The 72,089-nt window shown below is 45.4% G+C and overlaps 1 protein-coding gene across 1 annotated transcript; it reads right to left on the bottom strand.

Annotated features, from left to right (window-relative positions):
• Positions 1-23,623: 23,623 nt before the first annotated feature.
• LOC140491291 (myosin regulatory light chain 2, ventricular/cardiac muscle isoform-like) lies at positions 23,624-49,345 on the bottom strand. The gene is made up of 7 exons (XM_072589271.1): positions 49,140-49,345; positions 48,864-48,953; positions 46,810-46,885; positions 46,578-46,679; positions 43,565-43,643; positions 25,673-25,721; positions 23,624-23,977 (listed from the first exon to the last, which is right to left on the bottom strand). The coding sequence occupies exons 1-7, from the start codon at positions 49,140-49,142 to the stop codon at positions 23,879-23,881; spliced, it is 498 nt and encodes a 165-aa protein (XP_072445372.1). The 5' UTR covers positions 49,143-49,345; the 3' UTR covers positions 23,624-23,878.
• Between the last annotated feature and the right edge of the window lie 22,744 nt (positions 49,346-72,089).

The following is a 72,089-nucleotide window of genomic DNA, read 5'->3' on the forward strand; positions in this document are numbered from 1 at the left end:
AGGAATGCCCGAAATTCCCTGGAGAAATACTCCACAAACTTGCTGTCCATGAGAATAAAGGGGTCCATTCGCCAGTACCTTGAATCCACTGTAACATCCTTAATTTTAACCATGAGGTACACTGGATCATGATCAGAGATGGCAACATTACCAATTGTACAGGATGCCACCAGATCCAGGGTTACCGCAGGGGTCAGAAAAAATCAATCTTCGTGTGACATCTGTGCGGATTGGAGAAAAACGTGAAAAACGTGGAGACACCTCCAGACATCCACCAACCCTAATTCCCCATGTAAACCCAATAACTGTTTAGTTTGTGCATAGGGTATCTAGGGACCTTTAGGCAACCTGTCTACTGTGGGGTCCATGAGGCAGTTAAAACCTCCCCCTATAATGATGTGCCGAGACTTGAGACTTATCAGTTTAGAAAAAGACATCTACCAAGAATTTAAGAGGATGAGCTAGGGGACAATAAACATTTAAAATGCCATATTCTTCCCCATTTATCAAGGCTTTAAGAATTACAAACCTCCCATATGTGTCTGTAACACATTCCAACAATTTAAATGAGAGATTTTTCCTTACCAATATAGCCACTCCCCTATTTCTGGTATTAAATAATGAAAAATAAACTCGGTCAAAGCCATTCTGCTGTAATTTCAGATGCTCCTTGTCATCCAAATGTGTCTCCTGTAACAAAGTAATATCCACCCTCTCCTTTCTAAGACTCAAGAGTACCTTCTTCCTCTTAATTGGTGAGTGATTTCCCTTGATATTCCAGGTACACCATTTAATCAAATCATTAGCCAGAATCTTCTGCAATTACATTTAAATTCCAGAGAGGAGGAACCCGAACCACAAATGCCTTAGTGTCGCATGGTCCACCAAATATAAAAACTACATAATCTAAAACCACTACATTTAACAAATATACAAAATTATTAAAAATAAAAAACAACAAAAACCAGAAAACAAACCAACATATAAAGCACCAATCGTGCTGAGTAGGGGAACTCACCCCCTGCCCAGAGGGGGCAATTATCTGTCCCAAACTGCCCATAAATAGGCATCTAACCATCTCAACCACCTTCACTTCTCCCAGCTAGAGCCATATCGCAAGCACAAGCTAAAATGAATAAACACCCCATAGAATATCAATATGAATAAAAAAACATTCTTTTATAAAATAAGGGGAATAAATACCCACCCTCCTTTGGTATGTCCTAACTTTAGCAATTTAAAATGTACATCTTAACCACCACCAGACATAGTTTCAACCAAATTATTATCAATAGAGGGAAAAAAAGGAAAAAAATAAAGCTCCAACTGAATTTCCTCCATTTCTTTTACAGAATGATAAACGCATACCCAAGCAACAATATTTATACATGCTACAATTGTTTAAATTAGGTTAGTTTGTCCACAAAGTCTCTTGCCTTCTCCGATGTGTCAAAGAGATGTATAGATCCATCTAAGGTGATCCGAAGCACTGCTGGATATCTCAGGGAGTACTGAATCCCAAGCTCCTTCAATCTTCTCTTGACATCATCATACGATTTTCGTTTCTGGATCACCGCCGTTGAAAAGTCCTGAAAAAACATGATCTTAGACCTCTCGTAAATTAGGGCCTTTGGATCCTTCCCCTGCAGTCTGGAAGCCTCCATGACTCTCTCCTTATCCCGGTAATGATGGAACTGCACCAGGAAAGGACGAGGGCGTTGACCCAGACCCGACCTCTGTGCTGCGATCCGGTGAGCCCTCTCTATCTTCAATCCTCTCATGCCAGTCTCCAAGTCAAGGAATTTCAGAAGCCAATCTTCAACAAATTTCGCAGGCCGTTCACATTCCTTACCCTCAGGCAGACCGATGATCCGAATGTTTTTTCTCCTGCCCCTGTTTTCATGATCATCCACTTGGTCACGCAAATTATGAACCTGTGTCTTCAGGGCTTGGATCTCTTCCTTGAATGAACTGGCATCAGCTTCCACCACTGTGACCCTGTGCTCCACCTCATCCATCCTCTTCTCCGGGTCTCCCAGCTGCTGCTCATGCTTCTGCAGCATGAGAGAGAGATTGGAGCCAGCTTCTCTTCAATCTGTTTCCCCAACATCTCACGAGTCTTCCCAAGCTGGTTCACCAGGTCCTGGAGAGTAATCTGCTCCGAGGCTGCTGCAGGCTGAGCTGCAGGCCTGGCCTCTGATGCTCCTCCTCCCTTTTTAGACATTTCTGGACAGCTGAAAATACAGGTAAGGCAATTTTTAAACTTTTCTTGGGGCTCCACAATCTTTCCAACACCCCAAGAAATCCTGATGACCTGGGTTGGGTGGGTTAAAGAACCGTCCTGCTCCTGCTGCGATGCGAAGCTCTGCAGTGTGATCTTCTCAGATCGCCGCCATTTTTGATCCCCCCCTCTTTGCAGTTTTTATGAATGACTTGGATGGAGAAGTGGAAGAGTGGCTTAGTGGTTTAGTGGCACGGTGGCACAGTGGTTAGCACTGCTGCCTCACAGCGCCAGAGACCCGGGTTCAATTCCTGCCTCAGGCGACTGACTGTGTGGAGTTTGCACGTTCTCCCCGTGTCTGCGTGGGTTTCCTCTGGGTGCTCCGGTTTCCTCCCACAGTCCAAAGATGTGCAGGTCAGGTGAATTGGCCATCCTAAATTGCCCGTAGTGTAGGTAAGGGGTAGATGTAGAGGTATGGGTGGGTTGCGCTTCGGCGGGGCGGTGTGGACTTGTTGGGCCGAAGGGCCTGTTTCCACACTGTAAGTAATCTAATCTAGGTTTGTCAATGACAAAGATTGGTGGTGTTATAGATAATGTCAAGGGCTGTTACAAGCTACACCAAGACATTGACAGGATAGAGAGCTGAGCTGAGAAGTGGCAAATGGAGTTCAACCTGGATAATTGTGAAGTGATTAATTTTGGAAGGTGGAATTTGAATGCTGAATACAGGGTGAAAGATGAGTTTTTTGGCAGTATGTAGGACAACGGGATCTTGGGGTCCACATACATAGATCCCTCGAAGTTGCCACTCACGTTGGTCTGATTGTTAAGAGGTTATACAGTGTTTTGGCTTTCACTAACAGGGGGATTGAGTTTAAGAACTGCGAGGTTTTTCTGCAGCTCTACAAAACCCTGGTTAGACCACACTTGGAATATTGTGTCCAGTTCTGGTCGCCCCATTATAGGAAGGATGTGGATACTTTGGAGAGGGTGTAGAGGAGGCTGACCTGGATGCTGCCTGAATTGAAGAGAAGGGTGAGTGAGCTAGGGCTTTACACACTGGAGAGAAGAAGGAAGAGAGGTGACTTGATAGAGGGGTACATGATAATGAGAGACAGATAGAGTAGATAGCCAGAGACTTTTCCCGAAGGCAGAAGTGGCTGTCACGAGGGGTCATAATTTTAAGGTGATTGGAGGAAGGTATGGGGAGATGTCAGAGGTAGGTTCGATATACAGAGAGTGGTGGGTGCGTGGAATGCACTGCCAGTAGTGGTGATAGAATCAGAGACATTAGGGACATTTGAGTGACTGCTGGACAAGCACATGGACAGCAGAGGGGTGTGTAGGTTAGGGTTGATCTTAGATTAAGATAAAAGCTCGGCACAACATCATGTGCCGAAGGGTCTGTACTGTGCTGTACTGCTCTATGTTCTGTGTTTCATGGTGAATGGTGGGGCCTTAAGGAGTGTATTGGAACAAAGGGACCTTGTGGTTTAGGTGCATGATTCTCTGAAAGTGGAGTCCCAGGTAGACAGGGCGGTGAAGAAGGCTTTAGGCACACCGGCCTTCATCAGTCAAGGCATTGAGTATAGAAGTTGGGAAGTTATGTTGCAGTTGTACAGGACATTGACGAGGCTGCACTTGGAGTATTATGTTCAGTTTTGGTCACCCTTGCTACAGGAAGGGTGATATTAAACTGGAAAGAGTACAGAACAAATTTACAAATATGTTGCCAGGACTCAAGGGTCTGAATTATAGGGAGAGGTCGGACAAGCGAGGACTTTTCTCTTTAGAGCATAGCAGACTTAGGGTGCATCTTATAGAAATGTATATGATCATGAGAGAAATGGATGGGGTGAATGCACACAGTGTTTTTCCCAGGGTTGGGGAATCGAGATTTAGAGGGAACCAGTTTAAGGCTCGAGGGGAAAGAATAAAAGGGAACCTGAAGGGCAATATTTTTACACATAGCGTGGTACACATATGGAATGAGCTGCCAGCGGAAGTGGTTGAGGTGGGTACATGCACAACATTTAAAAGGCATTTGGACAAATACATGGATAGGAAAGGTTTAGAGGATCTGGGCCAAGTGCAGGGAAATGGGGTTAGCATGGATGGACATTTTGGTCTACATGGACCAGTCTGGGCTGAAGGACCTGTCTCTATGCTGTCAGACTGTATGACTCTGTAAGTCTAATTCTGAGCCAATGTTCCTCCAGCAACCAACATTTGCTGCAAGTCACTGTCCAATGATTCAATGTATAGCAGGGAAGAGATTGCCTGTTCTCACTCAGAAGGCATCCTGCATGAAGGGAATCCAGAAAATTAAAGGTCTTCCAGGTTAAAGGTCATACAGACCTCAGACTGTCAAGAAACGAATCAATGACAATAGTCTTCCAACAGCAAGCTCTCAGACTTAAGAGTTTAAACAGAATGCATTCCAGGAGAACAGTGAAACTGCTAAGATATTTGTTAGCCCTTAGCTGGAATATCATGTACAGTTGTAAGATACCACATAATGGGAAAGATGTGAATGCATTTTAGAAAGAGAGAGAGTGCAGAAACGAGTTACAAGAATGAGAATGTCCAGACTGAGAAATTTCAGTGATGAAGATAGATTGAAGAAGTTGGGACTAGTCTCCTTAGAGAGAGAGGAAGGTCAAGAGGAGATTTGATAGAAGTCTTCAAAGTCATGAGTGGGCTGGACAGAGTAGATAGGGAGAAGCTGTTCATGCTTGTAAAAGCTACAAGAACAAGAGGCCATAGAGTTAAAATGATGTGCAAATGATGCAGGGATGATGTATTAAAAAGCTTTTAACCGAGTAGTTAAAAGCACCGCCTGGAATTGTGATGGAGGTCAATTCAATTGAAACATTTAAGAGGGCATTGGACTTTTTTTTTTGGATAGTCATGGTAGGAAAGAATGGCCTCCTTCTGCACAGTAACATTTCTGTGATTTTGTGATTCCAGATCAACTGAATTTTTAAAATCAAGACCTGTATGAAAATGGAACTCGTGGTAAATGTAAGTGTGATAGTAATGCAAAAAGGGAGATGTTGCATATGGGTCTGCCAGTTTTAATAAAGCAGACTATCATAGCCACCACCCACTCAGATGATCTCTCATAGAGTGATAGAATTATGCTGAGAATTATAGACACAAAAACAGAAATTGCTGGAAAAGCTCAGCAGGTCTGGCACTACCTGTGGAGAGAAATCAGAGTTAAAGTTTGAGAAATGGTCACTTGACCAAAAATGTTAACTCTGATTTGTCTCCACAACGCTGCCAGACCTGCTGAGCTTTTCCAGCAATTCCTGTTTTTGTTTCTGATTTACAGCGTCTGCAGTTCTTCAGGGTTTTACTAAGAATCATAGAACTTTTTTACAGCCCATCCTGCCCGTGCTGGTCATTACACATCTATCTATTCCAATTTCCCCATTTTCCAGCACTCGACCTGTAGCCTTGCATACTATGGCATTTCAAGCATCCATCCAGACTGGTCTTAAATCTTAATGGTTCCCTTTTAGGCAGTGAGTTCTAGATATCCAAACCCTCTCGGTGAAAATGTCTTTCTCAAATCCCCACAAAACCTTCCACTCTTTATCTTCACACTGTATCCTCTTGGTAATAACCCCTCCATTTAGGGGAAAGGCTTCTTCCTATCTACCTTCCCCTCCCCTCCCCACCCACATATGCCCCTTGAAACGTTGCACACCTCAGTCAGATGGCCCTTCAAACTTCCCTGCCCTAAGGAAAGCCACCAGAGCTACCGAATCTCTCTTCATCGCTGACTTGGTCAGCCCAAGCAACATCCTGGTGAATCTCCTCTGCATCCTCTCCAGTGCAATTGCATTCCTTCTTGTGGTGTCATGACCAGAACTGCACCCAACCTTCAATACAGCTGTGACCTAACTAACATTATACAACTCCAATATAGCCTCCCGGTTCTTGTATTCAGTGCCTCAACTAATAAAGCCAAGTATCCCATATGCCTTCTTAACCACCTTCTCTATCTGCCCTGCTGCTTTCAAGGTTCCATGGACATTCACCAAGGCCTCTCTGATCCTCTATACTTCCTCAGATTCTACCACTCAATGTGTTCACCCTTGCTTTTTTTGTCATCCCAAAATGCATCACCTCATAATTTTCCAGGTTAAATTCCATTTGCAGTGCCCACCTGACCAGCCTGTCTATATAATTCAGTCTTCTGGGGCTTTCCTCATCACTATAGAGCACATCACCAAGTTTCTTGTCATCCGTGAACTTACTGATCATTCCTCCTACATTCCTGTTTAGATCATTAATGTATACAACAGCAAGGGACCCAGCACTGAACCCTGTGGTACACCACTGGACACAGGCTTCCAGTCACAAAATCACTTGCCAACTATCAGTCTGCTTCCTGCCACTGAACCAATTGGCCAAATTGTTGAGCAACGCTTTGTTAAAGCACTGAATGTGGCTGTGCACAAAATATACTCTGGGTGGGGAATTTCAATGTCCGCCATTAAAAGTGTCTGTCGGGTCGTAAAGGACATTACTCCCAGACTTGGTCTACGGCAGGTGGTGAGAGAACCAACATGAGGGAAAAACATATTTGACCTCATCCTTACAAATCTGCTGGCTGCAGATGCATCTGTCCATGACAGTATCGGTAAGTGTGACCACTGCACAATCCTTGGGGAGATGAAGTCCCACCATAACATTGAGAACCCTTTCCATTGTGTTGTGTGGCACCATCATCGTGCTAAATGGGACAGACTTCAAACAGGTCTAGCAACTCCAGACTGGGCATCCATAAGGCACTGTTGGTCATCAACAGCAGCAGAATTATACCCCAGCACAATCTGCAACCTCAAGGCACGGCATATCCCCCACTCAACCTTTGCCATCAAGTCAAGGGATCAACCCTGGTTCAATGGAGACTACAGGAGGGCATGCAAGGAGGAGCACCAAGTGTACCTAAAGATGAGGTGTTAACCTGGTGAAGCTACCAAACAGGATTACTTGCGTGCCAAATGGCACAAACAGCGAGCAATACACAGAGATAAGCGATGCCACAACCAATGGATCATATCTAAGCTGTGCAGTCCTGCCACATCCGGTCATGAGTGGTGGTGGACAATTAAACATCTCATTGGAGGAGGAGGCTCCACAAATATCCTCATCCTCAATGATGGAAGAGTCCAGCACATCAATGCAAAAGATAAGGTTCCAGCATCCTCAGCAATCTTCAACCAGACGTGCTGAGTGGGTGATCCAGCTCGGCCTCCTTCAGTGATCTCTAGAGTTACCAGTCTTCAGCCAATTCGATTCACTCCATGTAATATCAAAAAATGGTTACAGACACTGGATACTGCAAAGGATATGTGCCTTGACAACATTCCAACAGTAGTACCGAAGACTTGTGCTTCAGACCTCACTGCTCCCCTCGCCAAGCTCTTCAAGTCCATTTACAATGTGGAAAATTCCCCAAATATACCCTGTACATAAAACGCAGACACATCCAACCCATCCAGTTACCGCCCCATCAGTGCTATGGAAGGTGTCATCAACAATGCTATCAAGCAGCACGTGATCAGAAATAACCTGCTCCGTTATGACTAATTTGGGCTCTGTAAGGGCCACTCAGCTCCTGACTTCATTACAACCTTGATTCAAACATGAACAAAAGAGCTGAATCCTAGAGGTGAGGTGAGAGTGACAGCCCTCAACATCAAGGCCACATTTGACCAAGTGTGGCATCAAGGAGTGCTAGTCAAACTGGAATCAGTGGGTATCAGAGATAACTGTCTGCTGGTTGGAGTCACACCTGGCACATAGGAAGATGGGTGTGGCTGTTGGAGTCAGTCATCTCATCTCCAGGGCACATCTGCAGGGTGGCTCGGTGGCTCAATGATTAGCACTACTGCCTCGCAGCATCCGGGATGTGGGTTTGATTCTAGCCTTGGGTGACTGTCTGTCACACACACTAGGATATAGTCCACGCTTTGGAAGCACAAGCTTTGTACTTCCAAATAAACCTGTTGGACTATAACTCGGTGTAGTGTGATTTTTTTTTACCTTGTCCAACATCGGCTCCTCCACATCCTGCCTGTGTGGAGTTTGCACATTCTCTCCATGTCTGCACAAGTTTCCACCAGGCTCTTGGATTCCCCCCACATTCCAAAGATAGGTAGGTTAAGTGGATTGGTCATGCAAAATTGTCCTTGGTGTCCGGGGATGTCCAGGCTACAGGGATGTGGGGTTACAGGGATACGGTAGGGGGCTAGATCTGGGTGGATGCTCTTTGGAAAGTCTATGTTGACGCAATGGGCTTACTGGCCCCCTTCTGCCCCATAGGGCTTCTGTTCTATGGATCTATGAGTTCCTCATGGTAGTGTTCTAGACCAAACCATCTTCAGCTGCTTCATCAATGACCTTCCCTCCATCATAAGGTCAGAAATGAGGATGTTCATTGATGAATACATGATGTTCAGCACATTCACAACTCCTCAGACACTGAAGTAGTTCATGTTTAAATGGAACAAGAACTGGACAATATCCAGTCTTGGCCTGACAAGTTGCATTTGTATCACACAAGTACCAGGCATCGACTATCTCCAATAAGAGACAATCTCACTACGTCCCTTGACATTTAATGGCATTACCATCACTGAATTCCCCACTACCAGGGGTTACTGTTGACCAGAAACTCAACTGAACTTGCCAATTAAATAGTGACTACAAGAGCAGCTCAGGGGCTAGGAACCCTGCAGTGAGTAACTTACCTCCTGACTCCCAAAACCTGTCCACTAGTCAGGAGTGTGAGGGACTATTCCCCATTTGATTAGATGGTTGCAGCTCCAACAACACTCAAGAATTGGGAAGCTTACAACAACCAACAGAGGGCAACAAAAAACAAATCTAGGAGAGAGAAGATTAAATATGAGGGTAAGCTAGCCAGTAATATAAAGAAAGACTGTAAACGTTTCTATAGATTTATAAAGGGCAAACAAGAGGAAAAATGGACATTGAGCCATTGGAAAATAATGCTGGAGAGATAGTCATGGGTCACAAGGAAATGGCTGAGGAGCTAAATAATTACTTCGCATCAGTCTTCACGGTTGAAGACGCAAGTAATATCAAAAGATTCAAGAGAGTGAGGGGGCAGAGCTGAGTATGGTGGCCATCACCAAGGAGAAGGTACTCGAAAAACTGAATGGCCTGAAGGTGGATAAATCACCTGGACCAGATGGACTACCCCCCAGGGTTCTAAGGGAGATAGCTAAATAGATGGTGGAGTTGTCAGTGGTGATCTTTCAGGAATCACTAGACTCAGGGAGAGTTCTAGAGGACTGGAAAATCATTAAAGTTACACCCCTTTTTAAAAAGGGAGTAAGGCAAAAGACAGAAAATTACAAACCGATTAGCCTAACCTCAGACATCGGTAAGATCCTGGAATCCATTGTGAAGAATGAGATTTCTAAATACTTGGAAGTGTATGGTAAAATACAGTAAAGTCAGCATGGTTTCTTCAAGGGGAAGTCACGCCTGACAAATCCATTAGAATTATTTGAGGAAGTAATAAGCAGGTTAGACCAAGGAGAGCCAATGGATGTTATCTACCTAGACTTCAAGAAGGCCTTTGACAAGGTGCCACACAGGAAGCTACTAAGTAAAATAAGGGCCCATGGTGTCAGAGGCAAGGTACTAGCTTGGCTTGCTGGCAGAAAGCAGAGAGTGGGGATAAAAGGGCCCTTCTCCCACCTTTTACCTGTAACCCTTGATCTGTTTGATACTCAATGACCTGCCTCCACAAACTTCTGTGGCAATGAATTCCATAGATTCACCACTCCCTGGCTGAAGAAGTTTGTCCTTATCTCCATTGTAAAAAGTCTTGCCTTTACTCTAAGGCTGTGCCCTCAAGTCCTAGTCTCTCCTACCAATGGAAACATCTTCCCAACGTCAACTCTATCCAGGCCATTCAGTATTCTGTAAGTTTCAATTAGATCCTCTCTCATCCTTCTAAACTCCACTGAGTATAAACCCAGAATCCTCAAACGTTCCCCATATGTTAAGCCTTTCATTCCTGGGACTATTCTTGAGAATGTCCTCTGTTTACACTCCAGGGCCAATACATCCTTCCTGAGATATGGGGCCCAAAACTGTGGTGGCAAGTGGTGTTCATCAATGCTCAGTGTTGGGACCACAACTTTTCACTCTATACGTTAACGATCTAGATGAAGGAACTGAGGGTATTCTGGCTAAGTTTACAGACGATACAAAGATAGATAGAGGGATTGGTGGTATTGAGAAGGCGGAGATGCTATAGGAGAATATGGACAGGTTAGGAGAGTGGGCAAAGAAGTGGCAGGTGGTCTACAGCGTGAGCAAGTGTGAGGTCAATCACTTTGGTCTGAAGAATAGAGGCATGAACTATTTTCTAAATGGAGAGAAAATTCAGAAGTCTGAAAGTGCCAGGAAACTTGGGAGTTCTAGTCCAGGATTCTCTCAATGTAAACTTGCAGGTTGAGTCAGTATTGTGTGCAGTTTTGGGCCCCATATTTCACAAGGTATCTACTGGTCCTGGATTGTGTGCAGAGGAGGTTCCCGAGACTGGCCCCAGGAATGAAAAACTTAACATATGAGAAACAATTGAGGACTCTGGATCTATACTTGTTGGAGTTTAGAAGGATGGGGGCAGGGGGGTGGGTCTGATTGAAACTTACAGAATACTCAATGGCCTGGACAGAGTAGACATTAGGAAGATGTTTCTATTGGTAGGAGAGACTAGGACCCGCGGGCATAGCCTTAGAGTAAAGGGAAGATCTTTTAGAATGGAGATAAGGAGAATCTTCAACATCCAAACAGTGGTGAATCCTTGGAATTCATTGCCACAGAAGGCTGTGGAAGCCAGGTGATTGAGTATATTTAAGATTGATAGATAGGTTCTTGAGAATCAAAGGGCTCAGGGTTACAGGGAGAAAGCAGGAAAATGAGGTTCAGAAACTTATCAGCCATGATTGAATGGCAAAGCAAATTCGATGGGCTGAATGGCCTAATTTCTGTTCCTAGGCCTTATGATCTTATGGTCTAAGAAGTTGACACCTTCCGGGACAAAACAGCCCAATTGTTTGGAACCATGTCCATTCAAAGAACAAAGAACAAAGAAAATTTACAGCCCAGGAACAGGCCCTTCGGCCCTCCAAGCCTGAGCCGATCCAAATGTAGGACTAAACCTGTCGGTCAATTCCTAAGCTTCTGTCTCCCTCTGCTCCCCACCTACTCATCCATCTGTCCAGACGCATCTTAAATGAATCTACCGTGCCTGCCTCTACCACTGCTACTGGCAACGCATTCCAAACACCCACCGCCCTCTGTGTGAAGTACTTACCGCGTGTATCCCCCTTAAACTTTCCACCTCTCACTTTGAAAGCATGACCTCTTGTTATTGAATCCTTCACCCTGGGAAAAAAGCTTGTCTCTATCCACCCTGTCTATACCCTTCATGATTTCGTAAACCTCAATCCGGTCCCCCCTCAATCTCCTTTTTGCTAGTGAAAATAAACCTAACCTACTCAACCTCTCTTCATAGCTAGCACCGTCCATACCAGGCAACATTCCATCCACCACTGACAACCAGTAGCAGCAGGTGTGTACTATTACAACCCAATGGGTAGTGGGTTGGAAATCAAATGTCAATATTCTCTAAGTTACCACTAATAGTGTCATAGAGTCATACAGCATGGAAACAGACCCTGTGGTTCGTCCAGTCCATGCCGAACATAATCCCAAACTCCCTAGTGCTACCTGCCTGCTCCTGGCTCATAGACCTCCAAACCTTTCCTATTCATATATCTATGGGCAGCACAGTGGCTCAGTGGTCAGCACTACTGCCTCACAGAACCAGGGTCCCAGGTTCGATCCCGCCTTGGGGTGACTGTCTATCTGGAGTTTGCATATTCTCTCAGTGTCTGCATGGGCTTTTGCTGGGTGCTCCAGTTACCTCCCACAGCCCAAAGATGTGCACGTGAGGTGGATTTGCCATGCTAAATTGTCCATAATGTTCAGGGATGTACAGTCTATGTGTGTTAGCCATGGTAAACGTAGGGGTAGGGGGATGGGTCTGGGTGGATGCTCTTTGGGCAGTCGGTATGGACCCGTTGGGCCGAATGGCTGTTTCTGCACTGGAGTGATTCTGTGATGCTATCCAAATGTCTTTGTAATTGTACATGCATCCACCACTTCCTCAGGAGGGTCATTCTTCACGCAAACCACCTTCTGCATAAAACATTTGCCCCATATCTTTTCTAAATCTCTCTCATCTCACCTTAAAAATGTACCCCTTAGCCTTGAAACCCCCAACCCAAAGGAAAAGACAACCACCATTAACTCTATGTATATCTCTCATTATTTTATAAATTTCTATCAGGTTGCCTCTCAACCTCCTACTCTCCAATGAAAAAATCCCAGCCTATCCAGCCTTTCAAACCTTCCACACCAACATCCTGGTAAATCTCTTCTGAAACCTCTGCAGCTTGATAACAAATTTCCAATAACTGGACAACCAGAACTGGACACAGTATTGCAGAAGAGGCCTTACCAATATCCTGTACAACCTCAACATAGCTTCCCAACTTCTATCCTCAAAGGACTAAGCAAAGAAGGCAAGTGCATCAAACACCTTTTTAACCATCCATCATGAAAACACTGATTTGCCCAGTTTTTTCCAGCTGTTTAACTCACTTTAAAAGAATACACAAATCAGGTTTTGCATTAACAAGGCAATCATTATTTATTGACAAGCAAGAAACATGAATTGCTAGCTGATAACTCTAGAACGTAAATGCCACCTTTTTGTTAAAATGGGCACGCACATAGAAGGAGATTCAGAAAGAAACAAGATAATACAAGCACATCAGCTGTGAAATAAGACACAAGAGACAGAATGAGAATTTCAGAGCCATCCTGAATGTCAAGGGGTAAGAAAAGGGAAACGTGAGGGAATACTGAGGGCTCCAAACCAAAGAAAACTCAAAGGAAAAAAAAGCAGAGAACTATGAAGATTGAAACGAGGAAATCGGAGAGAACGTGAAACATATTGACAAGTAAAATTCAAGGAAAACTCAAAGATTCACTTTAACCAAATAAAGAACATAAGGATAATAAGGGGTAGAATTTGCCTGGGACCTGGAAGTGGAGAAGAAGGATGTTTGTGTGTTTCGTAATGAACAGTTTCAGTTTGTTTCTACAATCGAGAGGAACAGAATGGACATTGCAATACAGCAGGAGGAATGAGAAAGAGACCACTCCACCCATACACTCTATGATATGGAAATATTAAGGACTGCTCTTCACAGTAATTCAGTCAGTTCCATTCAGCAGTACTATCTTTATAACCCTGCGAGTCTCTTTCCTTCAAGTTTCCATCCATTTTCCTTTGAACATCATTGATTACCTTCACCTTTTTGCTTCCCTTTCAGATCATTAATACTTGCTCTATAAGAAAGCTTCTGCCTCACATCTACTTATGTATCTTGCCCAAAATCTCAAATCTATCCTTGCGCCATCAGCAAATCCAAATAGCTGTTCTTTGTCAAGTTTATTTAAAGCTATCAACAAATCTCTCCCCAGTCTCCTTTGCTCCAAAGGAAACAACCGCAGCTTCCTCCACTTGACCCTGCAGCTAAACTCCCTCACCCCAGGGACCATTCTGCTCAATCTCATCTGCGTGAACTGTTTCTGAATCTTGTGTTTGACTGTAGTCTCTACACAGCCTTCTATTGGGAATTGATATCACTCAGAGAATTATTAATGGTGTTGGGAATGTTGAGGAAGTATTCACAGACTGTGCAAATGTGTGGTGCTACAAACTTAACGTCGTCCCGAAATCTGATTGCAGACTGGACTTCACTCAATCAAGAGAAGGGAGGGGAAAGAGAACTGAGAAGATGGGAGATCGAAACAATATCTTTTGCTTTTGTATTGTTCCTGTTTAGTCATTTGATTAAGTTACTTCTGATCTTCAAAGGGGAGTGAATGATTATTTAAAGCAGCAGACTTTACAGTAATGACTAATCTGATAAATATGTGCCATTGTTTGGGAGCTGGGTCACTAAGGCTGTATTTAGAATACTGTGACACTCCGTGCTTCAGTCTTTCTCAGTATCCAGGGTCATTTCTCCAGCTGGATTAGCTCAAATTGGGATCAGTTTGTGCCTGGCCACAGCAGCTGTTATTGACAGTGTGTTGAAGTAGTTCACTGTCTGGGACCAGACTGGATCCACTTAGGAGAAGAGTTTTCAATTTGGTTATGTCCCAATATCATGTTCAGATTGATGATTGAAGAGTCGGTTATTAAAGTTGATGCCAGGGACCAAGTAACAGAGCAACTGGTCAAACATTGCTGCAATTCTTTAGGAGTGATTTAATTGTCACGGTGTTCCTGGGCATGTAGACAGCTGAGGACAAAGGAATGAATTAAATATTTTCCAAGCCATCTGCTCAATTCTCTGTGGCTGCTGTCACAGTAAGTCAGGTCTGCAGCGCAGCAAACACCCACAAGCAGCAGCATGATCATGACTAGATAATCTATTTTAGATATTGTCATGGATAAATATTGAACAGGATAGCACAGATACCTTCTAAGAATTAGTGCCAAAAGCCTCCACACAACATTGGAGTATCTGACTAGATCTTGTGTCCACAACCTCAGTTTTTATGTGCCCTGAGAAACTAAAATGGAGTCGTCAATGCAACTGACATGCTGTCATCTGCATCATACAGATTTGTTTTTAAAAAATACTTATTCCCAGCCATATCCTCATCCTCAGTCTCATTTGGTGGCTGAGGGTTCAGAGGTCACTAGGTATGTTTCTCAGGAACCATCTGAGAGAGTGAGAGGATGCTGGAGTGTACTTCCTGTGTGTGAGCACATATAAGAAGAGGGTAGGTTGTACCCTCTGTGTGGGCACAAGTGAGAGACGGCCAGGGCGTACCCTCTGTGTGGACACTGGTGAGAGACAGCCCTCTGTGTGGGCACAGGTGAGAGACAACTCTGTGTGGGCACAGGTGAAAGGGGCCCAGAGTGTAAAAGTCCTTTCCCGAAATGGTAAAGCAGCTCAAACGAAGTATTCAATGTTGGGCAAGAGAAAAATCAATCAGACACATTTTGGTCCTGTCTCCTCCCTTGAGGCAGAATGTCCTTTCTCTCAACACATGACTTCACTCTGCATGACATTCCAGAACTGGTGGGAACTGGAGGCTTGGCTCTGGATCCTCCCAATAAATCCATGGATCAGGCTATCCTGGGAAAGGAGATGGGGGGAGGCCAGTTAGGCTCAGGATAGGCTGATATGGGAGGCTTCTCTCGTCCTTTGTTTCCACCAGAACCCGGGCTAGAAAATTCCAGCTGATTCAAGTCTGGTCATTTATCACAGGAACATAGGAATGGAGAGAGACTTTCAAGGTGCTGAGAGGTGCTGCAGAGTCATACTAGCTGATTTTGATCAGATGTCTTTGTGTGGGATCACCAAGAAGCAACATGGTCTTAAGGGCCAAACTCAATTCTTTGGTGGTACCAAGTCTTAGATTTTGAAGGGATGTGATTGGCCAAGCTGCTTTGTCTGGTAGATGCTCAATCATGGAAGCGGGGAGGAGTTTCCCAAAGCTCAGTGAGACACTGGCATGGCTGACCACATCCAGGGCTAAACATGAGACAAGGAGCGATAATTCAACCATCTGTGAGGGCTGAATGGCCTACCTTGTGGAGAATCGAACAAGGGTGGCAGAAACTCTAACCACAGTGCTGGGAGCATCACCATCACCAGTGAGGAGTGGAAAGCACAATCAGCGATGGGGGATTGAACATTGTGAGGAGTATCACAATGAAGCTGAATTTTGAGGAGAGAGGCAATGATGCTGATTTTGAGTTCATGTGAGAATCGGAAAGGTATGTTGATGCTCAGCTGTTTGCTGGGAGCATGGTGAAGAGACCAGGAGCAGTGTCTCATGAATCAGGTCAACTTTGAGACATGTGACAGCTGCATATCAGCAGGTCCCCACCAGTCCAGCTACCTCTACACCCTCACATTAAACAACTCCACACATAACCTCCTGGCATGTGCTCTGCAGTGAAGATTCTTCCTGCTCTAGCGATTGCAGGTAGAGACATCAAAATGAGGGCAGGAGTAGGCCATTCGGCCCTTCAAACTTGCAGTATTGTTCAATATGATCGTGGCTGATTATCCAAATCAATACCCTGTTCCCACTTTCTCCACATAGCCTTTAGCCCAATAACTATACATAAAAACTTGAAAACATTTAACATTTTGGCCTGAATTGCTTTTTTGTAGCAGAGCATTCCACAGGCTCATCACTCTCTGGTGAAGAAATTTCTCTTCATCTCTGTCCTGAAAGGCGTATCCTATACTCTTTAACTTTGACCACTAGTTGAGGACTTTCCAGTCATTGGGACGATCCTTCCTGTGTTTGGAATTGTCAGAATTTTATAGCTTTCAATGTGATTTTCCTTCATTCTTCCAACCTCTAATGAATGTAGTCCCTTTCTGATTCAGTCTTTCTTTATACATTAGTCATGCCATCCCAGGAATTAGTCTGCACTCTCTCCCTTACCAGGATATCCTTGCTGAGATAAGGAGAGCAAAACTGCACACAATAGTCCAAATGTGGTCTCACCAAGGCCCTCATAAGGTTGGGAGAGCTAACTTCCAACTATTTTCCTGCATTCTTTCACAAATACTCTTTGGCTCATTATTTAAAACATATACTTTATTCATAAAAAATATCTTTATGTATACATAGTCACACATGCAGGTCAGTTCCATACTGTAGCGTATCAAGGAAACAAATAAACATTGGAGTTTGACTCTATCCAAATAAGCCAAAGCACTTGATGCAGCAGGAGGGTCCGAATAACTGAACAGACTTCGATTTAACTATAGCATAAGGACCTCAGTCTTTTCTCACTGCGCCTTGTTGGAAGTTACCCCAAACTTTAGTGTGTCCATCCTGGACCTTGGAATGTGTCAGTCTGCAACACTCGGTCAAGGTCAACTCCTTCTTCTGGAAGACTACCAAGTTTTGGGCAGACCAAAGGGTGTGACTGAGTTGATCGTCTTTCAGGTGCAGTCAATATTTGTCTCGGTGTGCATCCCGGGAAGCAGACTACAGAGAATATTGTCACGGAGCTGCTCAGGACAAAAGCCTCTGCATCTTTATCTCAACATCCTTTGCAAAGGCACTTCCCAGCAGGAGATGTGTGACAGTCTCTACCCCGGAACCACCATCCCTCCATCCCCACACCCCACTTCAAGGGAAATGTGCAGTTGGGCAGACTGACCAGGTCTACATGAAGGATCTCACAGATAGTGCCCTTCTCACCACCAACCAAGCCACGTCTTGGTGCTTGTTAGAAAGTGCTGGCGATGAGGCTTTCTGCCAAATGACTTTGACAGTCTACTCAGGGAACCAGGTAACAGGATCCACCCTCTCCTTTTCACACAGGGTCTTAAGGATACAGTTCTGATGGACTTATAGTCAAAGGTGTTTATCTTTGCAAATTTCTCCATGACGGATGGGTGATCAGGAACAGCCCAACTACTTGAAGTTTTCTGCAGCAGTGAGGCCACTCCTATCCTTTACAACATCGTGGACAAATAGAACCTCAGAGTGTAGTGTTTGTATACCGAGGGTCTACACACAGCTTGATGCTGGTGATGTTGGGTACGTTCTTACCCCCCCCCCCCCCCCTTATCCAGAGCTTTGTGTATAGTGTCCCTGCAGACACAGTCCATCTTAGATCTCCAGATGAATTGGAAGATGGTTCAGGTGACTGTAATGGCGCAGGTTTGGGGAATGGGTTAGACCTCCACCACATACAACCTCATACCCGATGATCAGCTTTTTATCTACAATGAAGAGGGCGCGATGCTTGCAAAAGACCAGTTTCTGCTTCACTTTGGCGCTACACTCCTCCCAAAACTTTGCCCACACCCCAGCCCCTCTGACTCATACTCCCAGCTCCTTCAGGTAACCTCTCCTGACAGTGACGGGGATAAAGAATCGGTCGGCTCAGTTCCCAAAGAACATGGCCTCGCTCTTCCCGTGATTTACCTTGGCATCTGAGGCCAGTTCAAACTGGTCACAAATGCCCATGAATCTGCACACTGACAGTGAATCTGAGCAGAAAACAGTGACACCATTCATGTGCAGAAAGGTTTTGACCTGCAGCCCTCCACTGTCTGGAATAGTCACCTCTCCCAGGCTTGCACCCTTCCTGATGGACTCAGAAAAAAGTTTGATATAATACACAAACAAGGCAGCCCTGACTAACTCCAAATCTGTTTGGGAAATTTTCTGATTTCCACCCAATGATTGAGACTGCACTAGCGATGTTTGTGTAGAGCAATTGGATCCAGTTGTGAATTCCCTGCCTAAAGCCCATTTTGGAAAGCATATCCCATGTAGGTGTGTGAGATCCTGTCAAAGGCCTTCTCCTGGTCCAGGCTGATGAGGCAGATGTCCACCCCACTGTCCTACTTGTTGGTGATCATATCCCTGAGGAGTGCAAGGCTCTCAGAGATTGTCCTGCCTGGTACAGTAGAGGTTTGGTTGGGGTAAATCACCAATCTGATCTGGTTGGCGATGACCTTAGTCAGGAGTTTGTAATCTGCAATAAGTAGTGAAATTGGTCACCAGTTTCTAATTTCTTCCCTCTTCTCCCTTCTGTTTGTAGATGAGGGTGATGATATCTTTTCTTGTGGTGCTTGTACTTTACATTGTACTTGACAGAAGCATGATATTATGCACCTCCAGCAGGTCCTGGCCAATTAGGTCCCAGAGAGCTGAATACATCTTGGCCAGTAAGCCATCACTTACGGGGGTTTTGTTGTTTTCTAAGGACTTGAGGGGCTTGATCAGCTCATCCAGAGATAATGGCTGGTCCAGTCTTTCCTGCATGTTATTGTCTAAGACCTCCATGATAGAGGATAGGAATGACTGGGAGACTGCACTCTCCCTATCTCCAATGAAAATGTTATCAACTAGAATGTGAATGTCTCAGTGATCTCCCCAACCCTGTTGCAGTACCAACTCACTAACTTACAGTGACTGGTGATTCAAACTGGCATTTTGTATTCATTGTTGCAGAGTTTGTACTCAGCCATGAAGGGACAGCCATTTTCTTTGTTTACAAAGTGACAGTTCATCGTCATCAGGAGTCTGTAACAGCACATTGAAAAACTCTCACAGACTATTTTAACCTGGAAAGGAGAGTGTTTTTGTGAGAGGCTGGTTAGAAGGCTTGAAATTACCAGAACTTTGAGAAGTACCCAGAGACCTGTGCCTTTCAGCTCAGAGTGATCTTCATCGTGCAGGACTCTGCTATGGGGCAACTGAGTTAGCAATTAAAATGCCTAAAAAGCTCATATTGGGAGCTTTAACCAGGATGTCTCACTGTCAGTGTCTAAATGATGACATTAATGCAAATGTGCAAACTACTGCCAACAAGTGCATCTCACAAGTGCATGATACCATTTTTCTCAGGATTTGTGAGAACATCTTAACTGCTGAGTCATTCTCAAAGAGCAGACACTCAACTTTGAGATTTTCATTGGCCACCCATTGGCACAGGGAGTCACTGACTGCACCCAAGAGCAATCCTTGTGACCCCAGATCTCTCTAGAATCAACATTTACTGGAAAAGTCTCCACTCCATCAATCTGCATCTGCAAAAAGATCATTTGCATGTCTTTGCAAGATTCCAAGGAGATACTCTGATACTTCCACCTGTCAGTAGCTGACTCCATGGAGACAAAGGTTATTGTGTGAATTTATGGCTAGTGATGTCTGTGAGGAGCCCTGACAATGACACCGGGAAGAGGTAAGATCAAATCTATATGATCACAAGAGTTGGCACTAACCAAGTAATCAAGATGGTAAAAATGCAATTTAATTGTCAGGACAGGTCGAGGAATGTCATTCAGTGAAGTGTGAGTCCAGACGCTGTGATTTTTTTGTCTGATGCTAGAGTTTTAGCGATATGCTCAGGCTGTAGGTGGGAGAATCCAGTCTTCCTGGTCCATAGGGGTAACAATGGCATTGGCAGATCAAAGAAGGAGGCTCTGCATAAGCAGTGTGAGGAGCAAGCTACCGAATCAAGAGGAAAGGCCTCAAAACTCATGATCATTGGATTATTACCTGAGGCTATGTGCAAATTGACAGAAAATATCAGACTAGTGAGATCTGTGTGTCACTCAAACACTGGTATGAAAGAAGTGGGCTCCGAGTCATGGGGTATTGTCACCAATACTGGGAAAGTGGACATTATATTATTAGGATGGTCCCCAGCTGAACAGTGCTGGGACTAATGTTCCTGAAAACTGCATAACTAGGAATGCAGAGAGAATATTAAACTAAATAGTGGGACAAGAGATTACATTTGGGGCGATATAAAAATCAAAATGCATAGGTGAAGCCAAACTAAAAGGCATTGATATGGGAAATACTAAACAGACCTATACAGGAAGGAACAGAGAGTATAAAGTGTAAGTCAATAGATGAGGCTAGAGTTTATAAAAAGTAAATGATAAACCTAAAAACTTTCACCTGGTTTCACATAGCATTTGCATTGAACTGGATGAACCGAGCATGCGAATAGAAATAGATCAAGCTGGTAACCAGTACAGAGTCAAAACATGTGGTGCTGGAAAAGCACAGTCAGTCAGGCAGCATCTGAAGAGCAGGTAATGTCATTCTTGATGAAGGGCTTATGCTTGAAATGTCGACTCTCCTGCTCCTCAGATGCTGCCTGACTGGCTGTGCTTTTCCTGCACCACATGTTTTGACTCTGATCTCCAGCATCTGCAGTCCTCACTTTCTCCTGGTAACCAGTACAGTCACAGTTACAGGGTGTCATGGATTAGTACCTGAATCCCGGAGGGTAAAGGATTAACATACAGAAGGAACCAGGCATACAGGTCCACAGTTCGCTAAAAGTGGTAGCACTAGTGGATAAGATGGTCCAGAAGGTGTATGGCATGCTTACCTTCATCAATTGGTGCCTAGAGTATAACAACTCGCAAGTCATGTTGCAGCTCTATCGAAGTTTGGAATATATTGTGCAGTGCCATTCACCACACTATTAGAAGGATGTGGTGCTTTAGAGTGGGTGCTTAAAAGGTTTACCAGAATGTTGCCTGGTTTGGAAGGTCCTTAAAGGTCAATGAGGCTGTCTGTGTGTGAAACTTCAGATATGGGTGACATCCTAAATGAATATTTTGCGATAGCATTTACTGTCGAGAAAGACTTGGAATCTAGGGAACTCAGGGAGATAAATAGTGATGTCTTGAAAAGAGTCCACATTACAGAAGAGGAGATGCTGGAGATCTTAAAACACATAAAGGTAGATAAATCTCTGGGACCTGATCATGTGTATCCTAGGACATTATGGGAAGCTAGGGAGGAAATTTCAGGACCCTGAGCTAAGATATTTATATCATTGATAGCCATGGGTGAGGTGCCTGAAGACTGGAGCGTGTCTTTACTTAAGAAAGGCTGCAAGGAAAAGCCAGGAAACTCCAGACTAGTGAACCTAATGTTAGTGGTAGGTTAGTTGTTGGCAGGGATTCTGAGACAGAATCTACATGCATTTGTAAAGGCAAGGACTGATTAGGGATAGTCAGCATGGGAAATTGTATCTCACAAATTAGAGTTTTATGAAGAGGGGATCAAGAAGATTGATGAAGGCAGAGCGATAGACATTATCTCTATGGACCTTACCAAGGCCGACAGGTTTCTGCATGATAGGCTGATTAGTCAGGTGAGGTTAGACCAGGGAGAGATAGCCAATTGGATACAAAATTGGCTTGACGGCAGGAGACTGAGGATGGTGGTAGAGGGTTGCTGTTCAGACTGGAGACCTGTGACCACCAGTCTGCCACCAATATCAGTGCTGAGTCTACTGCTGTTAGTCACTTGTATAAATGATTTGGATGAGAATAAGGAGGCATGTTTTGATAGTCTGTGAATGAGACAAAATTGGTGCTTTGGTGGATAGTGAAGAAGATTATCTCAAGAGTACAACAAGATCTTGATCAACTGGGCCAGTGATCTGAGGAATGGCAGATTGAGCTAATTCAGATAAATGTGAGGTGTTGCATTTTGGTAAAACAAACCAGGGCACAACTTACACAGTTAATGGTAGGGCCGTGGGGATTGTTGTCCGACAGAGAGGCCTAACGGGTGCAGTACATAATCCCTTGAAGGTGGCGTCACAGGTAGACAGAGTCGTGAAGAAGGCATTTGGCATGCTTGTCTTGCACAGTGGTTAGCACTGCTGCCTCACAGCGCCAGTGACCCGGGTTCAATTCCCGCCTCAGGCGACTGACTGTGTGGAGTTTGCACGTTCTCCCCGTGTCTGCGTGGGTTTCCTCCGGGTGCTCCGGTTTCCTCCCACACTCCAAAGATGTGCAGGTCAGGTGAATTGGCCATGCTAAATTACCCGTAGTGTTAGGTAAGGGGTAGATATAGATGTAGGGGTATGGGTGGGTTACGCTTCGGTGGGGCGGTGTGGACTTGTTGGGCCGAAGGGCCTGTTTCCACACTGTAAGTAATCTAATCTAATCAGTCAGAGCACTGAGTATAAAAGTTGGAACATCATATTAAAGCTGTACAGGACATTGGTAAGGCCACATTTACAGTACTGGGTACAATTCTGGTTGACCTGCTATAGGAAGAATGTTATTAAACTGGAAAAGGTTAAGAAAGATTTATTAAGACGTTATTGAGATTGAAAGGTTTGAGTTATAAGAGGCTGGATAAGGCTGGATAGGCTAGGACTTTTTTTTCATGGAGTATAGGAGGCTGAGGGGTGACCTTATAGAGGTGTATCAAATAATGAAAGGCATAGATAAGGTGAATAGCCAACTTCTTTTCCCCAGGATAGGGGAGTCCAGAACTATAGAGTATAAGTTTAAGGTGAGAGGGGAAAGATTTTAAAATGACCTAAGCGGCATCTTTTTCACACGCATGGAATGAGCTGTCAGAGGAAGTAATAGTGGCAGGTACAATTACAATATTTAAAAGACATTTGGACAGGTACATAGATAAGAAAGGTTTAGAGGGCTATGGGCCAAATGCAGAAAAATGGGACTGGTTCAGTTTAGGAAATCTCGCTGGGATGGACAAGTTGGACTGAAGGGCCTGTTTCCATCTATATGACTCTATGAATTAGAGGTGGCTCACTTGCTCAAGGACAATTAGGGATGGACAATAAATGCTGTCCTAGCCCGTAGTCTCCACATCCCAGGAATAATTCAAATAAAGTCAGTCAATCCCACCAAAATACAATTATTGCATCCAGTAATGACAAGAACCAAGAACAGTGAATGATCACAATGATACTTGGGAAAGACATTTATTTACAACTGAGTCAGAATCCTAATCAGGGTATGCACAACAAGCATTTTAAATCATCAGAAAAGGGAGTTCACATCGCAATATATTACTGAAAGTTAACATTCAAAGGTGTGTGAAGATATTTGCAATGATTCCACAAACTCCTTGTGAACATTGTCCCTCCTGATCATCCCCATTACGAGGAGGGAGAATCACATTAGTCTCAACGATAATCGTCATCCTGCAGGATGGGTGTCCTCAGTCCTTCTCTTCGCCGTGTGTGATAACGTAACACAGGTTTTTATAGTCGAGGTTACCAGCGACGTCAGGAGGAAATGCAGTAAACATCTGTTCACACTAGAGTAAGAGTGAAAGGACAGGATGATAGTCATAATCATCACAGAGTTAGCAATCAGAACACTCAGTAGGAGATAGACACTTTATAACCTTCCACTTGCAGTGTCACTCTGAGCTAACATCACCATGATTCTTCACTGCGTCTTGTGTCATGAACTCACTACATTAGAGCTTCATCTGGGAGAGCTGTCACTCCATTGACCTTCTGCTGGCCAAATCTGACTCTCTGTGGAGTAATCCAGTCACTGTCACTCTTCCACTCTCTTCCTGTGCATCTGCAGGAACATTTCCCTCAAGTAGCTGTCCTTTGGAAATCATTGGTAGCCATACCACTTGCTCCTTACAAATCTTTCCTCCAATCCTCTCCAAATTCTCCTCAAAATCTATGTCTCCTAGTTTTTCTACAGTCAATTCACGAGAATAGCTTTTCTTTGTCTACCTAACTAACCCCATCATAATCTTGAACATCTCTGTCAAATCTCTCAATCTCAACAACCCCAGCTCGCTAACCTAGCAGTCACTCATCCCTGAAACAAGTTCACTCATCATGTATTGTCCATTCTTAAATCTTCTTGAGACGGTGAGTCACTTTATTGCATCTAAATGAGTGGTTTCCTCAGTATTTCAGAGATAATTTTGGAGTCAAACACGTTGCTGGTTGTTCAAGAAACCTTGCATTACTTCCAAAACTGTGGGGATAAAATTCTAAAGGAGGCACCCACTCTGATCAAACACTGAGCTGAAAACTCATTGACCTAGATATTCCAACGATCCACATGTCAAAATGTGATTTGTCAGAACGCAGCATATCATATGACATTCACATGTTGGGTGATAGCCACATATCAGTGTGATATTCACTTGTCATGGTGTGATATCCACATGTCAGAGTATGAGATCCACATGTGTGAGATTCACATGTCAGAGTGTTATGTTGGCTGGCAGCTGTCTCTGTTACAGAACAGTGGAGAACTGTAACCACCCTCAGGTGTCACTAAGCAGAAGAGCAGCAGGAACTTCAATCTGCTTTAATCATAGGCTGCACCCAGCATGGTGTTTAATTGGGAAAGAAAGGTGTTTGGGAATAGTCGGGAAAAGAGAGTGATTGAGACAGGAGTAAATCAAGGAAAAGGGTGGAGGAAGCTGATTGAGGGACGGGTCTGACAGAGGGGAATGGGATGACACAGAGAAGGGAGATAGAAGGCTGTGAAAGAGAATGGGAATGGAGTGATGGTGAGGGGTGTGATCAGAGAGGGGATGATGGAGTGATGGGGTAATGGGAGAGAGACGGATTGGGAGAGGAGGTGATGGGGAGAGGGAGTGATGGGAAAAGGGTGATGGTAAGAGGCGTGATTGGACAGGAGGTGATGGAGAGATGGGGTAATAGGGAGAGAGGGCGATTGGGGGGGGTGGATGGGAAGAGGGGGGTGGATGTGTAGAGGAGGGAATGGAGTGATCAAAAGAGGGAATGAATGAGGAGGGGGTATAGATGGAGTGATGGAGAGTGGGAGTGATGAGGAGTGGGGGGTTTAATTGGGAGAGGGCAGGTGATGGGAGAGAGAGGGGTGATAGAAAGAGGAGGTGATTAGGAAATGGGCTGATGAGGGGTAATGAAAAAGTTGAGAATGTACAGTGACCAGTGCTATAGTCCGAGGGACACCTGAGAGACAATATCAGAGAAAGTGAAATCAATACCTCCTCTTCATTAAATCTGTCGGCTTGGGTGGTCAACATTTGCTTGATGCTGGAACAGAAAAGAGACAGCTTAATGTTGAATGTTCAGGTAAAGACAGTAAGTAGGTTAGCCAAGTTTGCTCTCACCCACTGAAGGTGATCCTCCTCTGTTTAATTTTCAATTACGTTCAACTACTCCTTGTCCTTTTCCACAATCACATAATCCTTCCAATTCATGATCACTATCAACTGATCATGTGACAAAGGGAACGAGGACAAAGAGGAACACACACACATAAATATATATACAGCCCAGATATTCCAATGACCAGAGAGTCATTTCTCCAGCAAAGTCCAGGGCTGAAGTCAAGACCACACAGAATCCCTGAAGCAGATAACTCTATGGGAATATTTTGGGAAAATGATGCTCGATGCGCATTTTTCCACCGATCAGGGTTGAACGGCAGGTTTCTGACCCTATTTTGGAACTTCTGTACTACTTTACTGGTTAACAGTTTATCTTAACCATATTGCATGTATTAGTTGACAACTCCTTTACCTGTGAAGTTCTAGATAGTTTTTGCACTTTAACTGTGATAGGGAGATTGATTAAAATGTTGCCTTGATTCACTAAGCAGTAAGAATTAATATGAGGTTAAGGAAAATAAAAATATGACTTGTTTTATGCCTACTGATGATCATATACTGTGGATAGTATACTGTTGATCATATACTGTGGATAGTATACTGATGATCATATATTGTGGATGAGAGAGAGAGAGTTGGAATTCTATGTGAATAGCTGCAGTAAAACATTCTCTAACTGCTTGTTGTGGAGTAAACCGTCTATGAAAAGAACACAAATGAATGATGACAGAGAGTGTGATGAGTCACCTATTTTGAAAAGTCAGTGGCCCTGCATTTTTCCCAGTCAGATCATTACTGATCCATTACCACAAGCTCTAGGCTGGGAAATTCCTTTCTCAAAAGCTGTCAACACTGAGAAGGTCATTGTTTTTAGAAGTACCAGAAACTCCAGTGAGCTGACCGAACCAGGAGATTGAAAGTGGTATCGAAGGTGGCTGCTGATCACTCTGATTTTTAAAAAATTATTGATCATTACAGATTGCACTCATTCACTCTCTCCCACACTGCCCCCTCTACCCTCACCCTCGCTACGCCCTCTCCCCTCTCCCTCACTGCCCCCTCTACCCTCACCCTCACTGCCCCCTCTACCCTCTCCCACACTGCCCCCTCTACCCACTCCCTCACTGCCCCCTCTACCCTCACCCTCACTGCCCCCTCTACCCTCTCCCTCACAGCCCACTCTACCCTCTCCCTCACTGCCCGCTCTACCTTCTCCCTCACAGCCCGCTCTACCCTCTCCCTCACTGCCCCCCTATCCTCTCCCTCACTGCCCCCTATCCTCTCCCTCACTGCCCCCTATCCTCTCCCTCACTGCCTGCTCTACCCACTCCCTCACTGCCCCTACCCTCTCCCTCACTGCCCCCTACTCTCTCCCTCACTGCCCCCTCTACCCGCTCCCTCACTGCCCGCTCTACCTTCTCCCTCACTGCCCCCTCTACCTTCTCCCTCACTGCCCCCTCTACCTTCTCCCTCACTGCCCCCTCTACCCTCTCCCTCACTGCCCACTCTACCCTCACCCTCACTGCCTCCTCTACCCTCTACCTCACTGCCCGCTGTACCCTCTCCCTCACCACCTCCTCTACCCTCTCCTCACTGCCCACTCTACCCTCTCCCTCAGCCTCCTCTACCCTCTCCCTCACTGCCCCCTCTACCCTCTCCCTCACTGCCCGCTGTACCCTCTCCCTCAGCTTCCTCTACCCTCTCCCTCACTGCCCCCTACCCTCTCCCTCACTGCCCCCCACCCTCTCCCTCACTGCCCCCTCTACCCTCTCCCTCACTGCCCCCTACCCTCTCCCTCACTGCCTGCTCTATCCTCTCCCTCACTGCCTGCTCTATCCTCTCCCTCACTGCCCCCTCTACCCTCTCCCTCACTGTCCCCACTACTCTCTCCCTCACTGCCCCCCCACCCTCTCCCTCACTGTCCCCACTACTCTCTCCCTCACTGCCCCCTCTACCCTCTCCCTCACTGCCCCCTCTACCCTCTCCCTCACTGTCCCCACTACCCTCTCCCTCACTGCCCCCTCTACCCTCTCCCTCACTGCCCCCCTCTACCCTCTCCCTCACTGTCCCCACTACCCTCTCCCTCACTGCCCCCCCCACCCTCTCCCTCACTGCCCCCCTCTACCCTCTCCCTCACTGCCCCCTACCCTCTCTCTCACTGCCCCCACTACCCTCTCCCTCACTGCCCCCACTACCCTCTCCCTCACTGCCCCCACTACCCTCTCCCTCACTGTCCCCACTACCTTCTCCCTCACTGCCCCCCACTACCCTCTCCCTCACTGTCCCCACTACCCTCTCCCTCACTGTCCCCACTACCTTCTCCCTCACTGTCCCCACTACCCTCTCCCTCACTGTCCCCACTACCCTCTCCCTCACTGTCCCCACTACCTTCTCCCTCACTGCCCCCTCTACCCTCTCCCTCACTGCCCCCCTCTACCCTCTCCCTCACTGCCCCCCTCTACCCTCTCCCTCACTGTCCCCACTACCCTCTCCCTCACTGTCCCCACTACCCTCTCCCTCACTGTCCCCACTACCTTCTCCCTCACTGCCCCCCTCTACCCTCTCCCTCACTGTCCCCACTACCCTCTCCCTCACTGCCCCCACTACCCTCTCCCTCACTGCCCCCACTACCCTCTCCCTCACTGTCCCCACTACCCTCTCCCTCACTATCCCCACTACCTTCTCCCTCACTGCCCCCCTCTACCCTCTCCCTCACCGTCCCCACTACCCTCTCCCTCACCGCCCCCACTACCCTCTCCCTCACGTTCCCCACTACCCTCTCCCTCACGTTCCCCACTACCCTCTCCCTCACCGCCCCCACTACCCTCTCCCTCACGTTCCCCACTACCCTCTCCCTCACTGTCCCCACTACCCTCTCCCTCACTGTCCCCACTACCCTCTCCCTCACTGTCCCCACTACCCTCTCCCTCACTGTCCCCACTACCTTCTCCCTCACTGCCCCCCACTACCCTCTCCCTCACTGTCCCCACTACCCTCTCCCTCACTGTCCCCACTACCTTCTCCCTCACTGCCCCCCTCTACCCTCTCCCTCACTGCCCCCACTACCCTCTCTCACTGCCCCCCTCTACCCTCTCCCTCACTGCCCCCACTACCCTCTCCCTCACTGTCCCCACTACCCTCTCCCTCACTGTCCCCACTACCTTCTCCCTCACTGCCCCCCTCTACCCTCTCCCTCACTGTCCCCACTACCCTCTCCCTCACTGTCCCCACTACCCTCTCCCTCACTGTCCCCACTACCTTCTCCCTCACTGCCCCCCTCTACCCTCTCCCTCACTGTCCCCACTACCCTCTCCCTCACTGCCCCCACTACCCTCTCCCTCACTGCCCCCACTACCCTCTCCCTCACTGTCCCCACTACCCTCTCCCTCACTATCCCCACTACCTTCTCCCTCACTGCCCCCCTCTACCCTCTCCCTCACTGCCCCCCACTACCCTCTCTCTCACTGTCCCCACTACCCTCTCCCTCACTGTCCCCACTACCCTCTCCCTCACTGTCTGGTCTACCCTCCTCCCCCCTCCCTGAGCAGCCCAGCAGATTCCAGGGGGTGATGTGGGTGTAGTCAGAGGGAGCTGGGGTTGCTAGGTGTGGAAAGCAGCCAACTGACAATAATGTCCGTGATAGGCTCGATAAAGCCTTTAAACATTAGTATAAAAGCATGTGTGTACATGAAAGTTTCAAAATGTTAGAATGTCTTAACTATTTCCAAATGTTAAAAATCATTTGAAAATCTCTCACACTATTGATCAGGAGAGTGACCTGAAGGGGCGTGGGTTTCTCCCTGCAGCCTGGTGCTGTCTCGGCTATTCCATTGGAACCAGCTTCCCTGCGGAGCCACTGACAGGGCAACGTGAGCTGCTTTGGGGAAACCTCAAGCTCAGAGGCAGGTCCAGGCCAAAGGTCCTCATCAGAGCATGGAACAAGTGACAATGGCTATCAGGGATCAGACAGAAACACAGCTTGAAAAGTTCATCGACAATTTGCCCTTTTCTGTCCACAGTTAAAAGTCCCACAGAAATGGTCAATGAAGAGCTGATTAGATCAGGAGGAAATGTGGTCTCTGTAAAGAGGACCAGAGGACCCTGCTACATCCTGTTATGAACTTTCCATTCGCAGGTGAAATTTATTACACAATAAACATAGAGCCCACAAAACCACAAGCAGTGAGGGCAGAGTGTAGCAACTACAGAGGATTCTCACCTCTTCTAGAGGTTTATAAAATCATAAGGGGCAGGGATGGGGCAATTAGCCAAGGTCTTTTTCCAAGGGAAAGGGAGTTCAAAACTAGGGGACATAGGTTTAAGGTGAGAGGGGAAAGCTTTTAAAAGGATCTGAGGGGTAACTTTGTTTCACGCAGAGGGTGGTGCGTGTATGGATTGAACTGCCAGAGGAAGTGATGGAGGCTGGTACACTTACAACAATTAAAAGGCATCTGGATGGGTATATGAATAGGAAGGGTTTAGAGGGATATGGGCCAGATGCTGGCAAATGGGACTAGATCAGATTGGGATGTCTGGTCAGCACAGATAAGTTGGACCAAAGGGTCTTGGTTTCTGTGCTGTCTGACTCTATGACTCTGCAGAGCAGAACAGCATCCTGATCAGATTTCCTACTGAGGCTGAACCAAGTCTACCCAAGGCTCATGTCGAAGCACCATGGACATGATGTCCACAGTGAGACAAATCTGAGAAAATTGCTTCAAAAAGTACGCAACCCTTTTCTTCATTTTCATTGACCCTCTCAAAGGCTATCACAACAGTCAATAGACCAACTCTCTGGACAATCCTGGAATGATGTGATACAAATCTAAATCCATCATGATCAATGAGCTTCACCATGGTGGAATGAAGGGCTGTGTCCTTCCTGATAATGAATCATCCATTCCCTCGAAGAATTCCAGCAGGGTGAAGCAGAGCTATGTTCTAGCACTCATCCTCTTCCATCAGCCACCCTGTCCTGTGAACAGGGAGTGTATCTCCAATATTGTCTTGGTGGCTCCCAGTCTAACCGACAGCATTTCATGCAAAACCAAAAATGTCTGTGAATCCTGTTTGCCAATGATTCTGATCTCATGGCTCTCAGAGCAAAAGATTCTCAGATCGAGGAGACAGATTCTCAGAGGTTTCAACACTGCTTCAATTAATTGCCCATCTCTGTGAAACAGAGGAACTTTGCCAAATGGCAACACTGTTCTGCCAAACCACCATCAATGGAAGTGAATGTGCTTCATATATCTCAGATAAGATCAGCAAGATGAGCCAGTTGCTCAGATGGCTTCACAACAGAGCATATAACAAACGCAGCATTAGATTCCCTATCAGCTTTGAACTGAGCAATATTCTTATCATAACTTCCTTAAATATTCCAAATTGTTTTGACCACATATTCACACGTGTGGAGATATATCAAGATAAAAGCCACATGTCTGCAAAATGATAGTTTTTATACAGAGGTAAGTCAGAAAGTGCTTAAAGAAGTCACAGATGTCAAAGGGTAAGATGGAAATTTAACAACGCTACCTCCAAGGCCTGAGCGATGCCATCTGAGTGTAATATTTTTCAAAAACCTGCAGATTTTGGGCAGTGTTTTATTGGTATTTGAAAGGAAAAATGAACAGGTAGCTTTATGATCTCTGAAGAGGGGAGGTACTGTAAAGTTTGATATCAGTGCTATTAATAAGGTAAGAATTAGAATCCGTACAGTGTGGAAACAGGCCCTTCAGCCCAACAAGTCTACACTGACCCTCTGAAGAGTAACCCACTCCCCTACATTTATGCACCTAACACTGGGCAATTTAGCATGGCCAATCCACCCTAGCCTACACATCTTTGGATTGTGGAAGGAAACCCACACAGGGAGAATGTGCAAACTCCACACAGACAGCCACCAGAGGCTGGAATTGAACCCAGGTCCCTTGCGCTATGAGGAAGCAGTGCTAACCACTGAGCCACTGTGCCACCCTTATGGTTAGAGCTTAAAAATGAGAGTCAGGTCTATGTGCCTTTTCAAAAAATAGGTCCAGACATTCTGTAGAGTACGTCTGAAATATAAGTTAGCAATCCTGTTTAGAAAGTGTTACTCAAGTCCCAGGTCATCATCCCAAGGATTCACAGCAAGACAATGTCTAAAAAGAGACATCAATTACGAAGTTTGACTTTCAGTTGAAAGAATTGTGTACTTTAAGTAGGAGGCAAATGAAGTGGTTTTAAGAAATTATTCTTGAGAATGTGTCATCTTTTTCTCTGAGGCCCGCAGCTTTTAAGACAGGGATAAGGTGGAATTTAAAGACAGTAAGGAGTGCAGATTCTGGGAATCAGAGTCAACAGATGTGAAGCTGGAAGAGCACAGCAGGCCAGGCAGCAGCCGAGGAGCAGGAAAGGCAACGTTTCAGGCCGAAACCCTTCGTCAGAACTGGGGAGGGGGAGGGGAGCCCAGAAATAAATAGAGGGAGAGGGGTGGGGCTGGGGGAAGGGTAGGTGGGATGGTGATAGGTGGATGCAGGTGGGGGGTTATTGTGATTGGTCAGTGGGAAGGGTAGAGCAAATAGGTGAATAGGAAGGTATTTCCTTCCCCATCCCTGTCTGCTTTCTGCAGGGACTGTTCACTCTGCGACTCCCTCATCAACTCTAAACTTCCCATCAACTTCTCCATCACACCCATTCCCTGCCATCGCAAGAGGTGCAACACCTGCCCCTACACCTCTCATCTCACATCCGTCGAAGGCCTTAAACAATCCTTCCAGATCCAGCAGAGATACACCTGCACCTCACTCAATCTGATCTACTGCATCCGAGGCGCCTGATGTAGTCTCCTCTATATCGGGGAGACCAAATGTGGACTTAGGGACCAGTTCGCGGAACACCTGCACTCTGCAAGCATCAACCAACCCGACTTCTCCGTTGCCGTCCATTTTAATTTCCCCCTTCCACTTCCCTGGCGGTATGTCCATCTTGGTCTCCTCCACCATCAGAGGAAGGCTAAACGTAAACTGGAAGAACAACACCTGATATTTTGCCTGAAGAGGTTATAGCCCAATGGCCTCCATATTGACTTTGCCAGCTTCAAAATCCCTCCAAAATCTGCCTTATCCCATGTCCAGCCTTCCCTCCCCCTTCTCTTCGCCTCCCTGACCTGACCTAATCTATCCATCCATCCACTCCACCCTTCCCACTGACCAATCACATTAATCCCCCATCTGTATCTGCCTATCATTAACTCACCTGCCCTCCCCCCAGCCATACCCACCTCCGCACCCCACCTCCCCCCAAACCCACCCATCCCCAACCTCCCCCACCCCTTACTTCTGGGCTTCCCTTGCCAGTCCTGACAAAAGGGTTTTAACTGGAAACATTGACTTTCCTGCTCCTCAAATGTTGACTGAACTGCTGCACTTTTGTGAAACGTTGCCTTCTCCACCTCCTAATGCTGCCTGGCTTGCTGTGTTCTTCTCGTCTCCTGCTTGTCTACTGTGCTTTCCATCTATTGACACAAGGAGGAATTTCTTCTCTCAGAGAGTGAATTTGTGGAATTCTTTACCACAGGGAACTGCCAAGACTGGGTCATTAAGGATATCCAAAGCCAAGCTAGATTTTTAACCTGAGAATGAAGGGAGAAGGGCAGGAGAGTGAAAGGTGATGATCATCAGATCAGTCATGATTCATTGAAGGGTTCAGAAGACTCAATGGACTGAATGGTCGACTTCTGCTACTATGTCCATGGACTTAAGGATTGAAATGACGCAAGACATTTATAGAGTTGCTTCATGGTAGATTCATAATATCTTTAATAGATGAGAATGGAAAATATGTTATGTTTTACTTTGGGAAGCTAAGAAATTAAAAGTTACTGTTGGCTGCTGAAATTCTTTCTCATGGAAACAATGGGATTCTGTACAATGTGCACACTGAAATCAGTATATCCATTGAGTGTTGTATAGATAGTCATTTAGTGTCGGACAATGAAAGTGCAAGTGAAAACATATACATTTAAATTGACCACATGCCTTGAAAAAAGTGCTGGAGATGATCTCCAATTAAATAGGTGGGTGAGAGTCATCACCTCTCAGGTCATATTCCAAAAAGAAATGCGTGGACAAATAAACTGGGTCCTCCAGCAGTGACATTAACAGTGTAATAAACTGGGTCCTCGAGCAGTGACATTAGCAGTGTAATAAACTGGGTCCTCGAGCAGTGACATTAACAGTGTAATAAACTGGGTCCTCGAGCAGTGACATTAACAGTGTAATAAACTGGGTCCTCGAGCAGTGACATTAACAGTGTAATAAACTGGGTCCTCGAACAGTGGCATTAGCAGTGTAATAAACTGGGTCCACGAGCAGTGACATTAACAGTGTAATAAACTGGGTCCTCGAGCAGTGACATTAACAGTGTAATAAACTGGGTCCTCGAGCAGTGACATTAGCAGTGTAATAAACTGGGTCCTCGAGCAGTGATATTAACAGTGTAATAAACTGGGTCCTCGAGCAGTGACAATAACAGTGTAATAAACTGGGTCCTCGAGCAGTGATATTAACAGTGTAATAAACAGGGTCCTCGAGCAGTGACAATAACAGTGTAATAAACTGGGTCCTCGAGCAGTGACATTAACAGTGTAATAAACTGGGTCCTCGAACAGTGGCATTAGCAGTGTAATAAACTGGGTCCACGAGCAGTGACATTAACAGTGTAATAAACAGGGTCCTCGAGCAGTGACATTAACAGTGTAATAAACTGGGCCCTCGAACAGTGACATTAGCAGTGTAATAAACTGGGCCCTCGAACAGTGACATTAGCAGTGTAATAATCAGGGTCCTCGAGCAGTGACATTAACAGTGTAATAAACTGGGCCCTCGAACAGTGACATTAACAGTGTAATAATCAGGGTCCTCGAGCAGTGACATTAGCAGTGTAATAAACTGGGTCCTCGAGCAGTGACATTAACAGTGTAATAAACAGGGTCCTCGAGCAGTGACATTAACAGTGTAATAAAATGGGCCCTCGAACAGTGACATTAACAGTGTAATAAACTGGGTCCTCGAGCAGTGACATTAGCAATGTAATAAACTGGGTCCTCGAGCATTGACATTAACAGTGTAATACACTGGGTCCACGAGCAGTGACATTAACAGTGTAATAAACTGGGTCCTCGAGCAGTGACATTAGCAGTGTAATAAACAGGGTCCTTAAGCAGGGACATTAACAGTGTAATAAACTGGGTCCTCAACCAGTGACATTAACAGTGTAATAAACTGGGTCCTCGAGCAGTGACATTAGCAGTGTAATAAACTGGGTCCTCGAGCAGTGACATTAACAGTGTAATAAACTGGGTCCTCGAGCAGTGACATTAACAGTGTAATAAACTGGGTCCTCGAACAGTGGCATTAGCAGTGTAATAAACTGGGTCCACGAGCAGTGACATTAACAGTGTAATAAACTGGGTCCTCGAGCAGTGACATTAGCAGTGTAATAAACTGGGTCCACGAGCAGTGACATTAACAGTGTAATAAACTGGGTCCACGAGCAGTGACATTAACAGTGTAATAAACTGGGTCCTCGAGCAGTGACATTAACAGTGTAATAAACTGGGACCTCGAGCAGGGATATTAACAGTGTAATAAACAGGGTCCTCGAGCAGTGACAATAACAGTGTAATAAACAGGGTCCTCGAGCAGTGACATTAACAGTGTAATAAACTGGGTCCTCGAACAGTGGCATTAGCAGTGTAATAAACTGGGTCCACGAGCAGTGACATTAACAGTGTAATAAACTGGGTTCTCGAACAGTGGCATAAGCAGTGTAATAAACTGGGTCCACGAGCAGTGACATTAACAGTGTAATAAACTGGGTCCTCGAGCAGTGACATTAACAGTGTAATAAACTGGGTCCTCGAGCAGTGACATTAGCAGTGTAATAAACTGGGTCCTCGAGCAGTGACATTAACATTGTAATAAACAGGGTCCTCGAGCAGTGACATTAACAGTGTAATAAACTGGGTCCTCGAGCAGTGACATTAACAGTGTAATAAACTGGGTCCTCGAGCAGTGACATTAGCAGTGTAATAAACTGGGTCCTCGAGCAGTGACATTAACATTGTAATAAACAGGGTCCTCGAGCAGTGACATTAGCAGTGTAATAAACTGGGCCCTCGAACAGTGACCTTAACAGTATAATAAACAGGGTCCTCGAGCAGTGACATTAACAGTGTAATAAACTGGGTCCTCGAGCAGTGACATTAGCAGTGTAATAAACTGGGTCCTCGAGCAGTGACATTAACATTGTAATAAACAGGGTCCTCGAGCAGTGACATTAGCAGTGTAATAAACTGGGTCCACGAGCAGTGACATTAACAGTGTAATAAACAGGGTCCTCGAGCAGTGACATTAACAGTGTAATAAACTGGGTCCTCGAGCAGTGACATTAGCAGTGTAATAAACTGGGTCCTCGAGCAGTGACATTAACATTGTAATAAACAGGGTCCTCGAGCAGTGACATTAGCAGTGTAATAAACTGGGCCCTCGAACAGTGACATTAGCAATGTAATAAACTGGGTCCTCGAGCAGTGACATTAACTGTGTAATAAACTGGGTCCTCGAGCAGTGACATTAGCAGTGTAATAAACTGGGTCCACGAGCAGTGACATTAACAGTGTAATAAACAGGGTCCTCGAGCAGTGACATTAACAGTATAATAAACTGGGTCCACGAGCAGTGACATTAACAGTGTAATAAACTGGGTCCTCGAGCAGTGACATTAGCAGTGTAATAAAGTGGGTCCTCAAGCAGTGACATTAACAGTGTAATAAACTGGGTCCTCGAGCAGTGACATTAACAGTGTAATAAACTGGGTCCTCGAGCAGTGTCATTAGCAGTGTAATAAACTGGGTCCTCAAGCAGTGACATTAACAGTGTAATAAACTGGGTCCTCGAGCAGTGACATTAGCAGTGTAATAAACTGGGTCCTCGAGCAGTGACATTAACAGTGTAATAAACTGGGTCCTCGAGCAGTGACATTAACAGTGTAATAAACTGGGTCCTCGAGCAGGGATATTAACAGTGTAATAAACAGGGTCCTCGAGCAGTGAAAATAACAGTGTAATAAACAGGGTCCTCGAGCAGTGACATTAACAGTGTAATAAACTGGGTCCTCGAACAGTGGCATTAGCAGTGTAATAAACTGGGTCCACGAGCAGTGACATTAACAGTGTAATAAACTGGGTTCTCGAACAGTGGCATAAGCAGTGTAATAAACTGGGTCCACGAGCAGTGACATTAACAGTGTAATAAACAGGGTCCTCGAGCAGTGACATTAACAGTGTAATAAACTGGGTCCTCGAGCAGTGACATTAGCAGTGTAATAAACTGGGTCCTCGAGCAGTGACATTAACATTGTAATAAACAGGGTCCTCGAGCAGTGACATTAACAGTGTAATAAACTGGGCCCTCGAACAGTGACATTAGCAATGTAATAAACTGGGTCCTCGAGCAGTGACATTAACAGTGTAATAAACTGGGTCCTCAAGCAGTGACATTAGCAGTGTAATAAACTGGGTCCACGAGCAGTGACATTAACAGTGTAATAAACAGGGTCCTCGAGCAGTGACATTAACAGTATAATAAACTGGGTGCACGAGCAGTGACATTAACAGTGTAATAAACTGGGTCCTCGAGCAGTGACATTAGCAGTGTAATAAAGTGGGTCCTCAAGCAGTGACATTAACAGTGTAATAAACTGGGTCCTCCAGCAGTGACATTAACAGTGTAATAAACTGGGTCCTCGAGCAGTGACATTAGCAGTGTAATAAACTGGGTCCACGAGCAGTGACATTAACAGTGTAATAAACAGGGTCCTCGAGCAGTGACATTAGCAGTGTAATAAACTGGGTCCTCGAGCAGTGACATTAACAGTGTAATAAACTGGGTCCTCGAGCAGTGACATTAGCAGTGTAATAAACTGGGTCCTCGAGCAGTGACATTAGCAGTGTAATAAACTGGGTCCTCGAGCAGTGACATTAACAGTGTAATAGACTGGGTCCTCGAGCAGTGACATTAGCAGTGTAATAAACTGGGTCCTCGAGCAGTGACATTAACAGTGTAATAAACTGGGTCCTCGAGCAGTGACATTAGCAGTGTAATAAACTGGGTCCTCATGCAGTGACATTAACAGTGTAATAAACTGGGTCCTCGAGCAGTGACATTAGCAGTGTAATAAACTGGGTCCTCGAGCAGGGACATTAACAATGTAATAAACTGGGTCCTCGAGCAGTGACATTAACAGTGTAATAATCAGGGTCCTCGAGCAGTGACATTAACAATGTAATAAACTGGGTCCTCGAGCAGTGACATTAACAGTGTAATAAACTGGGTCCTCGAGGAGGGACATTAACAGTCTAATAAACTGGGTCCTCGAGCAGTGACATTAACAGTGTAATAAACTGGGTCCTCGAGCAGGGACAGTAACAGTGTAATAAACTGGATCCTCGAGCAGTGACATTAACAGTGTAATAAACTGGGTCCTCGAGCAGTGACATTAACAGTGTAATAAACTGGATCCTCGAGCAGTGACATTAACAGTGTAATAAACTGGGTCCTCGAGCAGTGACATTAACAGTGTAATAAACTGGGTCCTCGAGCAGGGACATTAACAGTGTAATAAACTGGGTCCGTGAGCAGTGACATTAACAGTGTAATAAACTGGTTCCTCGAGCAGTGACATTAACAGTGTAATAAACTGGGTCCTCGAGCAGTGACATTAACAGTGTAATAAACTGGGTCCTCGAGCAGGGACATTAACAGTGTAATAAACTGGGTCCGTGAGCAGTGACATTAACAGTGTAATAAACTGGGTCCTCGAGCAGTGACATTAACAGTGTAATAAACTGGGTCCTCGAGCAGTGACATTAACAGTGTCATAAACTGGGTCCTCGAGCAGTGATATTAACAGTGTAATAAACAGGGTCCTCGAGCAGTCACAATAACAGTGTAATAAACAGGGTCCTCGAGCAGTGACATTAACAGTGTAATAAACTGGGTCCTCGAACAGTGGCATTAGCAGTGTAATAAACTGGGTCCACGAGCAGTGACATTAACAGTGTAATAAACTGGGTCCTCGAACAGTGGCATTAGCAGTGTAATAAACTGGGTCCACGAGCAGTGACATTAACAGTGTAATAAACTGGGTCCACGAGCAGTGATATTAACAGTGTAATAAACAGGGTCCTCGAGCAGTGACAATAACAGTGTAATAAACAGGGTCCTCGAGCAGTGACATTAACAGTGTAATAAACTGGGTCCTCGCGCAGTGACATTAGCAGTGTAATAAACTGGGTCCTCGAGCAGTGACATTAACAGTGTAATAAACAGGGTCCTCGAGCAGTGACATTAACAGTGTAATAAACTGGGTCCTCGAGCAGTGACATTAGCAGTGTAATAAACTGGGTCCTCGAGCAGTGACATTAACAGTGTAATAAACAGGGTCCTCGAGCAGTGACATTAACAGTGTAATAAACTGGGCCCTCGAACAGTGACATTAGCAATGTAATAAACTGGGTCCTCGAGCAGTGACATTAACAGTGTAATAAACTGGGTCCTCGAGCAGTGACATTAGCAGTGTAATAAACTGGGTCCACGAGCAGTGACATTAACAGTGTAATAAACTGGGTCCTCGAGCAGTGACATTAGCAGTGTAATAAACTGGGTCCTCGAGCAGTGACATTAGCAGTGTAATAAACTGGGTCCACGAGCAGTGACATTAACAGTGTGATAAACTGGGTCCTCGAGCAGTGACATTAGCAGTGTAATAAACTGGGTCCACGAGCAGTGACATTAACAGTGTAATAAACTGGGTCCTCGAGCAGTGACATTAACAGTGTAATAAACTGGGTCCTCGAGCAGTGACATTAGCAGTGTAATAAACTGGGTCCTCAAGCAGTGACATTAACAGTGTAATAAACTGGGTCCTCGAGCAGTGACATTAACAGTGTAATAAACTGGGCCCTCGAACAGTGACATTAGCAATGTAATAAACTGGGTCCTCGAGCATTGACATTAACAGTGTAATAAACTGGGTCCACGAGCAGTGACATTAACAGTGTAATAAACTGGGTCCTCGAGCAGTGACATTAACAGTGTAATAAACTGGGTCCTCGAGCAGTGACATTAGCAGTGTAATAAACTGGGTCCTCAAGCAGCGACATTAACACTGTATTAAACTGGGTCCTCGAGCAGTGACATTAGCAGTGTAATAAACTGGGTCCTCAAGCAGTGACATTAACAGTGTAATAAACTGGGTCCTCGAGCAGTGACATTAACAATGTAATAAACTGGGTCCTCGAGCAGTGACATTACCAGTGTCATAAACTGGATCCTCGAGGAGGGACATTAACATTGTAATAAACTGGGTCCTCAAGCAGTGACATTAACAGTGTAATAAACTGGGTCCTGAAGCAGCGACATTAACAGTGTATTAAACTGGGTCCTCGAGCAGTGACATTAACAGTGTAATAAACTGGGTCCTCGAGCAGTGACATTAACAATGTAATAAACTGGGTCCTCGAGCAGTGACATTACCAGTGTCATAAACTGGATCCTCGAGGAGGGACATTAACATTGTAATAAACTGGGTCCTCAAGCAGTGACATTAACAGTGTAATAAACTGGGTCCTTAAGCAGTGACATTAACAGTGTAATAAACTGGGTCCTCGAGCAGTGACATTAACAGTGTAATAAACTGGGTCCTCGAGCAGGGTCATTAGCAATGTAATAAACTGGGTCCTCGTGCAGTGACATTAACAGTGTAATAAACAGGGTCCTTAAGCAGTGACATTAACAGTGTAATAAACTGGGTCCTCGAGCAGTGACATTAACAGTGTAATAAACTAGGTCCTCGAGCAGTGACATTTACAGTGTAATAAAGTGGGTCCTCGAGCAGGGATATTAGCAGTGTAATAAACTAGGTCCTCGAGCAGTGACATTAGCAGTGTAATAAACTGGGTCCTCCAGCAGTGACATTAACAGTGTAATAAACTGGGTCCTCAAGCAGTGACATTAACAGTGTAATAAACTGGGTCCTCGAGCAGTGACATTAACAGTGTAATAAACTAGATCCTCGAGCAGTGACATTTACAGTGTAATAAACTGGGTCGTCGAGCAGTGACATTAGCAGTGTAATAAACTGGGTCCTCGAGCAGTGACATTAACAGTGTAATAAACTGGGTCTTACAGCAGTGACATTAGCAGTGTAATAAACTGGGTCCTCGAGCAGTGACATTAACAGTGTAATAAACTGGGTCCTCGATTATCCAAATACTAATTATCCGAAACTGGGTCCTCGAGCAGTGACATTAGCAGTGTAATAAACTGGGTCCTACAGCAGTGACATTAGCAGTGTAATAAACTGGGTCCTCGAGCAGTGACATTAACAGTGTAATAAACTGGGTCCTCGAGCAGTGACATTAACAGTGTAATAAACTGGGTCCTCGAGCAGTGACATTAGCAGTGTAATAAACTGGGTCTTACAGCAGTGACATTAGCAGTGTAATAAACTGGGTCCTCGAGCAGTGACATTAACAGTGTAATAAACTGGGTCCTCGAGCAGTGACATTAGCAGTGTAATAAACTGGGTCCTCGTGCAGTGACATTAACAGTGTAATAAACTGGGTCCTCGAGCAGTGACATTAACAGTGTAATAAACTGGGTCCTACAGCAGTGACATTAGCAGTGTAATAAACTGGGTCCTCGAGCAGTGACATTAACAGTGTAATAAACGGGATCCTCGAGCATTGACATTTACAGTGTAATAAACTGGGTCGTTGAGCAGGGACAATAGCTGTATAATAAACTGGGTCTAAGAAAATGGACTGAAGAATGGCAGATGAAGTTTAATTTGGATAAATGTTGCATTTTGGTAAGGCACACAAGGAAATGACTGATAGAGTTCATGGTAGGGCTCTGGAGAGTTTGTCAAACAGAGAAATCTCGGGGTTCAGGTACATAACTTTGTGAAGGTTGCGTCGCAGGTTGACAGGGTGGTTAGGAAGGCGTTTGGCACACTTGCCTTCCTTACTCAGACCACTGAGTATAAGAGTAAGGTCTACAGAGGAACCTCGATTATCCAAATACTAATTATCCGAAAATCGGATTATCCAAAGGAGATCTCGAGGTCCCGATAGAAACATTACATCAAAGATGTGTTTCCAACAGTGAGCGCGTCTTTTGTTTGCAGTGATTAAACAGGCACGGTCTCCAAATGACTGTCTGCACGCCTTCTCTCTCTCTCCCCCAACACTTTCCCTGGATTTCTATACAGGAGTGTACCCTAAACCGCCCTTCCCGACATAATCTCTCCAACATTGTCCTGTACAGGACAAAGGTGGAACCTGTCAAAAAGTTGGAGTAACAAGTTATGTGTGTGTGACTGTGGCTGTGGCCATGTGTGTGTTTCTGCTATTTGGAGACTTACCCACAAAGGCAGCAGCAGCAGCAGTCTTGTTGTTGGTGTCCAGTCCGACCGCCCCGGAGAGAGGGTGGGTGTGTACCGGGTTGGAGGGTGGTGTTGGACTGGGTTTGGGGTTGGAGGGCGGTGTTGGATGGGTTGGGGCAGGGGGGTTTGGGGACAGGGGCAATTTTGGACAGGGTTGGGGGCGGGGTTAGACGGGAATGTGAGGGGGGGTAGTATTGCACTGGGTTGGGGGCCAGGGGCCCGGTATTGGATGGGGACGGGGGCGGTCTTGCACTGTGTTGGGGCGGAGGGCGGGGGGGGGGGGTGGGGAGCAACAAAGATAGAGATTGCTGGAAAAGCTCAGCAGATCCAGCAGCACCTGTGGAGAGAAATCAAAGTTTGCGTTTCGGGTCGTGTGATCCTTCCTCAGAACTGCTCCTGAGGAAGGGTCACTCAAACCTTAACGTTAACTCTGACTTCTCTCCACAGATGCTGCCAACCTTTCTTTTCCAGCAATTTCAATTTTTGTAAGACCAAGGAAGTCTGGTTCCAACTTTATAAAACATTGGCTAGGACACAGATGGAATGCTGTGTGTGCAGTTCTGGTCACCACACTATCAGAAGGATATGGTCGCACAGGAGATTCACCAGGATGTTGCCTGAGATAAAATGTCTCAGTTTTGAGGAGAGACTGGATAGGCTGGGTTTGTTTCTCCGGTACAGAAGAGGTCGGGTAGGATCTGATTGAGGGATATAATATTACGAGAGGCATAGGCAGAGTAGACTGTAAGAATCTTTTTCTCATGGCAGACTTGTCTAAGACCAGACGGCATTCATTTCAAATGAGGAGTAAATGGTTTAGAGGAGATTCGAGGAAATATTTTTTCATCGTGAGGATGATCGAGATGAGGAATCTGCTGCCTGAGAGGATGAAAGGAGGCAGGTATTCTCAGAACTTTTATGAAGCATCTGGACGAGCACTTAAAATACCAGGGCATAGTAGGCTATGGAGTCAGTGCAGGTAAATGGGATTAATGTAATTTGGTGTTTGTTGGTTTGCACAGACACAGTGGGCTGAAGGGTCTACTTCTATGCTGTATGACTCTGTGACTCAATGACAATGGTGCCATTGGGCATACTGGATGCCATGGAAAATGCTTTAGAGTTGAATGTTTGCAACCAAACAGAATGTTAGAAATATTAATATTTTAATTAATTATATATATTGATATTATATAATTTGATTAAACAGACTAGATGATAGCTTTGCTTAAATCTACAACAGAAAGAACAGAAGGTTTATTTTATACTCACTAATCTGCTTTGATATGTCCCTTGGCTTCTGGGTCAAAAATCTTGAAAGCGTTCAGAATCGTTTCTTCTGGGTCAGCACCTGTGGAGACCCACAGAAACCAATTGATCACCATCAGTAGATCACCAGCAGTTGATCACAAGCAGTGACATTGATCATCAAAAATACACAAATTGGCAAGTGGTGTTGATGGAGGGAGCGATGGTGGCCAAAACACCAAGAGCCCGCTTTGTTTTTGTGCTGTTGTTAAATATGATTGAGTTTTTTTGAAGAGGTGACAAAGAAGATTGATGGAGGCAGAGTCTATATAGACTTCAGCAAAGCGTTCAACAAGGTTCCACATGGTAGACTGATTAGTAAGCTTAGATCACATGGGATCCAGGAGAGCTAAGCAATTGGATACAAAATTGGCTTGAACTACACCATAACACTTATGCAATTACGTGATAAAAGTCCAGCATGACAGTAACATTAGCCTGTCTGTAAGCTTAAATGACCTGATATAAAATCTTGCTATCTTAGAATCATACAGTCATGGAGATGTACAGCATGGAAACAGACCTTTCCATCCAACACATCCATGCTGACCAGATATTCCTAAATTAATCCAGTTCCATTTGCCACCACCTGGCCCATATCCCACTATTTCCTTCCTATTCATATACCCATCCAGATGCCTTTTAAATGCTGCAATTATACCAGCCTCCACCACTTCCTCTGGCAGCTCATTCCATACCTGCACCACCCTTTGCCTGAAACAAGTTGCCCCTTAGGTCCCTTTTAAATCTTTCTCCTCTCACCCTAAACCTATGCCCTCTACTTACGGATTCCCCCATCCCAGGGAAAAGACCTTTACTCTCCATCCTGCTCATGATTTTATAAACCTTTGTAAGGTCACCCCTCAGCCTCCGATGCTCCAGAGAAAATAACCCCAGCCTATTCAGCCTCCACCTATAGCTCAAAGCTTCCGACCCTGACAACATTCTTGTAAATCTTTTCTGAAACCTTTCAAGTTTCACGACATCCTTCTGATAGCAGGGAGACCAGAATTGGTTGACTTTATTATGTCCTTTCCCTTTCTTGAGAAATCAGTCTAATCAGTCTATTCAGAGATCTTATAACACACACTTGTAGTCAAGTTGGGCTTGAACACAGGCCTCCTGGTCTAGAGGTAAGAACACTACCACTGCATTACAAGACCTTCCCTCTCCCAACCACCTCAGTTCACTTTACACCGAGCACAGGAGAGCTAACAGTTCACAGCAATTGAAGAGGACTGCCTGGAGATTACTTCTGGTAATATTAATGGCTCACTGCTTAATGTGCTTGTAATGACATTCAAGCAACCAACAGAGGAATTAATCCTGTTTAAAATAGACACTGTAATACCTCCAGTACAGGAATACACAAAGCAAGTTCACAATTGGTCATTTGGTCCAGCAACTATTATCCTGACATTATCAGTTTATAACAATGTTTACACACATGCGTAAATATTTCCTCCTGAAATAAAAGATGCTGTTCAGAATACTAGCACAATACTGGACTAGAGAAAAGAAACAGAGAATATTTACTCGACATGAAATCAGACTGCCTGATGGCAAAACCTGTGGAAAGTATAAGCAAAAATTCATCAACCAACTACTGAAGTGGGGACTCTTGTTACATAACTGCTTGATTAGGGACAGCCAGCACGGATTTGTGAAGGGTAGGTCTTGCCTTACAAGTCTTATTGAATTCTTCGAGGAGGTGACCAAGCATGTGGATGAGGGTAGAGCAGTGGATGTAGTGTACATGGATTTTAGTAAGGCATTTGATAAGGTTCCCCATGGTAGGCTTATGCGGAAAGTCAGGAGGCATGGGATAGAGGGAAATTTGGCCAATTGGATAGAAAACTGGCTAACCAGTCGAAGGCAGAGAGTGGTGGTAGATGGTAAATATTCAGCCTGGAGCCCAGTTACAAGTGGAGTTCCGCAGGGATCAGTTCTGGGTCCTCTGCTGTTTGTAATTTTTATTAATGACTTAGATGAGGGAGTCGAAGGGTGGGTGAGTAAATTTGCAGATGATACGAAGATAGGTGGAGTTGTGGACAGTGAGGAGGGCTGTTGTCGGCTGCAGAGGGACTTAGATATGATGCAGAGCTGGGCTGAGGAGTGGCAGATGGAGTTCAACCCTGCCAAGTGTGAGGTTGTCCATTTTGGAAGAACAAATAAGAATGCGGAATACAGGGTTAATGGTAGGGTTCTTAGTCAGGTGGAGGAACAGAGGGATCTTGGGGTCTATGTACATAGATCTTTGAAGGTTGCCACTCAGGTGGATAGAGTTTGTAAGAAGGCCTATGGAGTATTATCGTTCATTAGCAGAGGGATTGAATTCAAGAGTCGTGAAGTGATGTTGCAGCTGTACAGGACTTTGGTGAGGCCACAGTTGGAGTACTGTGTGCAGTTCTGGTCACCTCACTTTAGGAAAGATGTGGAAGCTTTGGAGAGGGTGCAGAGAAGATTTACCAGGATGTTGCCTGGAATGGAGAGTAGGTCGTACGAGGATAGATTGAGAGTTCTCGGCCTTTTCTCGTTGGAACGGCGAAGGATGAGGGGTGACTTGATAGAGGTTTATAAGATGATCAGAGGAATAGATAGAGTAGACAGTCAGAAACTTTTTCCCCGGGTACAACAGAGTGTTACAAGGGGACATAAATTTAAGGTGAAGGGTGGAAGGTATAGGGGAGATGTCAGGGGTGGGTTCTTTACCCAGAGAGTGGTGGGGGCATGAAATGCGCTGCCCGTGGGAGTGGTAGAGTCAGAATCATTGGCGACCTTTAAGCGGCATTTGGATAGGTACATGGATGGGTGCTTAATCTAGGTTAGAAGTTCGGCACAACATCGTGGGCCGAAGGGCCTGTTCTGTGCTGTATTGTTCTATGTTCTATAATGTCAGTATTAGTGACAAATTCATTTAACCTCAGCATCTTACTAACCTTTGTGGGGTTCTACGTCACCACTTTTTGTTCCTTACCTTTCATCTTCTCGCCGAACATGGTGAGAAAGACAGTGAAGTTTATTGGCCCCGGTGCCTCCGCCAGCATTGCATCCAACTCCTCACTTTTGGCAGCACGGCCTATGGGCAAAGCAGTTGGCTGGCACTAGTTATTCTAAATTTCCAAACATGTCCAATGTCCAATCCACTTTTATGCATTCAAAGCACTAAAAAATAATCCCCTAAAGTAAGTAAAGAAATGGTTCCTTACCCAGAGCAGCAAAGGTGTCTCTCAGGTCCTCTTTATTGATGAAGCCATCTCGGTTCTGATCCATGATGGTGAAAGCCTGAGGAAGGAATGGATGAGTCTGGGCTGGCCAGAAGATAACTGAGAAAGATAATCGACAGCTATACTGTGTTAGTGATTGACCCTTTTTAATAATGTGTACTCCCAGGTATTGTCAAACCAGCTGGTGAGTAACCTCTTCCCACATCAGATTACACACTGACATTGAAAAGGAAGGAAACCAACATGAGGTGTTGAGGGACCAGCGTGGTAGCTCAGTGGTTAGTACTGCTGCCTCACAGCTCCAGGGACCCAGGTTCAATTCCAGCCTCCAACAACTATTTGTTTGGGTTTCCTCCGAGAGCTCTGGTTTTCTCAAAGATGTGCAGGCTAAGTGGGTTAGCCATGGGAAACATGGGGTTATGGGGATAGGATAGTGGGGTGGGTCTGAGTGGGATGTTCTTAGAAGGGCTGGTATAGACTTGATGGGCCAAATGGCCTGCTTCCACACTGTGAGGATTCTGTGAAGTGAGTGAGAGGCTTATCTTTCAACTACACTGTATTCTCAAACCATAGCTGAAAATGTGTTGCTGGAAAAGCACAGCAGGTCAAGCAGCATCCAAGGAGCAGGAGAATCGACGTTTCGGGCATGAGCCCTTCTTCAGGAATGAGGAGGGTGTGCCAAGCAGGCTAAGATAAAAGGTAGGGAGGAGGGACTTGGGGGAGGGGCGTTGGAAATGCGATAGGTGGAAGGAGGTCAAGGTGAGGGTGATAGGCCACGTGTGAAGTGGGGGTGGAGAGGACAGGAAAAAGACTGCAGGTTAGGAAGGTGGTGCTGAGTTCGAGGGTTGGGACTGAGACAAGATGGGGGGAGGGGAAATGAGGAAACTGGAGAAATCTGAGTTCATCCCTTGTGGTTGGAGGGTTCCTAGACAGAAGATGAGGTGCTCCTCCTCCAGCCGTCATGTTGCTATGGTCTGGTGATGGAGGTGTCCAAGGACCTGCATGTCCTTGGTGAAGTGGGAGTGGGATTTGAAGTGTTGAGCCACGGGGTAGTTGGGTTGGTTGGTCCGGGTGTCCCAGAGGTGTTCTCTGAAACGTTCCGCAAGTAGGCGGCCTGTCTCCCCAATATAGAGGAGGTCACATCGGGTGCAGCGGATGCAGAAAATGATGTGTGTGGAGGTGTAGGTGAATTTGTGGCGGATATGGAAGGATCCCTTGGGGCCTTGGAGGGAAGTAAGGGGGGAGGTGTGGGTGCATGTTTTGCATTTCTTGCAGTTGCAGGGGAAGGTGCTAGGAGTGGAGGTTGGGTTGGTGGGTTGGTGTGGACCTGACGAGGGAGTCACGGAGGGAGTGGTCTTTTCGTTATGCTGATAGGGGAGGGGAGGGAAATATATCCCTGGTGGTGGGGTCTGTTTGGAGGTGGCGGAAATGACGACGGATGATACGATGTATACGGAGGTTGGTGGGGTGGTAGGTGAGGACCAGTGGGGTTCTGTCCTGGTGGCGATTGGAGGGGTGGGGTTCAAGGGCAGAGGAGCGGGAAGTGGAGGAGATGTGGTGGAGAGCATCGTCGATCACGTCTGAGGGGAAATTGCAGTCTTTGAAGAAGGAGGCCATCTGGGTTGTTCGGTATTGGAACTGGTCCTCCTGGGAGCAGATGCGGCGGAGACGAAGGAATTGGGAATATGGGATGGCATTTTTACAGGGGACAGGGTGGGAGGAGGTGTAGTCTAGGTAGCTGTGGGAGTCGGTCGGTTTATAGTAAATGTCCGTGTTGATTCGGTCGCCCGAGATAGAAATGGAGAGGTCCAGGAAGGGGAGGGAGGAGTCTGAGACGGTCCAGGTAAATTTGAGGTCGGGGTGGGAACCCTTCTCAAACCACAGCACTGCTCCCAAGTTCAATCCACCTGGAACAACCAAGTGTACATTGGGATGTTCCATCCCACAACATGGATATCCAGGATGCTGATGTGGAGACTGTGGTTAGAATCAGTTTGATGTTAGACATGAACCCAGTCCAAATGTCTCACACTCACCTCTTTGAGCTCTTGAATCTGAGTTTGGTCAAACATGGAGAAGACATTTGAGCTTCCTCCCTCCAACTTCTTCTTCGCTTTCTTTGGGGCCTAAGAGAGATAAAACAGAGTTAACGTCAAACTCTCAGTAAGAGGTTCGCCTTTCTTGAAACTACAATAAAAAAGACAAGAAACCACGGAAAGAAAGAGTTGGCAAAGTCGAGGTGTGACAAGGGAAAAGCAGAGGCTTCTGGAAGGTTCCTCCAGGGGAGGTGTAGAGAAAATGCTGGTTCCTACCATCTCTCGATGCTGATCCCTGTATCCTTTCAACGAGCCAGACGAAACAAGGTGAGGCGACTCTCTTATATGTGGGCTCGGAAAGAGTAAAAATATCCAGCCTCCAAGTTTAGATCCTGGAGCTGTCCGTGTGGCGAGCGTTCAGCTCTGTAATCTAATCGGCTCGCTATCTGAAACACGCCTGACCTTCAGCAACTAGAGATTTTTCAGAAAAGCAGAGAGCTGGGACTGCCAGCCTGGCAAGCCGAGCCAGTCACCTGAGGGTAAAGTACGGCCCTCCCACAAGGGGTGGGCTAGCAAGAAGGCCATTCCTTTATTCATTCTGTCTCTCTGTTTCTACACTCAGTCTCTCACATCTCCGGGTGATAATGTTAGGTGAGGTTTCTGAGGATCATTCACCCACCCCCCCCCCCCCCCCCATCCCCATCGCTGTCAGTAATTTTGCAAACACAATATTACAGCAAAGAAAGGGACAATGGAAAAGAATAACCATGTGCAGTTTAAAATAGGGCAGCAGTCACAGGGCATGCGCCGAGAGTGTACTGTGATATCTGACAGGGATTCCGTCCCATTGTTCCCGAAAGGTCGAGAAGGTCTTTGTTTGAGTCCTTGAACTGATCCCTGGGGAATGGTGCCATGAGCCCTGGATCCAGCGCCTAATATAGTCCGAGTGGGCATTGTCAGGGTGTTTCTGTGTGTAGACCATGTCATGGGTGTGGAATGTAGTCAGAACTGATCAAATCAGTCTCCAAATGTGGACGTGCATTAACCATCACAAGGAGCTGACATTTATATCCTTTGTCATTTCATTTGAGATTTACTGAAGAATTCCCTGATATTTCTGTCTCGTTATTCTAACTCCTAATTCTATTCTGTCATGAGGACATCCTCAGTCATCCCTCCAAACTGGCTGTCATCGAGTGATTAGCTGCTACTGAGCCAGACCCACATTTAATCAGTCTATATCTCACCAACATAGAGCAGTACAGCACAGTCCAGGCCCTTCGGCCCATGATGTTGTGCTGTGCATTTATCTTAATCTAAGATCAACCCTAACCTACACACCCTTCAATTACTGCCATCCATGTGCTTGTCCAGCAATCACTCAAATGTCCCTGACATTTCTGACTCTACTACCACTGCCAGCAGTGCATTCCACGCACCCACCACTCTCTGTATAACGAACCTACCTCTGATATCTCCCCTATATCTTCCTCCAATCACCTTCAAATCATGACCCCTTGTGACAGCCATTTCTGCCCTGGGGACATGCCTCTCTTATACACCTCTATCAAGTCACCTCTCTTCCTTCTTCTCTCCAGTGTGAAAAGCTCGAGCTCCCTCAACCTCTCTGCATAAGACAAGCCCTCCAGGCTTGGCAGCATCCTGGTAAATCTCCTCTACACCCTCTTCAAAGTATCTACATCTTTCCTATATTGAGGTGACCAAAACTGGACACAATATTCCAAGTGTGGTCTAACCAAGACTTTATACAGCTGCAGCAAAACCTTTGCAGCTCTTTAACTCAATCCCCCTGTTAATGAAAGCCAAAACACCATACACCTTCTTAACAACACTATCAACTTGGGTGGCAACTTTGAGGGATCTATGTACGTGGACCCCATGATCCCACTGTTCCTCCTCACTGCCAAGAATCCTGTCTTTAATCCTGTGTTCTGCGCTTAAAATCGACCTTCCAAAATAAATCACCACATTTATCCAGGTTGAACTCCATCCGCCACTTCTCAGCCCAGCTCTGCACCCTGTCAATGTCTTGTTGCAGCCAGCAACAGCCCTCGACACTATCTACAACACCACTGACTTTTCTGTCATCGGCAAACTTACTAATGCACCCTTCCACTTCTTTATCAAAGTCATTTATAAAAATCATAAAGAGCACAGGTCCCAGAATCGATCCCTGCGGAACACCGAGCTCCAAGCTGAATACTTTCCATCTACTACTACCCTCTGTCTTCTATAGGCCAGCCATATCTGTATCTAGACAGTCAGATTTCCCTGTATCCCATGCCTCCTTACTTTCTGAATGAGTCTACCATGGGGAACCTTATCAAACACCTTGCTAAAATCAATGTATGCCATATCTACTGCTCTACCTTCATCGATGTGTTTTGTCACATCCTCAAAGAATTCAATAAGTTTTATGAAGCATAACCTTTCCTTCACAAAGCTATGCTGACTATCTCTGATCAAATCATAAATCCTATATCTCAGAATCCTCTCTAATACTTTGCCCACCACAGTTGTGAGACTAACTTGTCTGTAATTCTCGGAATTCTCCCTATTCCCTTTCTGAAACAAAGAAATAACATTTGCCAATCTCCAATCATCTGGCACTACTCCAGTGGATAGTGAGGACTCAAAGATCATTGCCAAAGGCACAGTAATCTCTTCCCTCACTTCCTGTAGCAACCTCAAGTATATCCCATCTGACCCAGGAGATTTATCTATCTTCATGATTTTCAAAATTTTCAGCACATCCTCCTACTTAACATCAACCTGTTTCACTCTGACCTCAGAAACGTCAAGATCCCTCTCACTGGTGAATACTGAAGCAAAGTATTCATTAAGGACCTCCCCATCTCCTCTGACTCCATAGAATCCCTACAGTGTGGAAAGAGGCCTTTGGCCCAACAAATCCACACGGAGCATCCGAAGAGTAACCCACCTAGACCCATTCCCTGATACTATTATCCTATTACCCCTGACTAATGGACATAACCTGCACATCTCTGAACATTATAGCCAATTCACCTAACCCGCACATCTTTGGATTATGGGAGGAAACCGCAGCACCCGGAAGAAACCGACGCAGGCACAGGAGAATGTGCAAACTCCACACAGACAGTCAACCAAGGTTGGAATCGACCTGGGTCCCTGGCGCTGTGAGGCAGCAGTGCTAACCACTGAGCCACCATGCCGCCCTGGACTTCAGGCCCACATTCCCTTCACTATCCCTGATATTGTTGTTCCAGTCGTAGTGGTGTCCTTCCTCATCCAAATGTAAGGATACTAGTGAGAGTGGGTTATGTTGTTTTGTGGCTAGTTGATGTTTGTGTATTCTGGTGGCTAGGTTTCTGCCTGTTTGTCCAATGTAGTGTTTGTTACAATTCTTGCAAGATATTCTGTAAATGATATTTGTTTTGCTTGTTGTCTGTATAGGGTCTTTCAAGTTCATTAGCTACTGTTTTAGCGTGTTGGTGGGTTTGTGGGCTACCATGATGCCAAGGGGTCTGAGTAGTCTGGCAGTCATTTCCGAGATGTCTTTGATGTAGGGGAGAGTGGTTAGGGTTTCTGGACGTGTTTTTTCTGCTTGTTTGGGTTTGTTGCACAGAGGTCAGTGGACTGTGTTCATTGGGTCAAGATTAGAGTGGTTCTGGAAATGCGCAGCAGGTCAGGCAGCATCCAAGGAGCAGGAAAATCGACATTTCGGGCAGCAGGGTTCCTGCCCGCGACATCAATTTTCCTGCTCCTTGGATGCTGCCTGACCTGCTGTGCATTTCCAGAACCACTCTAATCTTGACTCTAATCTGTAGCATCTGCAGTCTTCACTTTTGCCTGTGTTCATTGGGTACCCGTTCTTTTTGAATACACTGTATGGGTGATTTTCCTCTGCTTTACATGGTTCTTCTGTGCTGCAGTGTGTGGTGGCTCATTGAAGTGATGTTCTAATGCAGCTTTGTTTGTGGATGTTGGGATGATTGCTTCTGTAGTTCTGTATTTAGTCCGTATGTGTTGTTTTCCTGTAGACGCTGGTTTGAAGTTCCCCAATGGCTGTTCGCTCTATTGCGACATCAAGGAATGGCAGTGTGTTGTCGTTTTCTTCGTCTTTAGTGAAATTTAGTGAATCTTCTCAAAACTCGCTACCAATGGGTGAGTCCCACTGTTCAGTCATTGAGTTTTCTGAATGAAGAGGGCGATTATTCAAAATAGTTGACCAGCTGCAAGAAATCCCAAACATCAAAGCCAAATGCACAATGAACTCTCAGGCCACTTCATAAGCAGCTCCAGTCTGGCTTTATTTACGGAAGATTGAGGTATATCAAGATGATTTCTGGGAGACAAGGTATACATCTGTCTCTCATTGCTCATGAACCCCCTCTGGCTGTGAAATTCACAGTTGAAGTTGTGAAACGGTGGTCCTTGCATCCACTACCTTCTGTTATTTAATCAATTTGTGGAATGTGGGCATTGTTAGCTAGCCACCAAGTATTGCCAATCCCTAGTTAGCCTTGTGAAACATAGAAACTGAGAGCAGGAGGAGGCCATTCAGACCTTCAACCCTCCTCTGCCATTCATTAAGATCGTGGCCAATCCTCGAACTGTTGTGGTTCTGTTCGCCGAGCTGGGAATTTGTCTTGCAAACGTTTCATCCCCTGTCTAGGTGACATCCTCAGTGCTTGGGAGCCTCCTGTGAAGGCTCCACAGGAGGCTCCCAAGCACTGAGGATGTCACCTAGACAGGGGACGAAACGTTTGCAAGACAAATTCCCAGCTCAGTGAACAGAACCACAACAACGAGCACCCGAGCTACAAATCTTCTACCAAACTTTGAATCCTCGAACTCTACACCAAATTCCTGCTTTCTCCCCATATCCTTTGGTTCTTCTGTTCACAGCCTCCACTTCAGTAAAAAGGCATGATGAAGTGGGTACGAGATAGATAAGGGTATGCTACACTCAAAGCTGGTGAAGAGAGATAAACAGCCTAGACTTTGATGGCAGTTCAGTCCTTTAACATGAAGCAGCATATCGGGCAGTATCTACAGTCCCCCATTTTTCCCCTCTGCAGTACTTACACATCTCTGGGATTTCTTTGCATACCTGCTCCTCTGTAGCCCAGAAATTCCAGTCAGGATTGGACAGCCCATTTCTGACCTTGACTGGATTACAAATGACCCACATCCTCCAGTAAAGTCTACTCTGGAGATTCTTGGACAGGGGCTTCCTGTTACAAATCTTTCCAGGTAGCCTCATATCCAGTATTTAGAAACAACACCCCATTTTGTAATATCATGTGCATGTTCTGGAGTCAAAATGTCCAGCAGAAATGTAAAAGTTATTGTGAAAGGGGAAGTAGGTAACATAATGTAAGTGGTGGGGTAGTGTTGGAGACACAATGGGTGAGTAGGTGAAGGGTTCAAGTGGGCAGGTTGGGAGTAGGTGCCAAGTGGATGGGGGAAGGATGCCAAGTGGATGGGGGAAGGGTGCCAAGTGGATGGGGGAAGGATGCCAAGTGGATGGGGGAAGGGTGCCAAGTGGATGGGGGAAGGATGCCAAGTGGATGGGGGAAGGGTGCTAAACAAGTGGATGGGGGAAGGATGCCAAGTGGATGGGGGAAGGGTGCTAAACAAGTGGATGGGGGAAGGATGCCAAGTGGATGAGGGAAGGATGCCAAGTGGATGGGGGAAGGGTGCTAAACAAGTGGATGAGTGTCTGGAACAGGTTGGTGGGAGTGATTGGATCAGGAGGGGCATCCCATTCTGTGATCACATGATCAATTACACTGTAACAGGCTGAAATCAATCTCAAAGTCTCCTGTCAGACCCGGAATTCCAAATCACACATCAGGAACTGTTCATCTCTACTTCTCTGTCACATGAAGTACAGCTGGATGTAGGTTTGCTCGCTGAGCTGGAAGGTTCATTTTCGGATGTTTCATCACCATACTGGGCAACATCTTCAATGAGTCTCCGGATGAAGCCCGCTTTCTATTTGTATTTGGGCTTCCTTGATGTAATTTCCTGTGACAATGTCATTTCCTATGGTGATGTCATTTCTTTTGATGACATAATTTCCTATGGTGATGTCATTTCCTGTTCTTTTTCTCAGGGTGTGGTAAATGGGAATCAAGTCAATGTGTTTGTTGATAGAATTCCGGTTGGAATGCCATGCTTTCAGGAATTCACATGCATGTCTCTGTTTGGCTTGTCCTAAGATGGATGTGTTGTCCCAGTCGAAGTGGTGTTCTTCCTCATCCATATGTAAGGATACTGGTAAGAGAGGGTCATGTCTTTTGTGGCTAATTGATGTTACTTAGTATAGTGATGAAACATCTGAAAATGAACTGTCCAGCTCAGCGAGCAAACCTACATCCAGAATCTCAACTTGACCTACAAATCTCAAAATTTGATAAAGTATAGCATTAAAACCAAACCTGTGTTCGGTTGAAAGGATATACCTGTATTCAGAATATATTAATCTCAATGGATGCAAGTGTAAAAATCCCAGGATTCAATGCTGGATAAGCTCCCTGTCACAATTGTATTGCCAGAATGCTCGCAGAGTGTGAGACAGAGTAATTAGTGTTTGGAAACTGTCAACACTGTTGACAGCCTGCTGCATAAAGCCTTGGATTTAAATAGTTTCTTTTTAATTAGCTCTTTACTTCAAAAGCACAACTTCCTCAGGCCAAACAGTCCCTTCCAATCTGAAAGCACCAGAATGTTGCTGCAAGTGCAGTTCGTGACAGCAGAAGTATTATGAGGGAGAAGGATGTGACACAAGCAGCGAACAGTTATCAGGAAGCTTTCAGCAATCTTATCAAAACTAGGAATCTTTTCAAAACATAAGTGATTTTAAAATGTGTGTCTGGGTGCATGTATGAACATGGGTATGAGCATGTATCATGTGGCTGTTAGTAGGTAGATGCATGTGCACATACACATCCCTGTGTGTATATGTGAGTGTGTGTCTGGTGTGACTGTGTGTGTTTCTGTGTCTGTGTGTGTGTGTGTGTGTCTGTGTGTGGTTACTATGATAGTATCTGGTATGTTTCATTCTGTCTGTCTGATTGTGTGTGTCAAGGAGACTTATGTTAAAGGTCCTCAGAAATGGAGATCATCTGGAAAAGAAAGTTAACATGGACTTGGGAGGAATCATTTCAAAATGTCCAAGAAGTATTTGAAAAAAGAGATATTAGCTCAATCTGTAAAAAAAACTGTAATGGTAACATTTATTCAAAGCTCAAGAATGAGTCAAACTTTAATAACAATTTATATTTGTTGTGTTTAACATTTTGGGCTGACTTTTCCAGAAACATGAGACCTTATCTTGAGGAAGCTAGTGAAAGACTTCAAAACTCCTCAAAGACTGTGAGGTTCCTGGTAATACATATACTGTAATTGGAATTATACTTAACATGAACAATATTTGTTGAACATTGCAATCTGAAGTTTCACGCATGTGCTGATGACCAATCTTCGGATTCATAAGATGTTGGTAGTGAGTTGGGTAGCACTGTCAATTCAGATTCAAACCAGTCAATGAAAGAGAAACCAAGATACATTTCTTTGTGGATAGAGCTTGTTAACTACTCAGTTTTATAACTCCTGCACACCAGTCCTACCTGTTCCCTCTTTATTTTTTTCTCTTTCTTAAGTGCTCTAATGCACAACTGAATATTTTTTTCCCATCACCAATTCACCCATGGTATATTCCCCCGATGGGTCATTCTACTATAACACATGTTTCATTAATGCAAATTCACTAAAACGCAATTAGCGAATTGGGCACATTGTTTATAAAGTGCAAATTTTTAAAATGTTTGTTGGCTGCAACACAATCACATCGCCAACACTTTAAGCCTTGTTTCTAAAGCGCAATTTTCCATAACACAGAGTTGCACAAGAACTCAACCATCGCAATATGTACTGAGACAATTAATGAACCAATTAATTCCAATTATTTGCATAATTATTTGACATAATACAATACCACATTGCAGGGGCCAGAATACATTATCTTCCTCTCCAACACCATTTGATTCAGTCCCTCCCTTCTTGCTTTATGTTATTGCTGTCCTGCCCTTGGTGGGCTGTGCTTGCTAATTGTTGCTGTTTATTATTGTTTTAATTAGTTAATTTGGTGATGAGTTTTTAAAATGAAACAAAAAAATTCCACTCTACTCTTTCATTAAAATCCTTTGAAACGTATGAATAACCCTTTATCAAAATTAATGCAAAGTAAACAAAATGATTCTTTTCACATTTTTTATCTCACTATCTAACCCAAGTAATATTATGCGTTTTCTTCACATTCCATATAATATAATCTCCTGTATTCCACTTCTTTCTTTGAACAATGTTTAATCATAGTGACCCAAACATATATTGATTTTTCTATATTTTACTCTTTGTTATATATAACTCCTCACATTTTCATGGATGTTTAAGGACCTACAATAATTTTTTAGAAATGTATCATTTTTTATGGAATTGTTTGACAATGGCTCACTTGCATTAATCCACTTTATTTTGGAAATGTCTTTTCCTTCTAATATTTCTTATAAGTGAGCAAGGTCAACAAGCAACCTTTTCTCAGCGTTACCCTTTGTCAAATGTAAATTATCCTAAAATAATTTTCTATATGGGCAAACTTTTCTCAGATTGCTCCCTGTGAAAGATTTAAATGCATAGAGTCATAGAGATGTACAGCACAGAAACAGACCCTTCCATCCAACCCATCCATGCCGATCAGATTTCTTAACCTAATCAAGTCCCATTTGCCAACACTTGGCCCATTTCCCTCTAAACCCTTCAGATTCATTTACTCATCCGAATGCCTTTAAAAATTTGAAATTGTACCAGCCCCCACCACATCCTCTGCCAGCTCATTCCATCCACGCACCACCTTCTGCGTGAAAAAGTTGCCCCTTGGGTCCCTTTCAAATCTTTTTAAATCCTGTCACCTTAAACCTATGCCCTCTAGTTCTGGTCACCCCCACCCCAGGGAAAAGACCTTATCTACTCACCCTATCCATGCCCTTATGATTTTATTAACCTCTATAAGGTCATCCCTCGGCCTCCAATGCTCCAGGGAAAACAACCCCAGCCTATTCAGCCTCTCCCTATCGCTCAAACCGTCCAATCCTAGCAACATCCTTGTAGATCTTTTATGAACTTTTTCAAGTTTCACAACATCTTTCCGATAGGAGGAAATATTGCTCACCTTCCACCCTACAAACCTTCGCATCAACCAAATCATCCACCGACATTTCCGCCACCTCCAAAAAGACCCCACCACCAGGGATATATTTCCCTCCCCACCCCTTTCTGCCTTCCGCAAAGACCGTTCCCTCCGTGACTACCTGGTCAGGTCCACACCCCCCTACGACCCACCCTCCCAATCTGGCACTTTCCCCTGCCACCGCAGGAACTGTAAAACCTGTGCCCACACCTCCTCCCTCACCTCTATCCAAGGCCCTAAAGGAGCCTTCCACATCCATCAAAGTTTCACCTGCACATCCACCAATATCATTTATTGTATCCGTTGCTCCCGATGCGGTCTCCTCTACATTGGGGAGACTGGGCGCCTCCTAGCAGAGCGCTTTAGGGAACATCTCCGAGACACCCGCACCAATCAACCAAACCGCCCCGTGGCCCAACATTTCAACTCCCCCTCCCACTCTGCCGAGGACATGGAGGTCCTGGGCCTCCTCCACCGCCGCTCCCTCACCACCAGACACCTGGAGGAAGAACGCCTCATCTTCCGCCTCGGAACACTTCAACCACAGGGCATCAATGTGGACTTCAACAGCTTCCTCATTTCCTCTTCCCCCACCTCATCCTAGTTTCAAACTTCCAGCTCAGTTACTGCCTCCTTGACTTGTCCTACCTGCCTAGCTCCTTTTCCACCTATCCACTCCACCCTCTCCTCCTTGACCTATCACCTTCATCTCCTCCCCCACTCACCCATTGTACTCTATGCTACTCTCTCCCCACCCCCACCCTCCTCTAGCTTATCTCTCCATGCTTCAGGCTCACTGCCTTTATTCCTGATGAAGGGCTTTTGCCCGAAACGTTGATTTCGCTGCTCGTTGGATGCTGCCTGAACTGCTGTGCTCTTCCAGCACCACTAATCCAATATTTCAAAAGTGACCTAACCAATGTCCTGTACAGGCACAACATGACCTCCAAACTCCTATATTCAATGCACTGACCAATAAAGGAAAGGATACCAAATGTCTTTTTCACTATCCTATTTACCTGCGACTCCACATTCAAGAAGCTATGAACCTGCACTCCAAGGTCTGTTTGTTCAGCAACACTCCCCAGGACCTTACCATTAAGTGTAGAAGTCCTGCCCTGATTTGCCTTTCCAAAATGCAGCACCACACATTTATCTAAATTAAACTCCGTCTGCCAGTTCTCAGCCTATTGGCCCGTCTGATCGAGATCCCCTTGTACTCTTTCAAAAACTGGATGAATACATCCCTGTATTTATATCTATTCCCAGCATCAATAATTCAGCAGCTGATACTTTAAGTTATTTCTTTTCTCTTTACATTATAATGGGCAACATTTATTATGTTTTCGAACAAAAATATAACACATTGTTGATCCAAAGTCACTCTTGTCTTATTCTGCTTAATATCTAATCCTAAATATTTAATGGTCCCTGAAGCCTGACTGAAATTTTATGTTTAATTTATCTTTCGTACATTGCTCAAATTCCATAGAACCACCCAACAGAAGATTATCAACATGCATCATAAAGATGCTTGCCAGTTTCTCTTCATGATATCATAAAGAATCATAAAGTCATACAGCATGGAAACAGACTCTTCGGTCCAACTCGTCCATGCCGACCATGTATTCTACACTGAATTTGCCTTCATTTGGCCCATATCTGTCTAAACCTTTCCAATTGGTGTCACTGTCCAAATGTCTTTTAAATGTTGTAATTGTACTGGCCTCCACTACTTTTTCTGGCTGCTTATTTCACACATGTATCACCCACTTAGTGAAAACTGTTTTCCCTCAGATCCCCTTTATGTCTTTCCCCTTTTACCTGAAACCTATGCCCTCTAGTTCTGGATTCCCCTACCTTTGGAAAAAGACCTTGCTATTAACCCTATTATGCTCCTCATGATTTTATAAATCTGTATAAGGTCCATACGTAGGGAATCTAATCTAATCACCCGTTAGCCGCCGACACTCTGGAGAAAGTAGTCCCAGCCTTTCCAGTCTCTAATTATAACTCAAACCTTCCAGTCCCGGTACCATGCTTGTAAGTTTTTTTCAGTCCCCTTTCTGGTTTAACAACATCCTTCCTATAACTGGGTGATCAGAATTATATGCAGTATTCCAAAAGTAGCCACAACATGACATCCCAACGTCTATACTCAGTGTTCTGAACAATGAAGGTCTAGATTAGAGTGATGCTGGAAAAGCACAGCAGGTCAGACAGCATCCGAGGAGCAGGAAAATCGACATTTCGGGCAAACAGCCCTTCATCAGGAATGAACAATGAAGGCAAGCATGTCAAACGCATTCTTCACCACTGTGTCTATCTGTAACTCCACTTTCAGAGAACTATGAACCTGCACTCCTAGGTCTGTTCAACGACACTCCCCAGGGCCCTACCATTAACTGTATAAGTCCTGCCCTAGTTTGCCTTACCAAAATGCAAGACCTTGCATTGATCAAAATTAAACTCCATTTGAACTTTGCAGGATTTGCTTTCAGCTGAATATACTTTTTGCATGAAGAACCTAACTGAAAAATACCACAAACCCTCAGTTCACATCAACCCATAAATACATTTGTTAAATTTTCATGAATTCCCTTCTATATCATCTGCTTTTTTAAGTGGTTTCAAAAATACATCCCTTTGAAACTTTTTGCCAGTAAAATGAGCTTTTTGCATCAATGGACCTATTTTCCCACACCTGTGTTATTTAAAGAGCTGTGAAGGTTCCCAAGATCCTCCAGTTGGAGGGTTCACTTTAATATTTATTCACTTTTTTTTAACTTTGAAAGACAAACCACCTGTCTGGTTTATCCATCCATCTGTACAACAGGATTAGTTGTCCCCTATCTGTTGCCCCTGTGCGTACACCAAATTGTCTCCAGCTGTTTTACAGAACAAAGAAAATTACAGCACAGGAACAGGCTTCTCCAAGCCTGCACCGATCCAGATCCTCTATCTAAACCTGTCACCTATCTTAGCAGGACTTATACATTTAATGGTAATGTCCTCAGGAGTGTTGCTGAACAAAGAGACCTTGGAGTGCAGGTTCATAGCTCCTTGAAAGTGGAGTCGCAGGTAGATAGGATAGTGAAGAAGGTGTTTGGTATGCTTTCCTTTATTGGTCAGAGTATTGAGTACAGGAGTTGGGAGGTCATGTTGCGGCTGTACAAGACATTGGTTAGGCCACTGTTGGAATATTGGGTGCAATTCTGGTCTCCTTCCTATCAGAAAGATGTTGTGAAACTTGAAAGGGTTCAGAAAAGATTTACAAGGATGTTGCCAGGGTTGGAGGATCTAAGCTGCAGGGAGAGGCTGAACAGGCTGGGGCTGTTTTCCCTGGAGTGTCAGAGGCTGAGGGGTGACCTCATAGAGATTTACAAAATGGTGAGGAGCATGGATAGGATAAATAGACAAAGTCTTTTCCCTGGGGTCGGGGAGTCTAGAACGAGAGGGCATAGGTTTAGGGTGAGAGGGGAAAGATAGGAGTAAATTGTAGGGGAATGGGTCTGGGTGGGTTGCTCTTCGGAGGGTTGGTGTGGACTTGTTGGGCCAAAGAGCCTGTTTCCACACTGTAGGGAATCTAAAAAAATATATAAAAGAGGCCTAAGGGGCAAACTTTTGATGCAGAGCGTGGTACGTGTATACAATGAGCTGCCAGAGGAAGTGGTGGATGCTGGTACAATTGCAACATTTAAAAGGCATCAGGATGGGTATATGAATAAGAAGGGTTTGGAGGGATATGGGCCGGGTGCTGGCAGGTGGGACTAGATTAGGTAGGGATATCTGGTCAGCATGGACGAGTTGGACCGAAGGGTCTGTTTCTGTGCTGTACATCTCTATGACTCTATGACTCTGCTCCCTATCCATTCATGTATCTGCCTAAATACATCTTAAATGACGCTATCATGCCCGCCTCTACCACCTCCAGTGGCAACCCATTCCAGGCACCCACCACCTTCTGCGTAAAGAACTTTCCACAAATATCTGCCTTTAACTTTTCCCCTTTCACCTTGAACTCATGACCCCTAATAATTGATTAGCATCCTTTTAGTTTGGCATCCAGTGTGTTCTTGTCAAGGTATGACCTCTGCTTCTCTTCTCATTCCAGATGACAACTGCAAATACTCCCCCTCAAATGATCAGAATTCCTTTCACAAGTCCACAATCTCTTCCCAGAGCCATGTTTATTTCCAAGTCCACCTTCAAAACTCATTCTGTGTTTTCTGACCTTCCACGTCTTTACCTCGTGTTGTCAATCAATAGATTTTACCTCACGTCCCTCATCTTACACATTGAGGCAGTCTGTGTTTGTCAGTGGTTTTCCTTGCTCACCCTATAACAGTAATATTCCTCCATTCATTAGTCTTCATTTTATTCTTTAAAAGCTCCCGGATGCAAGCCAGATGTTCTGTGGATTTATCACTCTTTAATACTATTTATTGCTTCATTACAGTAACGTGCTTCCAGAGATTGGTGTAATCTGTGAATTTGGTGGACAGCGCAAGTTCAGTGAGCATTTTCACTCCAGGAAACAATCTTCCTTATTTTTGTCCTTTAAAGCTGCACATGAATGAAGATTAAATTTGTCATTGTGAATTCAGCATTGTGCAGGGAAGTGCATTTGTAAAGGACAGATATGCATAGAGCAGGACCTTCCTGTTATCTTGTTTTATTTGATTTCCTTGATTGAGTGATTCTTCCTTGCGATGTCTGCTATTTCCTTTCATGGAAATCATGATTTGGAGGAGCCAGTGTTTGACTGGGGTGAACAAAGTTAAAAATCACACAACACCAGATTATCGTCCAACAGGTTAATTTGGATGCACTAGCTTTTGGAACGCTGCTCCTTCACATGCTCCGAAAGCTAGTGTTTCTAAATTAACCTGTTGGACTGTAACCTGGTATTGTGTGATTTTTTTTTTTAACTTTCATGGAAATGCAGCCACAAGGTAACTTATTCAGCATATTCACCACTTCGATATCACCATTGACAAGGTCACGAATATCTTTCCCCAAGGACCATTTATTAATGAAGCTGCTGCTTTAAGCTGAAGGCAGTGGGATTGAAACTGTGAACTGGGTGATTGAGGAAGTGAGCAGACCTGGAGCCCCCTCTCCTGGAAGAGTCTCTAAACAGAGTTGTGTTGACATCTAAAGTGAATTTACCATTCTCAATTATTTCGTTGCACTGAAGTGTGCGTTCATGTTTTAGTTTGCGAACGAGTACAATCGAATGAATGTCAAACTTTTCAGGAAAGCTATAAGTAATAACTGACACTTTCACAAAGTACAGTGGGAACAGATTCAAATGAAGAGACAGAGAGTGGACTCTGGGTGATGCGGGCGATGGTGAGATATGTAACTGAATCAGTTGAGGAGACCAGCTAGGTAATCTCGATGTTGGGAGTGTTTCACTGAAGCTTTTATACTTTTGTTGAGTGGCAGGTAGGTCACAGAAAGCTGCCAGTTGAGGGGGATTATAACTAGTTTCCTATCTGAATAAACAAGCTCAACATTGAGAAATCTCGACATGGAAACCAGAGTGAATCCCTGGTGCATTCAACGCTCTGCTTACTCTGAACATCCCACCCCCCCATGTTGGACACTGGACCAATGTCTCAGGGCACACACCTCACATCTACAGATATTGGCACCTGACATGTGCCAGCCTCTAAGAGCTGTCGTGGCACATCTCCGATCCACTGACAGGATATTTTTACACTTCAATGCTGTCCCTCAGGCTACACTGATTGTTCTCATTGTAACGCTGCAGTAAGGACACTACGTGCTCAGGGACACACCCCCAGCTCAGGGACTGTACCAGGCTGCAGCTCCGAGCTCTTTGCTCTCTCACAGCACTCACTTACTCTGAGCTGAGCTGGATACTCACTGAATTCCTCCTCACATTGCCTTTGTGCATTTTGCCTTGTCAGCCAGTGACATCAGGCTCATATCACTGCTATCTTGCTGCAGTTTAGCACAGACACAGAGGCAGCGTGCTGTCAGCACTATCAGCAGACCACAGTCAGGTCAAGGAGTCGGCACCCTTTACTCTGAGGGGCGGGGGGGGGGGGGGGTTGGGGGCGCTGACACAGTAAGTCAAGGGCAGTGTCCAATACCACCCTAGGGGATTGGACCTTGTAAGTCAGCTGATCAGGGTGTGCAGAGTCAGGATCCTGTCCACATAAAGGGGTAAGGAACTGAATGTTGGGCAGCACAGTAACCATCTTGATTTATCTGCCCTTTTGTGGGCTGCGTTCTCCCTGGAGTGAAACAGAGGCTGGTACAATGGGAGATGAAGCAATCACTGTTGGTGTAGGTGAGGCAGTCTCCGAGTGAGTGGGCAACACAGAGGGCACGTGGGGTTAGTGCTGTTTGGGGTGGGGTAGGTGTACAAGTGACGGAAAATGTTGTTGTCAATAGGAGGTCTGATGAAACATGAGCCTCACTGGGAGATGGGTACAGTCAGCTTGAATTGGTCAAGAAGGGCACTAAAGGCTGGGGTGGGTTGTTGGTGAGGAAGAACAAAAACAGAAACTGCTGGAAACGTTCAGCAGGTCTGGCAGCATCTGTGGAAAGAAATCACAGTTAACTTTTCAGGTCAAGTGACCATTTCTCAGAATACTCAGAACTCAACTTGAAACATTTACGCTGACGTCTCTCCACAGATACTGCCCAGACCTGCTGACCTTTTCCAGTAATTTCTGTATTTGTTTCTGATTTAAGCCTACAAGATAGGTGCAGGAGGAGGCCATTTGGCCCTTCAAGTGTATTCTGCCACTCATCACAATCATGGCTAATCATCCAACTCAATAACCTAATCCTGGTCTCTCCCCATAACCTTTGATCCTATTTGTCCCAAGTGATATATCTATAGAAACATGGAAGGTAGGAGCAGTCCCTTCTGTTTTTGGAGATAGTGAGGAGGTAAGATATGACTAGACAACTCACTGGTCCTCACCGTAAGAAACCCTCCAGAAAACTTGATGACATTTAACTAAAAAACATTCAGCCCAAACAACGTTATTGGGGCATGAGTGAAAGAGCCAATAAGGAATTGAATTAACACCAGGCATTGAATCGTAAAATCTAACAACACATAAAGAGGCCAGTCTGTTCATCATGACAGTACCAGTCTATCCATTCCCAGTATTTCCTTTCAGTAAGGAAATACATTTTGAAGACATGTCCATTATGTTTTGAAAGTTCCAATTGAATCTGACCTCAAGGGATGAGTCACAGACCGAATTCCTGAATTCACACCAAAGAACAAAGAACATTACAAGACAGGAACAGGCCCTTCAGCCATCCAAGGCTGCGCCAATCCAGTTCCTCTGTTGCCTACTTTCTAAGGGTCTGTATCCCTTTGTTCCCTGCCCATTCATGTATCTGTCTAGATACATTTTAAATGACGCTATTGTGCCTACCTCTACCACCTCTGCTGGCAATGTGTTCCAGGTGCCCACAACCCTCTATCTAAAGAATTTTCCATGCTTATCTCCCTTACACTATTCCTCTCTCACCTTGAACTCATGATTCCTAGTAATTGAGTCCCCCACTCTGGGGAAAAGCTTCTTGCTATCCACCCTGTCTATCCCTGTCATGACTTTGTAGACCTCATTCAGGTACCCCCTCAACCTTCGTCTTTCTGGTGAAAATAGTCCCAATCTGCTCAACCTCCCTTCATTACCTAGCTCTCTTCATACCAGGCAACATCCTGCTGAACCTTCTCTGCACCCACCCGACCACATCCTTTCAGTAATGTGGTGACCAGAACTGTATGCAGTATTCCAAATGTGGTCAAAGCAAAGACCTACACAACTGTAACATGACCCGCTAACTCTTGTACTCAATACCCCGTCCGATGAAGGAAAACATGTCATGTGCCTTCTTGACCACTCTACTGACCTATGTTGCCACCTTCAGGGAACAATAGACTTCGACAGCCAGATCTCTCTGTACATCAATTTTCCCATGGGTTTTCCATCTTCAATTGAATTATCATGTGTCCACTTCTGGGACTCCCTACACCTCCCTGTGCCTACAGCTCACCGACTGTGAGTGTGCCTACAGCTCACCGACTGTGAGTGTGCCTACAGCTCACCGACTGTGAGTGTGCCTACAGCTCACCGACTGTGAGTGTGCCTACAGCTCACCGACTGTGAGTGTGCCTGCACTTCACCGACTGTGAGTGTGCCTACAGCTCACCGACTGTGAGTGTGCCTGCACTTCACCGACTGTGAGTGTGCCTACAGCTCACCGACTGTGAGTGTGCCTGCACTTCACCGACTGTGAGTGTGCCTACAGCTCATCGACTGTGAGTGTGCCTACAGCTCACCGACTGTGAATGTGCCTGCACTTCACCGACTGCGAGTGTGCGTACACCTCACCGACTGCGAGTGTGCGTACACCTCACCGACTGCGAGTGTGCGTACCCCTCACGGACTGCGAGTGTGCGTACCCCTCACGGACTGCGAGTGTGCGTACCCCTCACGGACTGCGAGTGTGCGTACCCCTCACGGACTGCGAGTGTGCGTACCCCTCACGGACTGCGAGTGTGCGTACCCCTCACGGACTGCGAGTGTGCGTACCCCTCACGGACTGCGAGTGTGCGTACCCCTCACGGACTGCGAGTGTGCGTACCCCTCACGGACTGCGAGTGTGCGTACCCCTCACGGACTGCGAGTGTGCGTACCCCTCACGGACTGCGAGTGTGCGTACCCCTCACGGACTGCGAGTGTGCGTACCCCTCACGGACTGCGAGTGTGCGTACCCCTCACGGACTGCGAGTGTGCGTACCCCTCACGGACTGCGAGTGTGCGTACCCCTCACGGACTGCGAGTGTGCGTACCCCTCACGGACTGCGAGTGTGCGTACCCCTCACGGACTGCGAGTGTGCGTACCCCTCACGGACTGCGAGTGTGCGTACCCCTCACGGACTGCGAGTGTGCGTACCCCTCACGGACTGCGAGTGTGCGTACCCCTCACGGACTGCGAGTGTGCGTACCCCTCACGGACTGCGAGTGTGCGTACCCCTCACGGACTGCGAGTGTGCGTACCCCTCACGGACTGCGAGTGTGCGTACCCCTCACGGACTGCGAGTGTGCGTACCCCTCACGGACTGCGAGTGTGCGTACCCCTCACGGACTGCGAGTGTGCGTACCCCTCACGGACTGCGAGTGTGCCTGCACCTCACGGACTGCGAGTGTGCCTGCACCTCACGGACTGCGAGTGTGCCTGCACCTCACGGACTGCGAGTGTGCCTGCACCTCACCGACTGCGAGTGTGCCTGCACCTCACCGACTGCGAGTGTGCCTGCACCTCACCGACTGCGAGTGTGCCTGCACTTCACCGACTGTGAGTGTGCGTACACCTCACCAACTGCAGCGGTTCAATTAATTGGCTCCCCATCACCTTCTCCAGAGCAACGAGGGACAGGCAATAACTGCTTCCCCAGCTCGTGACACTCCACATTCTATGAACAAATTATAAAATTATCATCAATTTTTCTACCTGTGCTCAGTAGCTACAGTCTGCCACCGACCTACTCACTGTTTACTATCTTGCCAACTTTTGCATTGTCCATAAATTTCAAAATTGTCCATGCCACATCCAAGTAGAGGTTATTTTTTATAACAAAGCCAGTGGGATACTCCTTGGGTGTAATGCTTTGCTGATGTTTCTTCGGCCTCAGGGGTCCAATTCAATCTTCGAGCCAAAACATTGCAGGCTGAAATCAGAACACATTTCTTCTCAAAAAGGTGAATGGAGGTTGGGGCCTCTCTCCCTCAGAGTGCTGTAATTGGGTAACTGGAGCTTTCAAGCCTAAGGTAGACGAAGATGTCATGGGTTATGGAGGTGGGAGGCAAAAAAGAGAGCTTTTGGAGTGAAAGAAGTTGAGAAGTAGACCAGCATTAGTCCAAGTCTCACCAGTTCCAATGTAAGAGAATTTACTTGCAGGATAGATATAGAAGGAAATGGAATTTTGTAAAAATAACGGATTTGACTGATAATGTGCTCAGAATAAGTTGAAATTTTGAGTGTTCAGAAGAGAGGCACATAGTTTAGTTTCATTTTAGAATGATCGTGTGGATTGGCACTGAGATGTCTGGAGGTCGTTTTTATTTATGTACTTGAAAATAGGGTTTGGAACCTTGAGGTGAACAGCTCAGTGCATTAAAGAAGTAGAGGAAAGTCTATGCTGTTGGTTAGTGACAGGGTTCCAATGACATACAGACAAAGGGAGAACAATCCAGAAAGTTAGCCTTTTAGTGTGGTGTAGGCCAGAAGTTAAAAAAAGTGCTGAATACTGGATTGAGAGAACTTGCATAATTGCTGTGAAATCAAAGTAATAGTTTAGCTTAGTTTGAAATTTCATTTCGGTACCTTAGGGAGAGAAACTAAATCTGAACGTTCCCCTACGTCCTGCTCATCAACTACAGTTCTGCTTTCAACACCATTATCCCCACCAGACTGATCTCAAAACTCTGAGACCTAGGTCACAGTTACACCCTCTACAACTGGATCCTGAGCTTCCTGACCCATAGACCACAATCAGTGAGGACAGACTACTGCACGATAACGCTCAACACTGCAGCCCCCTAAGGATGCATTCTCAGCCCCCTACTGTACTCCCTGTACACCCACAACTGTGTTGCCAAATTCCAAACAAATGCCGTCTCCAAATTTGCTGACAACTCCACTGTGGTATGACGGATATCAAACAATAATGAGTGAGAATACAGAAAGGAAAGAGAAGGCTTAGTCACGTGGTGCAATGATAACAACCTCCCTCTCAATGTCGGCAAAACTAAAGAACTGATCATTGACTTCAGAAAGGAAGGAGGACAACACCCCCCCCATCTACATCAACGGAGCGGAGGTTGAGAGGGTGGAGAGCGTCGAGTTCCTAGGAGTGACGATAATCAACAACCTGTCCAAGACTCCCCACTGTAGATGTGACAGTCAAGAAGGGACAACAATGCCTCTTCTTCCTCACATTGCTCAGGAAATTTGGCAAGTCCACAAAGGACCCACATCAAATTCTGCAGATGCACCATTCTATCCGGGTGCATCACGGTCTGGTATGGCAACTGCTTGGTCCAGGAGTGTAAGAAACTACAGAAGGTCATGTACACAGCCCAGACCATCACAGAAGCCAACCTTCCATCCATGGACTCCATTTGCACTGCTTGTTGCTGTGGAAAGGCTGACAACATCAGCAAAGACCTCTCCCACCTTGGGAATGCTCTCCTACAATGTCTTCCATCAGGCAAAAGATAGAGAAGTTTGAACACACACGGCAGTAGGTTCAATAACTGCTTCTTCCCTGCCATTATTAGACTGATGAGTGGACTCTCTGAGTTCAAATAACGTCGATCTTGTTAAAGTTGATCTTGCTTCATGCACCTCCTGTGTCATGTAACCTGTCTGCCTCGATCTGTCCCAGCACCCTGTGATCTGTATGTACATGCTTACTATGATCTGCCTGTACTCCTCACAAACAAAGCTTTTCACTGTACCTAGGTACACGACTACAATTAATCAAATCAATATAAATTGTAAAAAAAATTGTAAATGAAGAGAAACCGAATAAAATGGAAACACCAGAAACCGAATAAGATTCCTGCGCCCACACCTCTCCACTCACCTCTGTCCAAGGCCCCAAAGGAGCCTTCCATATCCATCAGAGTTTTACCTGCACTTTCACACACGTCATTTACTGTATCCATCGCTCCCGATGCAGTCTCCTCTACACTGGGGAGACAGGATGCCTACTTGCAGAGCGCTTCAGAGAACATCTCTGGGGACACACACACGAAGCAACCCCACCATCCCATGTCTGAAAACTTTAACTCCCCCTCCCACTCTGCCAAGGACTTAGGCCTCCTCCATCGCCAGACCCTAACCGATGAGGAAGAACACCTTATCTTCTGTCTTGGGACAATCCAACCACACGGGATTAATGTGGATTTCACTAGTTTCCTCATTTCTTCTACCCCCGCCTTATCCCAGATCCAACCTTCTAACTTGGCACTGACCTCATGACCTATCCTTCCTCCCCATCTTCCTTCCCAACTATCTGCTCCACCCTCCTCTCCGACCTATCACTATTACCCCCCCACCTCCATCCACCTGTCGCACTCTCATCTACCTTTCCCCAGCCCCACCCCTCTTCCATTTATCTCTCCACCCCCTTGGCTTACAAGCCCCATTCCTGATGAAGGGCTTTTGCCTTCAGCTCCTCTAATGCTGCCTGACCTGTTGTGTTTTTCCAGCATCACAATCACTAATTTGTTTCATTGTTGTATGTCATTTATATAAACCGTTTGGATGAGAACATACAAAGCATAGTAAGTTTGCGGATGACACCAAAATTGATGGCATAGCGGACAGTGAAGAAGGTTATCTAAGTTTACAACGGGATCCTGATCAACTGGGCCAGTAGGCTGAGGAATGGCAGATGGAGTTTAATTCAGATAAATGAGAGGTGTTGCAATTTGGTAAGACAAACCAAAATAGGACTTACACAGTTAATGGTAGGTCACTGGGGAGCGTTGTCGAAGAGATAGACCTAGGGGCTCAGGTGCATAGTTTCTTGGAAGTGGCATCACAGGTAGACAGGGTGGTGGAGAAAGCATTTAGCACAGTTGCCTCCATTGGTTAGAACATTGAGTATTGTAGTTGGGACGTCATGTTACAGCTATTGAGGCTACTTTTGGAATACTACGTACAGTTTTGGTCATCCTGCTATAGGAAAAATGTTATTAAATTGGAAAGAGTGCAGAAAAGATTTACAAAGTGTTACCAGAACTGGTGGGTTTGAGCTATAAGGAGAGTCTGAAAAGGCTGGGGCATAAGGGATGACATTTTAGATTACATTACAGTGTGGAAACAGGCCCTTCGGCCCAACAAGTCCACACCGACCTGCCAAAGCGCAACCCACACATACCCCTTACCTAACACTACGGGCTATTTAGCATGGCACCTGACCTGCACATCTTTGGACTGTGGGAGGAAACCGGAGGAAACCCACGCAGACACGGGGAGAACATGCAAACTCCACACAGTCAGTCGCCTGAGGCGGGAATTGAACCCGGGTCTCTAGTGCTGTGAGGCAGCAGTGCTAACCACTGTGCCACCCACTAATTGTAGGGATTTATAAAGTCATGAATACATAGATAAAGTGAATAGCCAAGGTCTTATCCCTAGGGTTCGGGAGTTCAAAACTAGAGAGTGTAGGCTTTAGGTAAGAGGGGAAAGATTTAAAAGGGAGCTGAGGGGCAACGTTTTCACACAGAGGGTGGTGTGTGAATGGAATGGATTGCCAGAGGAAGGGGTAAATGTACTCCTCAACTCTTCTCAAAACTCACAAAGGGGTAGAAGTAGGAACAGTTACAACATTTAAAAAACATTTGGATACATACATGGATAGAAAAGGTTTAGAGGGAACAAGATAAAAACCGAAAGAACTGCAGATGCTGTAAATTAGAAACAAAAAAAGGCAAAGCTGAGCAGGTCTGGCAGCATCTGTGGAGAGAAATCAGAGTTAATGTTTTGGGTCGAGTGACCCTTCCTCAAAACTGATGGTATAGATTATTAACACTTCAAATTGATAAGGCACAAGGACCAGATGAGATGTATTTGATAAGAATTGTGGATAGAAAGAGTGGGGTCACTGGCCACAATCTTCCATAGACTCGGGTGAGGTGCCAGAAAACTGGAGAATTGCACACTGTACAGCCTTGTTCCAAACAGGTTGTAAGCACAATTCCAACAAATTATAAACCTGTTCATTTAACTTCAGTAGTGGGGAAACTTTGAGAAAGAATTATTATTCAGGATAGAACTAGTAGTCACATGAAAAAAAGAGAGTTCATTAGGAAGAGTCAGCATGGATTTTGAAAAGGAAAATGATGCTGAACTAACTTGCTGGAGCTTTCTGAAGAGGTGACAGAAAG

This window comes from Chiloscyllium punctatum, chromosome 19, assembly GCF_047496795.1.
Source record: "Chiloscyllium punctatum isolate Juve2018m chromosome 19, sChiPun1.3, whole genome shotgun sequence".
NCBI classification, from domain to species: Eukaryota; Metazoa; Chordata; class Chondrichthyes; order Orectolobiformes; family Hemiscylliidae; genus Chiloscyllium; species Chiloscyllium punctatum.

What these genes read in the sequence shown, in the direction of transcription:
- LOC140491291 (XM_072589271.1), bottom strand. An exon ending in AGACACCTTTGCTGCTCTGG is followed by an intron (nt 46,680 to 46,809) that starts GTAAGGAACCAT and finishes CTTTGCCCATAG; the next exon opens with GCCGTGCTGCCAAAAGTGAG. An exon ending in ACAGATTTAATGAAGAGGAG is followed by an intron (nt 23,978 to 25,672) that starts GTATTGATTTCA and finishes CTCTTACTCTAG; the next exon opens with TGTGAACAGATGTTTACTGC.